Here is a 72,089-nt window from a genome sequence, read left to right on the forward strand (position 1 = left end):
CACCCCTTCCTTAATTCGCTTTGCTTCAATCCCTCACCCAACTTTACATGGAAAATATTAGATAAAGTTTGGTGTGTAATGTAAAAAAATCTTATAAGAATGTTTTCTAGAAGCTTGAAACTAATTAGGCACATGGAAGTTCCTATTATGTGTAAAATGTTGCATGAACTTGGAATACTTACGAAACTAAAAAATTAAATAAATGCATGTCATAGTTAAAACTTATTTATGTGAGATAAAATTTATCAAATTAAAAAAATAATTAGATTTTTAAAAATATTAATTAAGTAAATTGATTTTATGGTTCAAACCTTTTTTGTGTGGATTAAAAAGTAATAAATACTTTTGATATAATTTGTATCATAGCTAAAACATTTTTATGTGAGGGAAAATTTATTCGAGTGAAAATTAATAAGTATTTCACATATATATATATATATATATATATGACATGTTTTTTCTTGAGATAAATTTTGACAAACAAGAAAAATTATAAGTTCTTAACACAGGTGTAAGTAAAGTTTTTTTTGAGGTAAAAACAAATCATTAATGAACTGTATAGATCCATTAACTCTGGATAGAACGAAATCACTCAAGTTTAGAAGCTTTTTTTGATCCCAAAACTTGAGAAAATGTATTCACCCTAAGAAATTTGATAAACAAAACACACACATATACACTGTGAAATATTTTATTTATTTATGATTCAAATTCTCGACATTAAAATGTTAATAGTGTCATGCCTTTTCATGAAGTAGAAAACATATATTCTCTATAAATGTATATAAATTAATTAAAATGTTACATATGTATCTCTATTTATATAAGTATGTACATATTGAATTATTTATGTTATTATTGTTATTATTATTATTATTATTTTTTTAAATATTACAGATCAAAATCCATATTCAAGATTGGAAGGTATTACAAATGTGAAAAATGAAGTATTTAATTTAAGGGTGACATTGATTTGTTTTGTTATTACTAGTTTTTTATTTGTTAATGTAGATATTATTTTATTATCTTTTTAAGTTAAGATTACATAACAACATCTTCCACATACTAGGTTGTTGAGTCTCTCTTTGCCCAATAGAGGTACTCTTTTGTGTAGTATGGTATAGATGTTGCAATGTCTTGTTTAACATTTTGCCTAAGTAAAATAACTAAGTAAATAAATAAAATAAAATAACAATAAAAATAAATTTAATAAACCAAAATAAACATAAATTAACGACTTACCTTTCGTTCAAGTTTTTGGAAGCTTTTCTAATGGTTTTTTTGAGTCTAATTTCTCTAAAATCTCGAAGGAATTTATTGGAATATCACATTTGATGGGTAGGTTTTTTCGGGTGCCCAATATACAAATCAAGGTCTCATCTCAAATATTCCTATGCAACCCAAAAATCCAAAGTAATGAAAATTCCTAAAATTAATAATAATTAAACGAGCATGGATCCATCTTAACTCCATATCTACCAACCTAGAGAAAACTATTTTTCACTTTATAACATGTTTGCATCTCAACATGTTTGCATCTCAACAGACTTATCCTTATTGGTGCTAATTGGTAGATATGAATTTAAGATGGATCTAACCTCGTCTAAAATAAATTAAGCTCGCCAAGTATGGAGGACATGTTGTAAGGTTATGTTATGTAAATATTTTGAATGGGTCAAATTAAAAAACAATAAAAATAAAAATAAAATATATCTTATGTTGTAAGGTGAAAATCTTTATTTTTTCTTTTCTTGTTAGGTAAAGAGTTTACTTGGTCAAAGAAGATAAAAATAAAATAAAACAATTCATAATTATATTTATTAATAAAAATAAAAACAACCATACCTTTATATTTTTACATGGTCAAAATATAAAATAAAGAAAACTAAAAATAACTCTACCTTAAAACAAAAATAACCTTAAACTAAAATAATAAGGTAAACTTAACTTTGTGAAGTGGTTTTTGAGCAAGAGCTTGATGAGAACTCATGGTATTGACCCATGGTATTCATTTGGAATAAAGTCCATTTAAAGGAGGAAATTAAACGGGCATAGATTTTGAGCTCGAGGTTTATGATAAATCATGGCATTGACCCATAGTATTCATGTGGAATAAAGTCCATTTAAAGGAGTAAATTAAACGGGCATATCCATTTAACTCTAGAAAACCCATGGTATTGAACCATGATATTCATATGGAATAAAGTCAAACCAATGGTATTGACCCATGGTATTCATGTGGAATAAAGTCAACTCGCATAGATCCATTGAACTCGAGATCTACTAGAGGGATCAAATCTCTTTTCACTCCAAAAGAAGTTTAAATCTAAATAAATTTAATATGTGGATGTAGATGCTTCTCACATATAACAAAATAATATCTAGAATGCACAATATTTTTTTTTTATAAAATTATGTTATATAAACATTTAGACTAGCTCAAATTATATAAAAATAAAAATAAATTAAAAATAAAATAAAATAAAATAAATATAATTATTAATAATTAATAATTAACTTATCCTACATGGATACATACCACATACTTGAATTTGATCCATTGTTATTTACAATTTATTATACCATTAAAAAAATTAAATCATTCTAAAAGTCAAATCACTTGCATACTTTAATATAAATCTAAATATCCATAATAAATATAAAAACAGTTTTTTAATAAATACGATACATATTATATATTAATTTAGATATAAATTTAATTTTTCTATAATATAAAAATACCAAAACAAAGTACCAAAATAAAAAATAGTAAATACGGAAAATTATCCAACTTAATTTAATTGAAACTTTATTAAAAACATAAATATATGGAAGGTTATCTTTTGTAAGTTATGACCATGGCCCTCAAGAAAAGGAGGCTACGAGGGAGCAAGAAAAGGGTACCAGGGTCGCAACAATTTTCCAAATTGTACAAGACTCTATCTCGGCATCACAGAGAGGTGAGTTTGATCGTTGTTATCCCGATTTCCGACCCAACAAAAGAATTCGTGTAGGCGAATCCGGTCAAAATTCAATGGCTGTAATTGTCCAGAAAGAAAAAGAGAAAAATGGGGAAGCCATTTATCTTCCGGCTGATATATTGCAGAACATTGTTCTAAGGCTTCAGCCAGCTGATTTGGTAACCTATAGGTCCATATCCCATGACTGGGAAAGAGTTTATAATTCCAAACATTTCCAGGGTATGCATGACCTAATAGAACACTGCATTGTAGTGAACAATCATAACTTAGATATGTGGTCTTTCAGTGTTATTTCCAGGCGTTGGTTTCTGATGAAGGTCCCTTGTGATTGGGACACCTTGGGCCTGAAGACTTTGGGCGTCAGAGCAAGCTGCAACGGTTTATTTTTAGTGGCCAAATCTGACTTAACGTTATTCGTCGTAAACCCACTTACCAGTCAGTGCAAAAGTTTGCCTAGGATTTTCCCACACACTCGCAAACGTATTCAATTTCTGAAATCTCTCATTGTTTATGGAACAGCAGAGATGATCGTCGATGAAGAAGCAATAGGAAGTTACAAAGTTTTCTTGTTCGGTATTTGTGAAGATAATGGAAATGGTTTTGTGCATCTTGCTAGATATGACTCCACAATAAACAAATGGAGGGTTGAAAAGGTTTTCCTCATGGTAAACCTACACCGCTGCCCATTATCCTCAGCATGGTTTCCAGGCCCTCTACGGAGTTATCGTCGTGTAGATAATGTTATTGTTTGTTTCTCTGCAACCACTGATTTCTTTTATTACTCCTCTGAAGTGAATATAGTAAATAAATCACTGGGCTACACCATAGTGCGCCCAGGTCGGTATACGAGGTTACCAATGGGAATTGAGATCCAAAATTTTTACAGGGTGCCGTTTAATGCAGGTCAGCGTGCATTAATTGGAAGATTGAATGGAAAAAACAGTGTTGGAGGTGTATATGGGAGGCTTCCTGTAGTCCCCCATTCTGATCTGGGCATATGGAAGTTTGATGGGCTCACACGGCAATGGAATCTGGTGAAGGTCATCACACTTGAATTTATGCAAACCATGATTGAATCTTCCCAGGGTACTGATTTTCTTGCAGTAGGTGATGGTTCAGATAACATTTGGCTAATGCTGAGGGGTAGTAAGTATATGTTGCAATATACAATGAGCACTGGGATCCTGCAACTGCAACCGGGTTGTCCAGGAGGCAGATACATGGATGCCAACATTAATTGGAGGGCTGTTTTTGAACATCTGGGATTTTATGCAGCAGTTTGATAGATCCTTGTTGAGCTTATCTCTGAATTTATGCAGCAGTTTGATAGATCCTTGTTGAGCTTATTTGCATTTATAAAGGGGATTGATTCTAGGAATCTTTTGAGTTTTGTCAATGATTTTTCGAGGTGATGGTGATTGGCTATAAATTTTATTGTTGGTGAGGTTTTATGGTATTGGAGTGAAAAAAAAATTGTGCCTCCTTATAATACTCTCTAAAACCTCTATATATTATATAGCTTTATAATTTTGCACTTTTACTCTAGTTCCCATTTAATTTGTAGTATAAATAGGCTTGCTTTATTTAATATGGGTTATAAGTGGTTTTGGAATATTTTCACTATAAGGCTCTTTATAATTTAGTATTGAAAGATGTTGAGCTGTAATGTAAGTATGTCAACATTTTTTAAATGCTTAGAGCTTGGGCTATGTTGAGGAGTAATGTAAGTATACTTTCTAAAACTTCTATATATTATTTAGCTTTATAATTTTGATTTTGGTTATAAATAGTTTTTCTTTATTGATTTGGGTTATAAGTTGTTATTCAATATTTTCATTATGAGGTAGTCTATAATTAAGTATGGGGAGATGTTAAGGTTTAATGTAAGTATGTCAACATTTTTGAAATGGTGAGAGTTAGGGCTATTTTGAGGAGTAATTTAAGTATGTCAACATTTTTTTATTATTGGCTCAACAACATAACAAAATTACTCAATAAGACAAATATATAATTTGCCAAATGATCTTATATTTTTAAATAGGGTCAGATTTGTATGATTCATAGTTCCTTCATCTCCAAATATATGGTGTGTGGTCTATAGAAGGATTAGATGAAGAGTTAATGAACATCATATATCAATATTGGAGGGCTTGTATAACTTCTAATTTAGGGTTATTCTTTGTCCTTTGATATGTGTGAGCCCCAAGGAAAAAAATTGAGGTTCTTTCATATATTCTTTCCTTTTTGAAGGTTTTTGTGGTATTGTTAAGAATAGATTGTTAATAAAAGTTTCGAAAGATTGTTCATGGCTTTTATGTTGAAGAAACTAACAACTATGTGGAAATCTCAATTGTTGATTGAATGTTTATAAAACATTGAAAGTTGAAAATTGACACATGATGCTCCTGCTTGTCACATGAAAGGTGAGAATTTTTCAATAGTTCATTATGGAAAGGGTCCAAGCTCGGGTATTGGATTCTTTAGGTGGTAGTTTTTCTATTTAACCAATTACCATCTTTCATAGAAACTAGCAGTTTATGGTTTATCATTAACCAGTCTGCTTTGAATAATGCAATGGTTTCCTAATTACCACTAACCAATTTTCTTTGAATAATGTAGTTGTTTACTTATTACGACTAACTAGTAATTTATGTGTTACCACGAACCATGTTCAATTCATCAATATACTCACCCCTTTAAAGTTGTAGGAGGGTTATGCTTTTTCCCTCCCCTCAAGGTGTGGAGAGTACCTTTTTGTTTGAGTCATTTATTGAAATTTTCTCTCTTTGTTCATTTTTTTTTAGATAGTTTTGTGTTTATCTATGTTTTGGCCAAGCAATAAGGCTCGTAATTTATTCACTTCTTCATTCCATCTATAGGAATTTATCTATCCATAATTAAATTTCTTCTTATCCTTCTAATTTCAAAATATTTCTAATATGTGATTTCTCTTCCCACAACAAAGACGATGATGGATATCAAAAACTTAATTGGGTTGAAGTAGTGTTGAACATAAAAGGTATCATCTTTGGTGTAGCCCAATTCACACTGATTTTTGTTGAATGAGATTTTTGTAGATATACCACTACTTGTTTTTGTTTCTATTTTCAAAGTGTCCTCTTACACACAATGAATCTCCAATCTCCATACTCCGCTCTCCATATTTTTCCATCTCATCTTGTCCCATAACTAGTATCAAATTATTTTATCAAACTTCAAGGTAGTTGTATTGCTACATATAGCAACAACTAGACTATCACATGAATCTCTTAGAGAACACAAAAAACTGAAATGTTTATATCAATAGATAAAAATTGTCTTACCACGGTATTAAAGGTGTTGAGATGTTGCTTTACCAAGTATCCATCCTTCATCCTTAGGTTATTCATGTTTTTCTATAGGAACATTGGTACAAAGTCCCCAACATGTCCCACAAAGCCTTCATCTTAGCTTCCAGTGATGCACTCAACAATACTAAATCTAAGATACAGAAATACATTGTTCTCTTTGCCTTTCTATCCAACTTTTCCGAGTCTTCTATTGAAATTATCATTGGTTTGGTACTTGGATCTAGTGTGATCCACTTATATTTATCCACCAACATATCCTCCATCTTGAGCTTCCAAAACCCAAAAATATGACCATTAAATTTCTCAATCTCTATCTTTCCAGTGTTCATTATCTTCTTTCATTGTAAGAATCAATTGCATAGATGTCCCACTAAAGACGATCTACCGCAACCCTGATAAAAACCCATCAATAGAAAATACATCCCCTTGAACCTAAAACATAACTCTCATACCAAATGTCTCTTTTAACCTTTGTACAAAAATTAAGTGCAAATGAATTCTTCAAACAAAAATCCCCTAATCTATTAACCATGGATTAGAGTATAATGATAGTCGCCTTGACAAGATCTACAAAAATTATGTGCAAATGAATTCCTCAAACAAAAATCCCCTAATCTATTAACCATGGATTAGGATATAATGATAGTCCCCTTGACAAGATCTACAACAAACCATAATGCCCAAAATGATGTGTGAAACCTATGCAGAAAACCATGGGTAGGTCCACCCACCATCCTTTAGTCTACTCCCCATCCTTTTCTCTACCCAAATATTATTGGGTTCACATAAAAAAAAATCCCAACATTTGTGAAATAACTACCTATGATTATTTACGACAAATTTTTGTAATATGTAAAATGTTCTACTCATTTTTCTCTATTTAGGATGAAGAACTACATCCATTCATTCAACAAATAACACATTATCAGGATAATAGAGTAACAAAATTACTTATTTCTTGGCAATCATTGGGCTAGCACAAAATTACTTAGGAGAAAAAGTAATCCCCCCAAGCTAGTTGTCTTCTAGAATAGTTCTTTAAATAGGGACCAAAATAGGTCGACCTAGAAGTTTGTAACCACACTTGGTCAATCTATGTTTATTAGAGACCTTCCAAGTCTAAAATGGTATTACAATAGCTAACTAGCTCAAGAAGCCCTTTTTCTCACACTGTCCTCCACTTCCTCAACAATGTCATGTTTGAGGAATCAACTTCATTTCCTCTTTTGGCCCTCCTTCAACTAGGTTCTAAGTCTCTAGGTTGCCTTAAGTTTTTTCCACTCTCACCCTCTTGGACCCAGTTTCCTTAACAAAGATAATTTATCTCTAGGGAGAGGAATAACTATCTCATAACTTCCTCGAAGTAAAACTCTCTACTCACATATTTTCCCATTTTGGTAAACCATAACCAATTTCAATTAACAAAATTAAACAAATAAATATTCAATTTTATTCAGGACATTTTCCAAGTTGCTTCTATAAAAGTAAATCAAATATTTACTTTTGATTGAGGGTATTAGATTATATGATTTAAAAAATAAATAAATATTTTTGATATAAATGGTATCATAGCTAAAATGATTTTATGTGAGGTAAAATTTATGCTAGTAAAAATTAATAAGTATTTCACATGTATCAAATATGTAAATTGGTATCATATTTATGCTATCGAAGTTAAAAAAAATTACCTAAAAATTAATAAATATTTCGAATGTATAAAGGAAAAACACACACATATACATGGAAAACAAAAAGACTAGAGTATAAGGAGTATTAGTGTGGAGAACTTCATTTACTGTATGATTGTTTGTTAAAAATGGTTAAACTATATAATCTTTAACATAAATTTATGTGAGTGTAAATGTACTATAGCTTCACATTGGAACAATATTGTCACCAGGATATAGAACTCATGAACACCGAATCTTTATTCTGGTATCTCACACCCCACATTGCACCCTCACATTGGAACAACATAATCACCAGGATATAGAACTTACCAACACTCATTCTTTATTCGAGTATCTAACACCCAACATTGCACAAAAAATACTATATGTGTGTAATGTAAAAACTCATAAAAAAAAAATCAAAATGATAACTAAATTAAGTAAATTGATATTATAGTTAAAATGAGTAAAAAAAATAATAAGTATTTTTCAAATAATTACTATCCTAATTAAAATGTTTTTTGATCCTAGTGAAAATTAATAAGTATTTCACAGATAGAAAATATGTAAATTGATATCATAGTGGCGAGAGGTAAATTTTACGTAAAAAATATGGAATATCTATATATGTGTGTGTGTTGACACCTAATCCTTGTGATTGGGTGAATTATTGTAAATAAATAATTGAGAAATGTGAACAGTCATCAGGAGATGAACTGAACAGTCTCTCCCTCATGTATATAACAGACCTACCTGATTGAATGAATAACACGAATTAGTTTTTGTTTTGTGGAGTTACTACCTGGCGTGACATGGTATCACAGCGAGCTCCTTATTTTAGCTATTATGCTCGTGTAACTCCTTCGTCCTGGCCTCTACCTCTGCCTCTGCCTTATTCCCCTCTGTCCTAAAATAACTTGCCTCTGCCACTGCTGCACATCTGTCCATACAGTCTAGACAGAAGCACTCTACGTTAAATTTTTTTATATAGCGCTGTCATTTCCTATTTTAGCGTTGATGCTTGACATGGTATTCTGTGTTCAATGATCTCTGCATTACTTTGATTCCTTAGCAATCGATGTTTCCTTGAAGCTGCGTTGAATGCTAAATGGTGTATGTTGAATCAATCTGCGTTGAATGCTGAGTGGTGTATACGCTAGCCATTCTCTTATGTAATTTCGTTCATTTCGTTCACATCCTCCAATATATGAAACGAGCATTTCATGCCAGGGTGCCAGTGCAGAGATATGCGACCATCGATGAAGCTTTCGCGGTTTTCAGCATAGACGTTTTTAAGGTTTGTTCACATAGTGCGAATACTTGTTCACAAATAACAAAAGCAGAGGGTGTTTCGCTTGGTGCATCATAAGCGGTGTGCAAACCCTTTCGGTTACAGACATGAATCGACAGCACTGTGACCTCTCTGTGCGACGAACCTTCTCCTTCATCCAATGCATTAATTCTTTGAAAGTCGTTGTAACAGTCTTATGTATGAAGTCGATTGTGTTGGAACAAGCCCTGCATATACGTCTCTTGGAACCTACAGTGCGTCAAACATTGTGTTACTCCTATGTGTTGAATTGAAAATTGTGTAATGGGCTGAAGAATTGTGCAGTGAAGACTGGAATGCTACATTTTAAGACTGATATGTGTTGATTGATTTGTTGAATTCCGCTCTGTTTCTTTCAATGGTGCGTACAAGAACCTTCACGTGCGTATGAGAACATTCAAGTCCTGGTATCTCTGCGTGGGAGACAGCTCCTGGTATCGACATTTGAATGGTAACATTTGAATGCAGAAGGGTAACTGTCGGTCTCTGCGGGTATCGATTGGTATATTTAAATCATATTGAATGGACACCGCATTTAAATCATATATATGGTATCGATTGGACAACGCATTTTTAGTGTATCTTTAAAATGTCTTTAACACTATCCCATATATTTTAAACATTGTCCAGCACTTTAACGATGCCATATTCTTCATTACTAACTTTAACGCTGCCATACTTTTTATTACTCGCTTCAACGTCTAGAGAATCAAAGGGATTTATGGTGTTTTCTTTCAGTGAGCTTTGAAATTGTGATGTCGTTGCTACTCCAACTTTGTAGAGCTGCGGTTGATGCCGTTGCTACTCCAACTTTGTAGAGATCGCGGTGAATGATTGATTATTGACTGTGATATGAATTAAACAACCAAAATTGTTTCCCACAGAAATTTTTTGAGTACAATTTCACTATATATCAACAGAAGTATTTTTTCTATCAGGAGAAGTATTTTTTCTATCAGGAGAAGTATCTTTTCTTTACAGAATGCATTCAATCATCTCTATGGTAGGAATATTTCTAACTGGCAAGGAGAACTATCCTAAATGGTCCCGGATGATAAAACACACCCTCATCTTCAATGAGTTGTGGAAAGGAGTGTGTGTCGGAGAAGGAGACAATGACCCAGTATAGCCTACCTCAGACAAAGAGCTTGTCATTTGGGAAAAGAAGAACAACAAAGCTTATGCATTAATCACAACATCTGTAAATGAAGAGGTGAGTTTCCATAATTTGTCATATTCAACTGCCTTTGAAGCCTTACAAAAGCTAAAAGAACTCTATGACTCACATTCTGCACTTGAAGTTGTTCAGCTCATGATTAAAATCTTCACTCTTGAATTGAAAAATAATGATCCTCTTGCCCTTGCATCTGAAGTAAAGTCTATAATGCATGATATCAAATCCACTAAGGTCGAGCTGGATATCCCTCTTATTGCTTTTCTCAAGGCACTCTATCCTACTTACTCCAATTATCTTGAGTCTTTGGAAGCAAATGGAAATCTTAAAGATATAACCTTTGACTCTCTTGTGAAAAAGTTTGCTGAAAGGGAGAAAGCCTTTGGAAAGAAGACAGCCCGTGAATCTTCTAAAGAGTCTTTGTGCCTTGCTCATAAAGAAAAGCATCCTGCTCAAGATTCTACAAAAGGAAGAGGTGGACAAAGAGGAAGAGGGAGATATTTCAGAGGCAGGGGGGCAGACACTCTCAAGGAGAAAAGGCAAATCTGCACTGTGTTCGCTGTAAAAGAAATGGATCACATGATGCCTCTACATGCAAGCTACCAAGGGACAAAATTGAGTAGAAAAGAAACCAACAGAAAGGTAAAACTGATGATACAGACAAAGGTAAAGCACCTGAATCCGCTCACTATATTGAGGCACAATGTAACATTGGATTAAGTGAAGATTTGTTTAATGCTGCACTTGCTTCTTCAAAAAATGATTGGTTGCTTGATTCAGGAGCAACCTCTCACATGCGTCATGGAAAAGATCTTTTTGAAGATTTCACTAACAATTTTGATGGAGCAGTATACTTTCCAGATCAGTCAAAAATCAAGCCATCAGGGCTTGGCACAATCAGGCGTAAACTGCTTGGTCTTCCAGACTTTCTTCTGGATCATGTTCTATATCTCCCACAGCTCAAGAAAAAATTGGTGTCCTTGGTCCACATCCGCCAGCAAGGTCACTCCATTCATATGTTTGATGGAAAGCTTGAGGTAAGAAAATCATCTGACCACTTACTTGTCATGAGGGGAATAGAAGAAGAAAGGCTTCTCAAACTGCAAGGAACCTCTCCTCATGCACAACATTTCTCGTATATTTCTCATCATGAAGAAGGTACACTTCCATCAAGTTTATTATGGCATGCTAGATTTGGACATTTAAACTATGACAGCCTCTGGTTATTGAAGAAAAATGGTTTTGCTGGTTTGCCTACAATTCCTCGGAAACATAAGCAATGTGATGCTTGCATTCTAGGAAAGCATAGAAAATAGTCTTTTCATGATTCACGTTCAAGAGCACATAGGAAGCTTGAACTCATTCATTCAGATTTATGTGGTCCAATGCCTGTTCCTTCTGCAAATGGAAATAAATATATCATGACATTTATTGATGATTACACCAAAATGTGTTGGGTTTATTTATTGAAGAACAAATCTGATGCTTTTCAAACATTCAAGAATTTTCATAAATGGATTGAAAATGATGCACAATCTCATATTGGGTCTATTCGCACTTATAATGGAAAAGAATATACATCAAATGAATTTGAAAACTGTCTTCGCCAACATGGGATCAAACATCAAACAATTGTGCCTTATAATCCCCAACAGAATGGTGTAGCTGAAAGAATGAATAGAACAATCTTAAATATGGTACGATCCATGCTTTTCTTCAAGAATGTAAAGATAATGTTTTGGGCTGATGCTATTATATGTTCTGCATATATAAAGAATAGATGTCCATCTAATGCTATAAGAAACAAGACTCCTTATCAATTGTGGCATGGACATGTTCCTTCGGTAAAACATCTCAGGGTCTTTGGTTCCACCTGTTATGCTTTGATACCAAAGGTACATAGAAACAAACTTGGTGCTAGAAGTCATAAGTGTATCTTCCTTGAGTATTCAAACACCTCCAAAGCATACCGCCTCTATCATGAAGTAAATGAAAATTTTGTTGTATCCAGAGATGTAATTTTTCTTGAATCATCCAAAACTGACAATGTTTTTGAGCGGCAACTTGATCGCTTGGATAGATTCGCTAAAACAAAATCATTTCAAGAATTTGATAATCAGATTCGACATCTTGAAGGGGGGATTCATATTCTAGATCAACATGTGGAATCTTCTTCTGAAGAACACTCTCCCCCGAATGAAACTCCAACAACGGATGATGCTTTAAGTGATGTAATTGACAGAATTGGGAGACTCAATCTTGATTTAGTCCCAACTCAATCAACAGAGCATCCTGGACCATCTCAGAAAGGTCCCCCAAAGTGGCTCACAAAGACACTTGAAAGTGTTCATCCTCATGAAATTGGAAAAATAGGAACCAAAAATTCAAACCAACAAAATGGAGGTGATGTAGATGACTATAATTAACCTGTTCATATGGATGTTTCTTATGATTGTGAATTGAACTTGTCTACAGATTTTGAACCAACTTCCTTCAAAGAAGCTGCTTCTCATGATGAATGGAAAGAAGCGATGAAAAAGGAGTATGATGCCCTCATAAAGAAGGGCACTTGGAAGATGGTTGATCCTCCATTTGGAACCAAACCAATTGGCTGCAAGTGGGTCTACAAGAACAAGTACAAAGCTGACGGCTCACTTGACAAGCACAAAGCTAGGCTTGTGGCAAAAGGTTTCACACAGAAGGAAGGGGTCGATGATGAGGAAACTTTTTCCCCCACAGCAAAATGGGCCACCATCTGGACACTCTTTGCACTAGCAGCTCAGAACGGTTGGAAAGTCCATCAAATGGATGTAAAAACTGCCTTCTTCAATGGAGATCTAAAAGAGAATGTTTTTATGTCCCAACATGAAGGATTTGCTGTGAAAGGACATGAACATAAAGTATGCAAACTTGTGAAGTCCTTGTATGGCCTCAAACAAGCATCGCGAGCCTTTTATGAAAAACTAACTGAGCATCTTCTGAAACTCAGCTTCAATCATTTTGATCTTGATGATGCAACTTTATTTGTCAAGAAAGTTGGCAAAACAGTTGTATATCTTGTGGTATATGTAGATGATCTTTTAATGACAGGGAACAATGAAAGCTACATTGCATCCATAAAGAAGGAATTGGGGAAAAGTTTTGAAATGACTGATTTGGGCTATGTTCATTACTATCTTGCCATTGAAGTAACCCAACATCCAAAGTCCATATTTCTTTCTCAAAAGAAATACATTGGAGATTTGTTAAATAGATTTGGCATGACAGAGTGCAATGCTCTTACTACTCCAACGGAACAAAACTTAAATCTCACATCTATTGAAGGAAAGGAATTTGAGGATGCAACAAAGTATAGACAGCTTGTAGGAAGTCTCATCTACCTCACTACTACCAAACCAGACATTTCATTTGCTGTTGGAATCCTCTCCAAGTTTATGCAAAAGCCTTGTGAGGGAGATTGGTCTGCTGTAAAAAGGGTTCTAAGGTACTTGAAGGGAACTCAAGACCTTGGAATCAAGTATACACAGGTGGATGACTTCAGCTTGATTGGATACTCTGATTCAGACTTAGATGGGGACAAAGAAACTGGGGTATCTACTTCAGGATATGCTATGAGTCTTGGATCAGGAGCTGTCTCCTAGAGATCACACAAACAATCAGTTCCAGTAGATTCCACAACAGAAGCAGAATACATGGCAGCAGCTGAAGAAACAAAAGAAATTGTGTGGCTCAGGAAAATTATTGAAGATTTACAGGTAAACCAAGTACAATCAACCCCACTCATAATTGAAAATACCTTTGCAATAAAGTTGGCCAAGAACTCAAAGTTCCATGATTGAACCAAGCACATCAATACTAAATATCATCTGATTCGACATCATGTTGAGGCCAAAACAATCCATCTCCGTCATTGTTCCACAAATGAGCAAATTGCAGACATCTTCACCAAAGCGCTTGGAAGAGAAAAGCTTGAAAGATTCAAAACGATGCTTGGACTGACCAACATCCCTTCATATTAAGGGGGGAATGTTGACACCTAATCCTTGTGATTGGGTGAATTATTGTAAATAAATAATTGAGAAATGTAAATAGTCATTGGGAGATGAACTGAACAGTCTCTCCCTCATGTATATAATAGACCTACCTAATTGAATAAATAACACGAATCCATTTTTGTTATGTGGAGTTACTTCCTGGCCTGACAGTGTGTGTGTGTGTGTGTGTGTGTGTGTGTGTGTGTTGTAAATTTTAACAAAGAGAGAAATAATAAGTATTTAGCATACGCACATATAAGTAATAATTTGCTTGGTGAGTTAAAATCAAATATTTAATGACCAACATAGGAAAAACATATATAAAATAATATTGTCGATAAGAAAATAAAATTAATTGTGGAAAACATTTAGGAAAACAAGAAGAGTATAGTATAAGGAGTATTTGTGCCAAAATCTTCAATTATTGTATGATTGATCTTCAAAAATCCTTAAACTATATAATCTCTAACCTATAATAATGAAATAAAATTATGCCCCCCTAAATTTCGTCTCACTTCACATTGGGACAACAAACTCACTAGGGCTATAGAACTTACCAAAACTTATCAATTAAATCCCTCACCCAACATTAAATGGAAAATATTAGATTATGTTTTTGTTAGATGATCCAAAATAAAATATTATGATAGGTTATAAAGTTAGAATAAAATAATTATTAATTTATGATATCAAATTAATAATTATCAATCTAGAATATTTAATTATTTAATGTAGACATTTAGAATTAGAATATTATTGTAAAAAGATATGACTCTACAAATGTGTCGTATCTTAGGCTCTAATTTAGGAGAATTGTTAGTAAGTTGTTTAAATAGCTTTTATTGTAAATGGACACTTGTTAGTTTATACACGATCCATAAATAGAGGTAGTTAGGACACTGAGCTTATAAATAGCTCATTGCAAGAGTGTTTTGTTTTTCGGGTGTAACCTCTCACAGAATTACAGATGTAATTGCTTTTCTTATTAATAAAATTACGTGACTGAGGACACTTTTGCATTATTGTGGTATCAGAGCTCCAGTAATGCTGCAGCTGACGTGAGGAGGAGATTTCAACTCTACAGGCACATGGAAAACTCAATTAATTTGGTGAGTTAATATTTGGTATCTATTTTTTTTTCCTCGAAAGGAAATTTAATTATATCATTGATTTTAGATGTTTAAAATATGCAAATCATTTTCTTTATTATTCTCGTGCCTCTTCCAATTGGGATCGTGAGATAGTGATGCCACACATGTAGCACACTTGTTTTTCACAGAGATAGTTAGATTACATGGCTTAACGAAGTCTATTATTTCGGACCGAGACATAATGTTTACATGTAATTTTTGGCGAACCTTATGGAAAATGTTAAACACCAAACTGAACTTGAGCTCAACTTATCAACTGCACATCGATGGGCAAACAGAAGCGGTGAACCAAAGTCTAGGAAATCTATTAAGGAGTCTGGTCAGTGACAATTATCGACAGTGGGATCTTGTACTTGCACAAGCAGAATTAGCTTATAATGATTCGCTCAACGGAAGCACATGCAGTAGTCCTTTCCAGATCCTATACAGAATGCACCCACGTGGAGTAGATGAGTTGCAATATTTGGGTTAGTTTGAGCATAGGAGTGTTGATGGTGAAGATTTTGCAAAGGCAATCAACAATGTTCATGAACACGTAAAATTAAAATTACAACATAGCAACCAAAGATACAAATAAAAAGAAGATTTGAAAAGGCGAGAGGTACAATTCAACGTAGGGGACCTGGTACTAGCACACCTTGTTTAGGGATAAATTCCCCTAGGGTATTCGCTTGATACCCTAGCATATCAGAGGAAAAGAAGCATTCCACACAGCCATGATGCTAATATAAACAAACTACACGAAGAGAGGTGCACCTAGGGGTCCTTCATTTTGGAAGATCGAGCCAGGGTCCAAATGCTCTTGGAGTTCCTCTTAGTCCTTCAACTTGCAAAACAATCAATTCCAGAAAGCACAAAAATATACTCACCAATCATCATAAAGAAATCATCTTCATAGCATATTGAAAGGTAGTTAGTTATACAGTTAAGACAAGCATTCATATGTGAATCATAACATTGATATCATAAACAAGAAGAAGATTTATATCAAGAACAAGGCAAGTGTTTCTTTTATTAAAGATAACTAAAGTACAGAAAGGAATGATTTCACTTGAGTCTTCCTTTCACAGGCTCCAAGAGAAACCATCGTCCGGATTCGTCCAGTCTCAAGCCTTCAACAAACTCCTTCCATGACTTACTCCAAGATATCTCAAGTAGTGGAAAGACATCATAACTAAAGGAAGAAAGGTTTTCCTGTAATGGGGGGAAGTGCTGAAAGCAGAAGGACCTTCAGACCTGGTCAAGGATAATCTCAGCAGAGTGATTTTTCTCTCTATCTTCTCCCCCTTAGGCCTTCCCATTGAAGCCTTTCTATACTTCTCCCAAAGTAGTTTTTTAGTTGGGAATTTGTTGGGAACAGTTGGGCCACAAGCACTAATAGGTAATAAATAGGTAAAACCCATGATCTCCGCCCAAAATTAAGGAGGTTTAATTTTTTTAAGTGTTTTAAGACATATACGTGGGTTGGACATAGATAGACCCACATACACACGTGTTTAGCTCAGGGCAATGTCGCGTATAGGGAATAAAACACTATTTTTTAAGTATTTGGACCAGGTCTGGAAGGAGGGGTTTCCCTAGGCCATGAGTGCAGCATCACAAACATCAAGAGTGAGATTTGGAGCTATAACAGATGCCCCCTAATATATCAGGTCAAAAGGGGTGCATGATGGCCAAAATGTATTAAGTAAGTACATGGAAAGCAAACCTGTCAAAAATTGAGAAGGACTTCACCAGAGTTCAGCCTGCCAAGCCGCAAAAGGAGATCAGAAAGAAACACTGTCTGAGGTGGGCATACCCATGCTCAGACAACGTAAATCATGTCTGCATATCAAGTACAAGTGGATCCACTAAGTATACAAGTATAAAAGACTGGAAAATACATAATGGATCATCTGATCATGATCGAACAAGTACATGTCTAAATATCACATATAAGAATGTCAATGATGCTAAAGGATGAAGCGGATCACTGATATCAAAGACTGATCCCACAAGTACCAAATGAACATGATGGAGTAAGATGGTACTACACTGCAAACTTAGGTGCCAACATGTAGAATGCCCCCATAAATAACTACAACATATAAGGTGAAGTGGTATCAACTAGCAGCAACAGGAGCAACTATCAAGTGAACCAATGAATGCTGATGCAACTTGAGGTCTTCACCGACTGTCGTGGTACATTTCTACACTATGGGAATAAATGATCTGAAGTCGACCATGTGAGAAATCGTTTGATTATCCGTCATTGATGTATACCTTTAACAAATGCAAGACTACTCACTGATAATGATAATGAGAGTCAAGGTAGCTAGTACAATCTAACAAGTGTGAATAGATTAGCTGGAGTCGAACACCTGTAAGAATCTATCAAATCAAGAGACAATGATGGTATCCCAAAGTCGATAGCGAAGGATCTACCACTAGTGACTATAAACCCCAACGTACTGCCAAATGAACTCTAGATCTTTGCCCCAGAGAAATGACTCCTAGTTGATAAGTAAAGATCCACTAGAAGGAAGACATTAAGGCATCCTTCATCAATCTAGCACGAGTGTAACCCATAGGCCAATAATGTGGAAGGAATCGGATGAAAAAAGATATAGTAACCTGACCGAAGCATGTTTCTGGCATACACAAGATGTGGCTAGCGAACGACAGAAACCCTCTGAACCAACCAATAATTTAAGTTGTCACAGAGGCGACGTATTTGTTAGCTTTGTTGTGCAAAAGCATAAAAAATGGATTCAAACACTCTCAAAGGCTGCAAACACACTTATAATCATGCCAAAGGAACCATTGATGCTGTTGAAATCCTCAAATTTTGGCTAAAAGTCTTCCACTGATTCAAAAAAGAAAAAAAGAAAAAAAAAATTCAAGAGGAAAGCCCTTTGGAGGGTATAAATACACTATCGGGAGGCGAAAATACCCCAAAAACCATCTAAAAATCAAATTAGAGGCTTAAGGATCCGCATTAATCTCAGCTGTTGGATCTGGCCGATCAATGGTCTAGATCGCGTTGGCATATCGCAAGTTGGGGGAGGCAGCGGAAATGACATGAGACATCGTCGATGAGCGATCACCATATTTCTATCGACGATTTCAAAGGGACGGGGTTTTAACATAAGTTATGGTGCGATGCAATGGGCCGGACCCAATGGATGTACAACGCTACATTTTATAAAATTTCAACTCCGCGCCCGTCACGTTTTCAATGTTTTTTGTGTATTTTCAATGTATAAAGAGAATACAAAGGAGGCCTTGGGCAAGTGCCGATTGCGATGGGTTTTCAGATCCGAAAGGGTTCAGAAACAATATATATATATGATTCAAATCCACCAAAGCCATTTTTCATGGTTTTGCGTGTGTTTCTCAAATATTAAAAATAAAGGATTGGCCTGTTTAAATATGTATTACGACCCGAGAGGCGGACCCGATAGTAAATAAACCATGCTTGAACCTTTTCAAAGTCAAAATTGAAGCAATGATGACCGGGAATGAACAGTTTGGGCAACGTTTCACTGTTTTAAAGCAGCACAATCATAATGGAGTCATTTTAATGATCAACAACAGAAATTAATCAACAGTATGGCCGAGGAGGAAGCATGACACCTCTCGGGAGTTCAGAGCATTCAATGGTTATGGTTTCATTTGTATTTCATGCCACCTACCCAAGCAAAATCACAGAGCACTAGAGAGGCTCAAATCCATTTACAACATAGCCAGAGTTGTATCAGCAACCCCATTTTTGAATGTAAATGTGGTTGGTGGCCATTTATAGGCTCCTCCATGCATAGCTAACAGGGAGATTGTGTAATGAGACACCATATATACTGAGAAAACCAATGTAGTGGGATTGATGAGTGTTTGATGAATGATAGTTTTGTTGTTGCCTTTAACTTCTGGAGACTATAAATACTATGAGACCTACAACTTCTGGTCTTGATTTTCAACTAATACAAGCTTCTTTTGTTGTCACCTGCTCACTTTCCACTTCTCTTTCTTGTTCTAGGTTGTTCCTGCTAGCATTTATTTGATGTGCCATGAATATTTAATATCAGAGGGGCTGTCATCCCACCTCTGTATTATAATTTAGTGGTTCATTAAGATTGCTTTCATATTGCTGTTGTTTAATATCAGGGAGTTGTCATCCTGTCTGTGTATTAAACAATAGTTCTATAGATCTTCTAACTGGTTGCAGCTAGCTATCATAGGGTCTTGTGTATCTGCTGGTGTAATTAGTCTTCTCCATCATCACCTTTACCTTAAACCGTGAGTAGATGGTAGTTGAAAGCCATAGTCATAGTAGGAGTGGTTATTTGGCTTCAATGTGGAGCATATATCCATTCATCCATCATCTTATCCAACCATAATTATTGAATTTGTAATGTTCCTGAGCATCATTGATTTACAACCTAGGTGAGTTTCTTGGGGTGATAACATTAATTGGTGCCGTTTCCACGAAGAGGAGAATTGGAGCTCAAGCTTCCCTGGGAGAACGACATAGTTTCAGGCTTTGATGACAGACAAGGTTTGAACATAGTATTGGTTGTAATCTTCTGTCTGGCGACTCCATTGGTGGAAGACCATCCTTTGGTGACTCCACTTTGAAGTTCTGGCTCAGTTTGTGAGGCATAATAGAAGAAATCCGCAGAAATCTCCAGCTGAACCATTGCATGACCCTCAGAAAGTTGTTAAATCAAAGAAATCATCACAGAAAGGGGCATCAGGATCAAGTAAGCCAAAAAACTCCAATTTATCTCTGAAAGATGAGTTTATAACTGAAGAATTACAACTTGAAGTCTTAGAGCCCAACACTGTTAATAAAGAAATTCCTTAAGAGATTAGTTCAACCCCTTGTGCAGTTAGTTCCCCTTTGAATCTCAGTCCAAAGAAAGTTTGTCATACTATCCAAAACATCCCAATATCTCTGCCATCCATTACATTATTTCCTACTACTCCATCTGCTAGTGTTCTTTCACATATTCCAAACATGGCATGACAACAAGCACCTACTAGGATTGAGAGGATTATTGTTGCTAGATATGGACCTTTGGTATTGCCTGTGCCTCTAAATCCTATGTTTGTGGGAGAATATCAAAAATATATGCAAATTATCTGGAACAGAAGGAGTGACAGCAGAAGAACATCTTGAAGCCTTTTACAGTTATGTTGATAATTTAGATATAAATGAAAATGATGTATGGATGAGAGTTTTTGTTCAAAGCCTTGATGGAGAGGCTAGGAAGTGGTTTAGAGAATTACCCCAAAGATCTTTAACAGATATTGAAGCATTAGATGATGCATTTTTGAAGCAATGGGGAGATAAGAAGGACTTGTTGTATTGTCATATAGAGTTTGGAAACTTCAAAAGAGAAAAGGGTGAGTCTTTGCCTGACTTCAATAAAAGATTTAATAGAATGTATGGTAAAATACCAGCTGAGGTAAAGCCTACCCTCACTGCCACCAAACTCACATATTCCAATGCTCTTAACATTGATTTCTACTTATTGTTGAGAGAAAGACGATGCACTACTCTGGGTGATATGCAAGATGTAGCCCTGGAGGTGGAATCCAATATTATGGTAGCGGAGAAGTTAAAGAGTCAAGTTGCTAGGAGAAGGCTGAGAGGTGAGGTTTCTTCTTCCCCTGCCTCAACTTCAGAGCCTAAATTAGACAAAATGACTAAGATGATCGAGTCATTGGCTGCTGAAATTTCTAAGTTAAAGGTCGAGCAGACTTCAGGGAAAACAAGGCAGCAAAATTCATTTGCTCCAAGAAATCCAAACCTTTTCAGAAAAGCAAATGAGCAGTTACAAATTATGCAAAGGGGTGAAGAAACAAAAGAAGATCATAAAGTTAAAGCTCCCTTTGAAAATGTAGTCATGGAGGGGGAAGAATTTGAAGAAGATGAGGATGAAATTCACTGCTTGGAAGATAAAGGCAGCGCTCCATTTTTAACATTGGCCGAATATGAAGAGTCATTGCTGCAAGAACAAAACAGTCAGAGGTGGGACAGTGGTGCTATTCTGCAATCTGGTGAGTAGTAGCAAAAATATAATCTAAGATCCAATGCAAAGAATGTCAAATAAAATGTTTCACAAGAAGCAGCTGCTCAAACAATGCCACAGAATACCAGGCAAAGAAGACCAGCAGCTGATCCTATCACCCTCAAAGCTCCAGTTCAAGAGGTAAAAACTGCTGATAAAGTATTCTCTTCTTTTAGTTTTAAGTCAGAAATTCAGAAATTGAAAATATCCATGCCTCTAGCTGAATTGGTGAGGAGTGAATTATTCAGAAAACCCATCCTTGAGGCCCTTGAACTAGAATATAAAAAAACCTCTATTGACTCTGTCAATTTGCAAGATGACAAGCCTGCTATTGTGCTTAGCCCCATGATTGAACCTGCTGATAATAGTTCTCCATCTTTCTATGTTTCATTAACTATCCATGATAAAATCCTCCACAATTTCCTGCTAGACACAGGGGCCAGCCACAATCTAATGCCTAAAACTGTCATGGAAGAGTTAGGCCTTGATATCACTAGATCTTATCGTGATTTGTTCCCTTTTGATTCAAGGAAGGTAAAATGCCTTGGATTAACTAAGGATCTGGCCATTACCTTAACCCAGCTACCCATGAAAAGTATGATGATGGATATAGTGGTGGCTGATGTTCCTCCGAAGTTTGGTATGCTGTTGTCTAGAGGATGGATTAAGAGACTAGGTGGGACATTGCAGAATGATCTATCTTATGCAACTGTTCCAGTGTTTGGAGGAGAAAGCAGGAGGTTATATAGAGAAGTACAACTGGCATATATCATTAGTGATGAGAAGAATCCTACAAACCATCCCATATATGCAGTGGACCCTGATTTTGGAGCTTGCATTCTCCAAATAGAAGAATCTCAGAAGGTTGCATTACAGATCAGGAAACCAACAGCTCAGGTTGAGCATGATACAGGTGGTCAGATTTGGGAGATGTTCTTTGATGGAGCATGTACCAAGGAGACTATAGGAGCAGGGGTGGTGCTAGTATCTCCACAACAAGAAACAGTTCAGTTGTCTCTAAAGCTGGTTTTTCAGGTGACAAAGAACATAGCAGAATATGAAGCACTATTGTTGGGCCTTCATGAAGCCAAAGATAGAGGAATAAAAAATTTGAAGGTGTTTGGAGATGCTGATCTGATAATTCAGCAAGTAAATAAAACATTCAAAGCAAAGCATCCAAGGCTGAGAGCTTATAGAGATGAGGTATGGGGAGTCAAAGAGTTCTTTGATTTTTTCTGCATTTCATATATTCCTAGAGCCCAAAATCAGCTTGCTGATTCCCTTGTTGTCTCTGCTAGTTTGTTCATCCCTCCATTGCCTCCCAAACTAGTTTATGAGGTACAAATGAAGTATAGACCCTCTGTGCCTGATAATGTTCACCATTGGACGGATTTTGATGATGACGATGAGTTAAATAGGTTCCTTCAAGTCATTGATGAGTTCTCTAAAATTCATATTGACCAAAATAATGATGCTTTGTTAGAGGATCCCAAGGCCCAACTTAGAAATAAAATTGGCAAGAATAGCATAGTCTAGCTTCCTAGTAGCCATATCCCTAAGGGTCTAATTCCTCTTGAGAGATTGTTTGACCACAATGATGTGCCTTACAAAGCTTCCCAAAAGGAAGATCAATCTGCAGTTTGTAAGCATGATATAGGAAATCCAGGTCAACCTAAATTCATAAATCTGTCCACTAATTTATCTGTTGATCAGAGTGTTGAATATTGGAAATTAATGAGGCAATTTGCTGATGTGTTCGCTTGGGAATACAGTGATCTGAAAACATATGATAGGAATATAATTCAACATAAAATTCCGCTTGAGAAAGACACTATTCCTTTCAAACAGAAGCTGATACCAATGAATCCTATGCTCCTTCCTCTGGTTGAGAAAGAAATTAAAAGGCTACTGGCTGCTAAGATTATAGTGCGTCTCAGATATTCTAAATGGGCGGCCAATCTAGTTCTTGTGAGGAAGAAGAAGGGAGAAATCAAATTGTGCGTTGATTTCATGAATTTAAATAAATGTTGTAAAAAGGATGACTATCCCCTGCCAAAAATGGAGCATTTGTTGCAGCAAGTCTCAGGTGCCAAAGTAATGTATTTTATAGATGGATTTTCAGGCTTTAATCAAATCGCTGTGCATCCAGATGATCAAGAGAAGATAGCATTTACCACTCGTTTGGTCAAGTTCATGTATGCCAAAATTCCATTTGGGTTGATGAATGTTGGAGCCACCTTTCAGCGCGCTATGGATATTGCTTTTGTGGGTGAAAAGGATAAATTAGTGCTAATTTATCTTGATAACATAACTGTTTATTCTGGCAGCCATCATGATCATCTACGGAATTTAGAAAACGTGTTTTTAAAGTGCAGGAAATTTGGAATTTCACTTAATCCCAAAAAATCCCAATTTGCTTTGGAAGAAGGCAAACTGTTGGGGGATGTAGTGTCTGCTACAGGTGTTCAAATTGACCCAGAAGGAGTCAAAGCAATTCAGGCCTTGACTCTTCCAAGATCAAAGAAAGGCATACAGTCTTTTCTTGGCAAAATTAACTTTGTAAGGAGGTTCATTCCTAATTTTGCAGAGTTGGTTAAGCACATAACCTCCATGTTGAAAAAAGGAGCAGAGGTAAAGTGGACTGATGCAGCCAGAAAATCTTTTGAGTCCATTAAGATGGCTATTGTGGAAGCCCCTACTTTAATAAGCCCTGACTATAGCAAGGAGTTTCATCTATTTCCATTTGCCTCTAAGGATACCATTGCAGCTGTCTTGTTGCAGCAAGATGAAGCAGGTCAAGAGCATCCAGTGGCCTTTTTCAGCAAGAATCTGAGGGATGCTGAACTAAGGTATGATATTGTTGAAAAGCAGGCTTATTCTCTTATCAAATCTTTGAATGCTTTCAGAGTATACATCTTGCATTCCAAAATACTTGCATATGTGCCTTCTGCTTCAATAAAGGATGTCTTAACGCAACCTGATGCTGATGGAAAAAGAGATAAATGGATTGGAAATATGATAGAGCTTAACATAGAGCTGAAGCCCACCAAGCTGGTAAGAGGTCAGGGGCTTGCCAAGTTATTGGCTAAAGAAAATTGCAGGTCTTTGGACATTGATTTCTTGTTCACTGTAGCAGAAAATGGTCAAATAAAAGAGAATGAAATAGCTGAATCGTAGAGAGGACAGTGAGTGGCCGAGAACTTAGCTTCATGTATCTGGTATGCTGCAATAATTAATTTCCTTCTAAATCTAGAAGTTCCTTCAGAATTTTCTCAAAGTCAAGAAAGAACGTTAAAGCTCAAGGCAACTAAATATTTCATCAATGATAGCTTGCATTATTGGAGGGATCCATCTGGAGTGATTTTATGATGCCTGGACAAAGAACGGTCAATAGAAGTTATGCAGTAATTACATAACAACATGTGTGGAGGACATCATTATTGGAGAACTACAGCCCATAAGATTCTCAGAGCTGGGTACTATTGGCATTATTTATTTTCTGATGTATTTGCTTTTTTTAAATCTTGTGACAGGTGCCAAACATTTGAAGGTAAGTAGTAGTTGAAATCCCTGCCCCTAAAGCCAATAATTGCAAAAGGACCTTTTCAGCAGTGGGGCTTGGATTTCATTGGTGAAATCAACCCACACTCCAGTGGCCAGCACAGGTGGATATTAGTTGCCAGTGATTATTGTACAAAATGGATTGAAGCAATCCCAATAAGGAAGGATGCTCATAATGTGGTCATGAAATTCTTATCAGAAAACATTTTCAACAGATTTCATTGCCCACATAAGCTTATAACAAATAATGCAGCAGCCTTTAAGGCAAAAGAGTTGGTGGAAATGTGTGATTCAATGGGCATTAAACTTGTTCATTCCATCTCCTATTACCCCGAAGGGAATGGTCTAGCAGAATCCTCTAATAAAAGTCTGATCAGGATTATTAAGAAGATGTTAGAGGAAAATAAGAAGAATTGGGATGCCAAGCTCAAATATGCGCTTTGGGCAGATAGAGTAACCATCAGAAGATCTACAGGCTGCTCTCCTTTCAAGCTGGTATATGGTACTGATGCTATTTTTCCAATTCAACTTACCCTCCCTGTGGCAAAGTTGCTCCAAACAGCGCAAAATGAAGAAGATTTTATGGCCAATAGAATCACTGATTTAACAAAATTATATCAGATCAAAGAGTAGTTGATTGAAAAAGCTACAACACATCAGGAAAGGATCAAGGAAGTCTTTGACAAGAAGGCAAAAATGAATAATTTGCAGGTTGGGGATTTGGTTCTAAAATGGGATGAATTTAAAGAAAAGAAAGGAAATCATGGGAAATTCGATGCTCTCCGGATAGGCCCTTTCATCATTTCACAGATTCAAGGGAACAATACCTTCATACTGAGAAGTATGGAAGAAGAACCAGTTTTGGATGGCGCTGTTAATGGGCGGTTTTTGAAAAACTATGTGATTTAAGGTCTTTTGGCCTTAAAAGCTATAAATATTGTGCTTTTATCAGTTTTTAGTATAGTTGTAGTAGACTCCATGCCCAATGGAATACTAGGAATTTTGGCTAATCTATTTGTTGTTGGAAAGGCATTGATGTGTAGGTTCCTGAGACCTCACAGGGAGGATCTCATCCCCAGAAGGAGCCAATGTTAGCTTTGCTGTGCAAAAGCATCAAAAATGGATTCGAACACTCTCAAAGGCTGCACACACTTATAACCATGCCAAAGGAACAATTGATGCTGTCGAAATCCTCGAATTTTGGCTAAAAGTCTTCCACCGATTCAAAAAAAAATTGCAAGAGGAAAGCCCTTTGGAGGGCAGAAATACACTACCAGGAGGTGAAAATACCCCAAAAACCATGTAAAAATCAAATTACAGGCTTAAGGATCCACATTAATCTCAGCCATTAGATCTGGCCAATCAACGGTCCAGATCGCGTCGGCATACCGCAAGTCAGGGGAGGTAGCGGCAGCGACATGGGACATCATCGATGAGCGATCGTCGTATCGCTATCGGCGATTTCAAAGGGGCGAGGATTTAACATAAGTTATGTTGCGATGCGATGGGGTGAACCCAATGGATGTACAACGCTCCATTTTATAAAATTTCAAGTCAGTGCCCGTCGCGTTTTCAATGTTTTTTGTGTATTTTCAATGTATAAAGAAAATACAAAGGAGGCCTTGGGCAAGTGCCGATTGCGATGGGCTTTCGGATCTGAAAGGGTTCAGAAACAAAAAATATATATGATTCAAATCCGCCAAAGCCATTTTTCATGGTTTTGCAGCAGTCTTGCGTGTGTTTCTCAAATATTAAAAAATAAAGGATTGGCCTGTTTAAATATGTATTGCGACCTGAGAGGCGGACCCGACAGTAAATAAACCATGCCTAAACCTTTTCAAAGTCAAAATTGAAGCAATGATGAGCGGGAATGAACAGTTTGGGCAGCGTTTCACTGTTTTAAAGCAGCACAGTCATAATGGAGCCGTTTTAATGATCAAAAGCAGAAATTAATCAGCAGTATGGCCGAGGAGGAAGCATGACACCTCTGGGAGTTCAAAGCATTCAATGGTTATGGTTTCATTTGTATTTCACGCCACCTGCCCAAGCAGGACCACAGAGCACCAGAGAGGGTCAAATCCATTTACAACACAGCCAGAGTTGTATCAGCAGCCCCATTTCTGAATATAAATGTGGTTGGTGGCCATTTATGGGCTCCTCCACGCATAGCTAATAGGCAGATTGTGTAATGAGACACCAAATATACTGAAAAAACAGATGTAGTGGGATTGATGAGTGTTTGATGAATGATAGTTTTGTTGTTGCCTTTAACTTCTGGAGACTGTAAATACTATGATACCTACAGCTTCTGGTCTTGATTTTCAACTAGTACAAGCTTCTTTTGCTGTCACCTGCTCACTTTCCACTTCTCTTTCTTCTTCTAGGCTGTGCCTGTTGGCATTTATTTTATGTACTGTGAATGTTTAATATCAGAGGGGCTATCATCCCGCCTCTGTATTATAATTTAGTGGTTCATTAAAATTTCTTTCAGATTGTTGTTGTTTAATATCAGGGAGCTGTCATCCTATCTGTGTATTAAGCAATAGTTCTACAGATCTTCTAACTGGTTGCATCTGGCTATCACAGGGTCCTGTGTATCTGCTGGTGTAATTAGTCTTCTCCATCATCACCTTTACCTTAAACCATGAGTAGTTGCTAGTTGAAAGCTTTGTAGTTTGGGGGTCTTCACCCATGTTTGGGGATAGTCATAGTAGGAGTGGTTATCTCGCTTAAATGTGCAGCATATCTCCATTTATTCATCATCTTATCCAACCATAATTGTTGAATTTGTAATGTTCATGAGCATCAATGATTTACAACTTAGGTGAGTTTCTTGGGGTGATAACAGTATCCACCAATAGGGTCAAATGGAAAGAAAGTTATTGCACAAATCCCAATGTGTGATAGTGTAAGCGAATGTTGAACACAAGGGAAACCGCTCAGTCAAAGACCCATAATACTGATTGATGCTAAGCACAAGGTGACCTATCCATAATGAAAATAGGACCAAGGTGCGTCTCTAGGCCTGTCCACAGAGCAATATGTCATCCTTGATAAGGAGAAGACCCACTAGCAAGAAGTCAATGGAGACCTTCTCAAACCAGCATGAGTAAAGGACCAATATATCTGATGTGATGATAGACAAGACATTGACAACCAGGGATGGCCGATTGAAAAATGAGTCAAGGGACATCATAGAGAGTCCGACTCAAGCTCGCTTCCCTTGAACAAAAGCACAACTCAATGAGACTATGTGGCAACATATGATAACTCTATATAAGTTCATCATGCAGGAGGCACAAATGAACCCTCCATATGATTGGAAGAAATAACCAATCAGGGGAGAACTGAATCAATAACAAGGTTAAGGCATACCTAAATCAAACTAAATTCTTCCCAAATAGTGGAGACTTTGTTTTGAGTGCTTTGTTCAAGGGTGACACGGCTGACTCTCGCTGCCAACAATAAGCAGAAATATTGTCCCGTTCCCACTCTGTTTGGAATATATATATATATATATATATATATATATATATATATATATATATATATATATATAGATATAGATATATACATATAGTTTGTATTTTTCTTTAAGCTGGAAACAGAATAAAAGAATGCTATAATACAGTGGAAAGAATGAGTGTCGATGAAATAGATGATCTAGTTCCTGGGATTGGAACAATCCTATGCTCAATGCAAGGAGGCGAAAAATGGTCGAAGACAATCAAAGGTGTGTTCCTTCCACAGGTCAAGGTGTGCCAAGTTGCAGAATTCAAGGGCATGCAAGTTTGATTTGCAGTCGACATGGTCATAAGTTGGCTTAAACACGAGTCCAAGTGAAGCCGGCTTAAGGCCAAAAGGTGCAACTGGTCAAAATGTGATGCAGTAGTACAACTCAACACAAAGGAGCCTCTAGGGCATAAGCCAAAATGAAGTGAAGAAACAAAGAGGAATGAGTCTTCATCGCATAAGTCATGGTGGGACTATAGAGAACTACTGAGCCTACTCAAATCGAATCAGCATGGGCAACAAATGTCAGTGAGGTGCTAACTATGATGCCCATGAAAAGGATGGCTCTACCATCGTCTCATGATTTAAAAAATTGGCAAGTGGAGATGGTTTGTGAACCATAACACGATGGGATCGACCTAATGGAAAGTGTATCGAGAAATGGAGGCTAGAATGCATAATACAACGGAAAAATGGTTTCCCTATCCTATATGCCAGTGAGAAAATGATACCTACCATGATGGGTCAGCAGTCATGGAACTGTCTCAAAGATGTCGAAAAAGCATCCAAAATGTCCTGAAAATCAAACCATTCTCGACATTCAAAGCTCCCAAGTTGAAAGTTTCACGAGACAAAAGAAAATCAAGTTTTGAAAATTTTTTACATTTTCAAAGCCTATAAAATAGTTTTTGGACTCACCATTTTCACCATTTGATTTGAGAGCAAACGAGTGGAGCAAAAGGAGCAAACTTTACCATACACCGAATTCAACTGTTCAAATCCTCCCAAAATAACCAAGTAACCCTTAAAATTATCTTGCATTCAATTATGACCAGTTTTAGAATTTTTAATTCAAGTTTCACCATTGAATTATTGCCAAAAAAATTGTCGTGGTGGCATAGATGCAGGTTGGCTATGAGCAACCCGTATATACGCAGGCCCTAGATGCAAATGTATATGAAAAGGACCCTCATATATGTTGCAAAAACTTCAAAACAAAAATCTAACTGTAAAAATTTATTTTTTTCTTCAGGATGCCAGTCACTTATAGAGAAAGAGAGCATGCCTTAGTGGATGATGAGATTATGAACGATCCTAATGCCCCATATGCCTTAAGAGGATGCGGTTTGCTAAAGTTCTCTAAAATTCCAAATATGAAATCAAACACTCACCTGCTCGAAATGCTCATTCACTACTAGAGCATCAAGGATGACTTGTTTATGATTGATCAGATGCCACTCAAGGTAGAGGTTGAAGACATTTATGTCATCACAGGCCTTTCCCAGAGGGGAGAGGTGGTACATTTGATAGGAAGATCAAAGGCAGTCTCTCGATCGAGGAATACGTACATATATATTGCCTAGGACATCCAGAAAAGGATGGAAGTCAAATTCCAATCAAGCATGCATCATCATGTTCACTGTAGCTAGAGTGAATGAATCAGCTTCCTTGGACCAGGCTTCACGGCTAGCCATGAGCCTGGAGGTAGAATGTCTCACCACCGTGTTTGACTGGTGTACTCCTCTTCTTGCCAACCTGAAAAGCCAGCTTACTTCTATCAAGAAAGGGCATACCAAAAAATTTGGATATGGAACCATTTTGTGCTCTTTCTTCTTTGAGAGGGTCCCAACACTCTGTCCGAGAGTATCAATTTCGATCAGCACTCCATGAGATCCGCGGACGGGCAGGTGGGCTGACTTGATGAAATGCCAAGGGGGTGGGGACGTTCAACAGACTGCATTTGATGATGGCTTCTTCTCCTGGTGGGAGAAGGGGATCATTGCCGTAGACGACTACCCTTATGCTGGGCTGGACTTCCGAGGAGATCCAGATCTAGCTTTACCACAGACAGCAACATGGGGCGATATAGGTAAATGTTTTTTTATTTTATCATTTTTTATAATTTTTCAAGTATAAAAATAAACATTGAAAAATATTTTTGATAGGATTCAAATGATTAATATGATGTTCATGTTCTAGATATTGGCCTAGTGCAACCGAATGGGTTCCCATGGCATGGAGGTCATGGCTGAGGTACTGAAGAGGCCACTACAGAGACAGAGCAACTTCTATACACAGTTCAGTGGCAATCGATAAGACTAACTCACCGAGTACTGATGGGGGCCATAGAGGATCTCCCTATACATATGCAATGTCATGTGGTTGGCATGCCGCGAGACTGGGTTCACACTCTTAGGTATGTGGCCAAAGCAGTAGTTGCCTACCTAGCCGCTCATCCTGAGCTGGGGCATTAGATGTACTGGACATGATTATGCACATTTGAGTCCCAATTTTTGTATATTATTTTGGACACACTTATGTACACTCTAGATATTTTATGAGATATATATACAGTTCGATTTTTTGATGCTTTATTTTGTTGTGATGAATGAATGATATGCCAGTCTAATGCTTGATTAGGAACATAATCGGCTAACCAATTATGAGATGTTGGAATGTGAAAGTAATTAATGTAAGTAAATGATCTTTGCAAAAACCTCACTCGTAAATATTGCCGATATAAACATGGATCCCTTGCCCGATAAATGTTTTTCAATTGTGACACTATCAATTGTGAATCAAGATAAACTACCATCGAATCGATTCCATAAGAAATTGCTTTGGATAGGAAATTAATGATGGCAGTATACTCAGCCATATTATTTGAAGTGGGACCAATGCATACTCCCCTTGACACCATCAACTGACCAGTTGGATAGTAGAGTACCCAAGCTGCGGAAGCGAGGTTCCAAGTGTGCTGACTAGCGCCATCGGCGAATCCAATATAGACCAAGTCATCTGTCAACACCTGTCACAACAAACCAAAAGTGTTGATATCAAAAAACTCCCGATAAGATATGTACAAACATACAAAATGTACAAAGAAGCCATTTCCTAGTTGTTACTTAAGCAAAGTACTTCTTGAGGTAGAGCCCATTTCGGGGCTCTGCCAACGTATTTCCTTCAAAATCGATTAACTCATATGCCCCTTTTTCTAAAACACATTTAATTATGAAGGGACCGTACCACATAGGTTCGAACTTACTTGCCCCCAAGGCATCTTTATCTTGGTCATAGATCAAGACAAGGTCACCTTCAGAAAAGGCTCGAGGAGGGACAACTTTATCGTACTAAGTTTTAACCCTTTTCTTATTAGCCTCATTGATTGTGGTGGCATCTCGATGCTGCTCATCGAGATGTTCCAAATGAAAGAGGCGCTCTTCAAGACTATAAGTCTCGGGAAGGAGCTTAATAACTAACTTAGGAGACGGAATTTCAAATTCAATAGGAAGGATAGATTCCATCCCATCAACTAACTGAAAAGGTGTAAAGCCTGTAGCAGTCTATACGGAGGTTCGGTATGCCCAAAGAGCCGGATACAGCATAAGATGCCAATTGGACCAATTTTTGTCGGTCATCCTTTGCAGGATCATCTTCAGGGTTTTGTTCACTGCCTCGACCTATCCATTTGCCTGAGGATAATAAGGAGACGAGTGTTCTTGCCGGAACCCAATTTAAGAGCCAATTCAGACATTAGTTGGTTCTGGAAATGACTGCCATGGTCAGTGACAACCTCTCTCGGGATACCGAACCTTGGGATAATCTGATTAAAAAGTAACAATGTCATTGTTTCACTATCGTTTTTGTAAGTGGGCAAGGCCTCGACCCACTTCATGAAGTAGTCTACGACCACTATAATGTACTTTTGATTCACTGCTGAAGGCAAATTACAATTTGTAAAATCAATACCCCACTTAATAAACCAATCGACAGTGAAAATGGAAAAAAGAGGATCTGGATGTGCGTGCATCTTTCGAGTATGAACTTGACAGGGGTGAAAACATTTGAGCACTTCAACACAATCTTTGAAGAGCGAAGGCCAAAAATCATGTCGTTGCGTAAGATACATTGGGCTGTAGCAAGCCCTAAAAGATGACCACCACAAGCTCCTTTGTGGCAGTCATTGAGCATTGACTCCGCTTCCTCTAGGGTTAAACAACACCGAAGGACTGAATCAACCCCTCGACAATATAATGTATAACCAATGATAACATAATTTTTAGCCAGCTGATGTAATTTTCAGCATTCATCCTTAGAGAAAGTAGAGGGAAACTTCAAACTTTGGAGATAGACAATGATATCTCCATACCAAGGGTTGAGTGAAGAGATGAAGAATAAAGGTTCATTGGGAAAATATTCCTCATAAATAGTATCGTCTCCATAAGGCTGCTCAAAAATTAACTCGGCAAAAACCATGGATTTCTTAGTCTTCGCAGACAAGAACGCGAGATCAAATTCTTGTAAAATGACTATCCATCGATTATATTTTCCCCCAATCACTCGCCTACTGAGGAAATATTGAAACAGATTGACCACCACTAAGACAAAAGTTTTCCATAACAAGATATAATGGCAGAGCCACTGGACAACATGGATAATTGCCAAGGCCAAATTCTCAACAGGAGAATAGCGAAGTTCAGGACCTATCAAGCCTTGGCTCAAATAATAAATCACATGTTCTGTGAGAGCATCATCTTCCTGAATGAGAACCATACCTATGGTTGATTCTGCTACGGCGATATATAAAAGGAAATCCCTACCATAGTCCAGTGGACTCAAAAGCGGGGAAAAGACTAATGCCTTTTTCAAGGCATCAAACAATCACTGTGCAAAGTCATCCCATTCATATGGAACTCCTTTCCATAGAAAATGCATAAACCCTTTAGTGATCTCGACATAATTCACTATAAACCGTCTTAAGAAATTAGCCTTCCCTTGAAGACTTTGAAGTTATCGAATTGAGGATGGGGGAGGCAACTGAATTATTGCCTCTACCTTGAAGGGATCAACCCTAATCCCTTCATTTGACACAATGAACCCTAATAGCTTACTAGATGTAATCGCGAAAATGCACTTATTGGGATTCAACCGGATTTTGTAAAAATGGCATCTCTCAAAAACCAATTGAAGATGACTAGGGTGATCAGTTCTCTTTCAAGAACGAGCAGCTAGATCATCGAAGTATGCTTTGATGATATGTTTAATGTCATGGAAAGCATATGACATGGCCCGCCGGAAGGTAGCTCCAGCATTTTTTAGACCAAAAGGAATCTTTTTGTATGCAAAGGTACCCAAGGAACGTATAACAGTTGTCTTATACTTATCTTCTGGATGGATAGAGATCTGATTATAACCAGAAAAGCCATCCATGAAGGATAAAATCTCATTACCTGCACACTCATCAATAATCTGATCAATGAATGGTGTGGGGTAATTATCTTTGGGAGAAGCTTTTGTTTAGGTCCCTAATGTCAATGCATACTCGGATTTTTCCTTGCTTTTTATCCATAGGGACTGGATTAGAAACCCAATTGGTAAGAGGAACAGGGTATATGAAACCTTCCTTAAGCAAATTCTCTACTTCAGCTTTAATGGCTACTACTTTCCTAGGATTAACCGGTCAAAGCCTTTGACAAACCAGTTTGGAATTTTAATACGTCTTGATCTCATGTTGAACTATGGATGGATCAATGCCAGACATTTCTTCATAAGACCAAGCGAATACATCTCGAAATTCTTTAAAACTGTCAGTGTAAATTTGAATTTTTTCAGGGGAACATTTGGCTCCGATGAAGAGATTATCAATCATGTTAGGGTTGCTAGAGATGTTTATCTATATATCACTTTTGAAATCACTCACATATTACCTTTGGCACAAAAGTGTGCTGGAGCCAAAGGGTTTGATACCATACAAACATCCCTAGTAAATAGCTCGAAGAAACTAGATTCTACTTCTTGGAACGGAGGTAGAAAATATGAACGATGGTGTAAGTCTTCCCAAGGTTGATCTACACTCATCATCATTTCTAGGATTTCCTCTTCGGATGGTAAAACCATATGTAAGCAATCCATAGCGGAGGTAGAATTAAGGGTCCAAGCCGAGGCTTTGCTGCAGACATAGGAAATTCCATTCCACCAACTTGTCCTTCAACTAATGTGGTCATAGGTGAAGGTAAGGTCCAAGGATCTGAAAAATAATGAGTTCAGAAGAACTCTTCTCGTGAAGACTCCTTACATGATGAAATGACATTGATTCTAAAGATAGGAGAGGAAAAATCAAAGGTACCCATCAATGAAGAATACATACCAACTCCTAGATTCTCAGTAGGCGGATGAGGGTTATCCACTAAAGGAATAGTAGAATTCGAATTTGCCCTAGGATCAGCTAGAAAATAATCCAATTGATCAACCTTAACAATTTTCCCCTCATGAGGAAAGAAAATGACACGAAAGAGAGTCGAAACAATGGCATCCATTTCATATACCCAATTCCTTCCTAAGAGAAGGTTGTAATCTAGGTTAGCGTCAATGACTTCTACTTCAATATTGACGACCTTCCCCACCAACACATATGGGAAAGGCGAGGATAATCCCATGCGGCCTATGAGAATGTCCATCAAATGCAGTCAGGAGGGTAGGTGAAGGAACAGCCGAAGGTGATCCAATGGCCTTCCAACATGACATCGACATGACACATGTGGAAGCTCCTTCATCAATAATGGTAAGAAAAATGTTAATTTTCCAATATGTAGACTTTATTTGAAAAGAAATATGATGAGGGAGTCACTTTTTCACATTAAGCATGATGAGGGGTATAGCCTCGACAGGGGGTTGCTCAATATGAAGGTCGGTATTTTTGGGAGCCGTTTTGTCCTTGGAATTTTCAGCTTCACCGTAATCATGCGACCAAGTGGCCACATGGACAATAGAACCCATCATGAAAACATTTGGTGATTTGTCCCCTTCCTGGTTACCCCCTGCAGAGGTACTAGAATTTGAACTTCAGTCCGCAAGTAGTTGCTGCCCTTGGGGAAAAGGGTTGGTTAAGACAACTTGAGAGTTAGAAGTACCTTGCTGCCCTAACAACTGTTAAGTGTCTTGAATCTTTCGGCAGAGACGAGTTAAATGGTCTCCACTACATAGCTTGCATGGAAACTTGACTTTCTTTCTAGACCCATTTCCACCACCACCACCGTTATTGCCAGGTTTATTTGCGTCAGTATTCCCGTCTTGACTCTTTTTCTTACCTCATCCTTTCCTTTTCCCATTGGAATTTTGATTTCCTTTGGGGTTGGAATATTGGATGGCATTAACCAAAGAGGGTTGAGAAGACGAAGGGTTAGACAATGTGACATGGTTGCTCGTAGCAGTTTGTAAAGACAACTGCTGCAATTGGCTCAATATGTTCAATGCATTTGTGTCTATAGATCCAATGATACCATCTGCATGTCGACCTGGCTTCGACTTGGCTATATCAACCTTAGTCCCAGGAGCATCTGCCAAGATTTTTTGTAGAATCCCACACTAAGAGTAAATCAATTCTAACTATTGGGCCCTAAAAATAGCTTGCTCCTCAGAGTAGACACCGGACAAGGAGAAATCCTTAGAGATTTTAGGTTGTAAAGATTTTCAAAAACCATTTGAGATGGTATTCTGGGGGAATTTCGGCTTTAGTTAGCCTCTTTCTTCATCTCCATTCCTGAATATGATCAGAAACGTGAGTTGTCATGTCGTGATGAAAATTTTCCAGAAGCTCAGTTCAGACATCATAACTGACGGGCAACTGGAAATGATTTAGGAAAATGTTAGCCAAATTATCGAAAGATGTTATCTATCCCTTGGCAACTCTGTATAGCACTTGGCCACATTGCCAGTCAAGGTGCGTTGAAAAAGTATCAACCTAATCGAGTCATCGATAAGGGAGTTTGATGACCACTACAAATGGAATGTGGTTACATGGTCATCCGGGTCTTCACCGCCCTTCCCCTCAAACTGAGGAATGTCTGAAGGGAGTTTGGTTGGGACTAGAGGCTAGGCCAGATTGTATTTGATTGGATCGTTTGTTAATTTCATGAGATCTAGCAAGTTTAATGTTGCTAAAGAAGGAAGCCTAGGAGGACCTTGGGGATTCCACCCAGACTGGGCGAAGCTCCAAATGTTTTGAAAATATTGGCCTGGATTTTGGAAGGCAAAAAGCTACCCAAAGTAACAAGCAGAACCAACTGAACCAAAAGGTGGACCTTTTGATCCAGCAAAACACGAAGTTTGACCAACTCCGGCCAAAAAACCTCCATAACCGGCGAAGTTCCCTCCTAAAGGATTATAAGGAGTGGATAACCCGTGATAAGGATTCCAAGCAGAAGCTAAGGGAGGAATAATTTGAAATGAGCTAACTATGGAGTACAACCTATTCCCCTTTTGGACAAAAAATAGATTCCGAGTTCCCATGCCACTAACCGCAGGGTTAGTCCAACCTTGAAAGGGATTGTTGCCTTGTCCTGTAGAAGGAAAAGGAATAGATCCTATCGTCGGGTTGGAATGTGTTATATGACTACTTCCAAAAGGAAAACCCTGAAATGAAGCTGACCCACCCATCGTGGATGTGGAGGTACTGAATGGAACTGATGGAATACCCTGTGAATGGGTTGCAAATGGGAAGAACACAGAACTAAAAGTGTTGGCTTAAGAATTTCCACTTGTAGAAGGAATGGAGGTAGATCAAACTAAATATGTGCTAACAAAAGACCCAAATAGAGATGCAGAGGGGATGGAAACAGTTCCTCCCCATTGTATTGATGCTGGAGTCTGCGTAGTTGTAGCACTTGTGGTAGAAGCCATGCTTCACGTTGTGGCCATTGATGGTAAGTGTGTAATATGACATGGACTTGACAGTCTATGCACTAGAGTCCCAACGTATTGTAATACGTCTGGATAGTTAGACAGTAGAGGAGAATTCATAGCCGCTAACGACTCTGGGAGTTCTTTTACCTATATATTATCTTCCATTTGAAAGAGAACTAGACAAAGAACTGGAGTGTTCCTCTCTGGTTCTGCAGAAGTATTAGGCCTATGCTGAACACTAATGCCCCTGAGAGGAGCATCAATCGCCGATGCATCAGCTGCCATGGGACGAAACCCACTGGAAGTATTACCTCTATGCCTTCTAGGAAAAGGATCTAAACTTGGTGGTGAAAGACCACGAAGTCTTCGAGACCGTCTTGGTGATCGGTCAGCCACTTTGAATTTTTTATTAAGATCTAATTAAAGACTCAAGAAAAAATGAAAGCTAGGCCAACTAAGAGCACAAAGCACACACTAAAAATTCCCTAAAAGATGTCAGCTAGTTAAACAACTTTCAAGTATTTCCACTCTAGGTGATGAGGACCGGACACAAAAATACAAGAAAGTGAAGTAAGGGGCCTTCTGAAGATAGTCTGGGATAATGACAGCCCAGTCATATAAGCGAAGGTAATAAAGGAAGTTATGTTGACCTCCTAACAATAGCCTGCACTGGTGCAAGCCCCCAAGCTTCACAAGGGTGCCCTCTAGTAGTATCGTTGAGAGTGATACAATGTCGACCTCTGGTGCCACGGGATTCCCCTCCATAGCCAACTATGCAGATCCCTAGGAGAAGCAACTAAGGTTACCAAATCATGTCAAAAGTCAAGTAGAATAGTCTTGAGGTAAGATCCAACAAGTAGGAGAGGGGATATCTCTCTTCCTTATCTTCAAAAAACCTCGTGATTAACTCCCAGATCCGGAGCTTTCCTAGGCTTCCTAACACTATTGGATTTTCACTCAATATTCAGACTCCTATGTTTGACAGTCTAAATGGCCTTGGAGAGTTTTCTCTCCACTCACCTAATCCAAGAACCTAAAATGTTCGAAAACTTGTTGGTGTGTCTAATTTGACAATTATAAAAAGTTCTAATGTATTTTAGTTAGTGCTTGTTTTTAAATGGGTTGTTCTTTAAGTCAAGGAATAAGCGGAAGTGAAACTTGTCGTGTTTTGAGGCAAAAGAAATTAATAAAAACCAAACTATATGAAAATGCACTTGTTTTGTTCTTCGATGAAAGAAATTTCTACTAGGTTCTAAGGAACTTCTAAGAAAGCAATAAATTCTTCTTTTCTTTTCTTTTACTCAAGCTTCACACTCACAAAAAATAACAAAAATATGGATGCCTTAAACGATGCACAAATTTATCCTAATGCATTGAGTACATGATGATGCAAGACTTAAGACTATTCTAAATAAAAGAATCAAAGTAACTTGTTTATCAATTTTAGTTTCCCACTTAAGATGTTTAAATAGAATATAAGTTGCTAATACTCATTTTCGTCCAAACATTAAAAGCAAGTTTCAAGACAAACAAAAATGCACTTTCACTCACAAAAAGGAAAATAAATGCAAACAAAGGCCAAAGAAATCAAAAACCAAGTTTTCAAGAAGTTTTCTTCAAAAGCAAAAACAAAAATGACTTTTCAAAAGTGCTCCAAATAAGACTAAAACTTCATGATTGAAGAATAGGAAACAAAACACTTTGCAAGTTTACAACACAAAACGGGTGAAAACTCAACAAAAAGTTTGTTTCAAGATGCTCTTAACAATCAGAAAGTAGCCCAAAAATCTTGGTGACAACAATCAAAATATAAAGAAAGACAACTCTCAAAATTGTCACACAACAACTTTCAAAAAGAAAAAAAAAAGGTAAATGGTCATAAAGATGCAGTTTTGACATGCAAAGAAAAAGATCACCAAAACAAGATTTTCCAAAAAGATTGAGACCAATCTTTCTGTCCTGGAAGACCAGAATAACTAAGATTCCCAGAAAGAAATCTTGTGTGTTTAAACAAAAAGTGATGACACTTGCAACAAAACAAAATAATATCAATACTCTCTACAACAAAAGATAATTTCAAATCACGAACTTGTTGTAGAAACAAAAACTGGCACAGAAAAGTAACTATTTAGGAAAGACTCAGACCAACAGACAGATCTTCAGAAACAGAAATATTTGAAAAGTCTTGAGAATTTTAGGATATACGTGATTGTGTTGATGCACAACTATGTGTATACAATATTACGCCTAAGGAAACCTACGTATACAAAGGTTCACTTAATGAAACTCGCATATATACACTTCTGTAAATTGTAGAAACAGCGTATATGAAAGATCAGAAGAAAAAACAAAAAAAGGTCTGAAGAAACTGATCAAACTTACAGTTCAAGTTCCTACAGAAACAGACTACATAGTCACAACATGCAAATAAATAGTTGAGCCCTGATTGGCTTGAAGAAATCGAAACTAGGAACAACGATACTATTGTCCCCAGTGGAGTCGCAAATTCTATTTAGCGTAAATTCCCCTAGGGTCTTAGGTTGATACCCTAGCAGATTGGACGTTATCTATAAAGAAAAACAAGCATTCCACACAGCCATGATGCTAATATAAACAAACTACATGAAGAGAGGTGCACCTGCGGGTCCTTCATTTGGGAAGATCCAGCTAGGGTCCAAAGCCTCTTGGAGTTCCTTTTAGTCCTTCAACCTGCAAAACAATCAATTCTACAAAGCACAACAGTATCCTGACCAAGCATCATAAAGGAATCATGTTCATAGCATATTGAAAGGTAGTTAGTTATAAAATTAAAACAATCATTCATATGTGAATGATAACATTGATATCATAAACATGAAGAAAATTTATATCAGGAACAAGACAAGTGTTTCTTTTATTATAGATAACTAAATATAGAAAGGAATGATTTCATCTGAGTCTTCCTTTCCCAAGCTCCAAGCGGAACCATCCTCCAGATTCGTTGAGTCTCAAGCCTTCAACAAACTCCTTCCATGACTTACTCCAAGATATCTCAAGTAGTGGAAAGACATCATAACTAAAGGAAATAAGGGTTTCCTGTAATGGGGGAAGTGTTGGAAGCACAAGGATCTTCAGATCTAGTTAGGGATAATCTCAGCAAAGTGATGTTTCTCTCTATCTTCTGCTCCTTAGGCCTTCCCATTGAATCGTTTTTATACTTCTCCCAAAGTAGTTTTTTGGCTGGGAATTCGTTGGGAAGAGTTTTGCCATGGGCACTAATAGGTAATCAATAAGTAAAACCCATGATCTCCACCTAAAATTAAGGATATTTAATTTTTTTAAGTGTTTTAAGACATATACGTGGGTTGGGTATACACAGACCCGCGTACACACGGGTTTAGCTCAGGGCAATGTCGTGTATAAGGAATAAAACACTATTTTTTAAGTGTTTGGACCAGGTATGGAAGGGGGGGTTGCCTTAGGCCATGAGTGCAGCATCACAAACATCAAGAGTGAGATTTGGAGCTATAACACACCTACATAAGGAGAGGCTTCCTAAAGGAAAATACAACAAGTTAAAATTGAAGAAAATTGGGCCTTGCAGGATTCTTTGAAAGTTTTTTGTGAACGCTTATGAGTTGTAGTTACCTCCAGGTATAGGAATCTCACCCACTTTTAATGTGGCAGATATGTACCCATACATTCCTGCTAATGAAGAAGACAGTTCAGAAAGATGAACATGAAACACCCAGAATGAGAACGACTCCTAAATTAAACAGATGCCCCGAGGAAAGCCATTAGAGATCAATTAGATCTTAGACACTGAGGTGGCAAGATGGAATCAAAGAAAAGAATATTTGTGGTACTTAGTCAAGTGGAAGGGCCATCCTATTGAATATAGTTCTTCATTAGATGTTGGATAGATTCAAAGTGCCATGTACTTTATTGAAGAGCTCATGGACAAGAGCCATGAGTTTAATTTACCCCGAGAGCCTGATACAGGAGCATCTGAACTAAAAGGTGACAGCTTGTGTGATGTAGGTAAAGTTCTCTCTGTGGATAGAGGCAACCCCTCTAGCCCTAGAGTGGGTCTAATCAAAGCAAGACAAAGACAACTGTTAATTCCTTAAATAGTCATCTTTGAAAGAGACTACCTTATGCTGATGTTTAATGTAGTCTTCGTTAGGCTACTTCAGCTATCATTTTCTTCTCCTTAATGAGTGATTCACCTGAAACAACATAAGAAGAAAAACACATAATAGAGCATAGAAATGAACTATCAACTTACAAAATTAAGAAATCATAACTATCAAATCCACCCTGCGCACTTAGCTGCAGCATCCGAGCACACATTTGTGGACTTTCCAGGTCTCTGCACCCATAACTACAAAGCCTCTATCAACTACCCCAACCCTCGACTCAGACTTACAGACGCTTTCATACTATATTCTTCAAAAGCCCATTACATTTCATATTCAACATTAATCATCAGAACTTAACTTTCTCAACCCATAGTGCCTCGCTCTATTTATGCCCTTCCTTGGCCCACGATCCCTGTACGAGCTGACTCTATTTACATTTCTTTACCTTCTTTTCAAGCGGACTACCCTTTGACTCAACCTATTATAATTCGCGCTCCACACTTTTAGCGGAGTCTTTACCCTAACTTTACCCAAAATGTCAGGCTTCGAGCCCTCTAACTATTGCGCGGGGCTTTTGCTATCCAACAGTCCACCAACACAATCATCGTGACTCATCCATCACTTAGTTTAGACCCATCTGGTCCATGGTATTTGCAACTTCCAAGAGGTTTGTTTATCATGATGTGTGCTACCCTTTGAGTCCCTGCTGACCCTATTGTCAACTACTGGCGACCAGAGTCACTTCACGCTACTTTCCTTAGTCTGTTTGGCCACGTGTGCCTGTGCCTATCCATGAAATTCATGCATTTTCCTTCACTTTCTCAAGACTGCCCCTTTTTTTTGAAGCCAAGGTCATTCACGGTGCTATCATAGATATTATCGGCGCACCTGATTTCAATTTCATCGAGGAAATCGGTTCTTCGGCTTCCTCTGTGGGCGACTTTATGACTCCTGTCACAACCATCTTGTTGAAATTTCATGTGATTACTTCATGCAGTCGGTTCTTCCATCATTCAACCTCTTCATCTGAATCCGACGTGCAATAGTTATCGCAATCCCATGAGAATCAACCGTCCACTGCTGGATTCACCCTGCCCCGATTTCATGATGTGAGCTGGTAGATACACTCTAGTTCCCCATCACTATCGTCATCTTGCATAGGTTCAGTATAATGTGCTCCTTTATTTGGATCCAATGTAATCACTACTCGGAGAGAATTATTTTTGAAAGTCATTTTCCATTTCTTGAGGTTGATGATTCCATTCATGTGTGTTGCCCAATCTATCCCTAGCAATGTTGGATATGGGTTACTATCATCCACAATTTCAATGACTTCAAAATTGGTTTGCATGTTGGCGCCATTGATGTCCATGGTAACCCCTTGTATCCTTCCCATGGGTAGAACCTTTTGTTGGTTTGCCATTCACAATTGGATCAGGGACCATTGCAACGTAGGCCTGCCCATGCGATACCAAGTTTGTTTTGGTAGGACATTTGAGTCGGACCCTAGATCTAAAATGACCTGGTCCATTTCATAGTCACAAATCTGGACGGTCAGTGGCATATCCTGACCAGTATGCAAAACATGTTTGCCCAATTTGTGGATGAAGCATAGTTCGTCTACCCCTACACATCTAGTTATTAACTCTTGTAACCCTTTCACTGCATTAGCATCGCTGGGAAGCTTCATACAGGTTTATAAGAAGGTAGTTAGCAAATACCTATCCTATTCCAGTTCTGGTTGCCCCTAACTACTTGAAGTAGATGCTTCTATGGAATTTTTCTTACCCTCCAAAAAGGTTTCCTTCACTCATGCTAAATCATATACTGGTTGTTTTGTGGGAGCCTTACGAACCCATGTATCCTCTTCTAGTTTCTTCCCCTTATCTTTCCCTGTAGTTGTGCCACTTCTGAGCATCATATTTATGTTGGGGTCTTCGATGCATGGTTCAACCTTTATCATTTGGACATTTTGAGTGGGGCTAGCTGGGAGCACTCCTTTTTCCCGCAATTGAGCAATTAGCATAGGGCAGTCGACTGCATCATGATCAAACTGGTAGCATGATAGAAAATAGGCTTGGGTTGGATTCGTAAAATCCTGAGCGTAATGCCTTGGCCCTCCACAATTATAGCAGATTAATTATCATCGTCCCCATCCAAGTCCCATTCAGCTACGACCCCATCCGCATACCAGGAATCCCCCTCATTCGAATGGTGTGGTCGGGTCCTGCCCGCGCAATTTGCATCCTATACATAGGTGGTCGATCCATTAGCATGCAACAATCTTTTTCCTCGTGACCCATTTTTCTACAGAAGTAACAAGATAAGTGTTGAGGAGGTTGTTGTAAGCTTCGCAATAGGTGGCAGCGATCTATGGCATGCTTTCCTCCTACCTGGCAAATCGCGCACTAGAGCGCAGGCGTGGAACTCGGTCCTGCTTGTACCTCCACTTTTAACGGCATCGAGCCTCCTCCTTCCAAATAGTTCATGAAGATAGGGAAAAGGTCCTTGTCGTGCCCTTGGCTCTTACATTTAATACAACCTACCTCCGGATGTACCTTTGGTCGGGACATTGTTCCTTGCTTTAAGCTTTGCACTTCCAAGCTCAAGTTTTGAATTTGCACATGGATTTGCTGAACTCCCAACCCTGGGTCCGGTATTGGGGTCACATGTAACCTCATTGTTGTCTCTAGTACCTCAGCTTATGTTGTGACAAAGCCATCCTAGGATGGGGTGTCAATGATGGCACAAACCACATGCAATGCTACCCATCTGTCAAAGTCATGTTAGCTTTGTGAATAGTACTCTTTAACCTTTGGTCTAGATCCCACAGAGTTTCGCTAGGCAACATTGCTATCTCCTTGAACCCAATGACCGATTGGGCTTCAGACTTTGGTCAGCCAAACTCTTTATTAAGCACATCTTGGATCATCAATATTCCCTCATTGAGATGGGCGGTTAAGTAATTTATGTACCATGTGAGCACGCGGTCTTGTAGTACACTAACCAAAGTAGCCTTTTTTATGTTTTCATCTGTTATGCCTTGCGCATCCCATACAGATTTTATCACAAACCAAAATTGACTTGTCTCTTCATTCCTTAAACCCTGAAATGTCGGTAACTTGACTGTGGACCCATCCCGGCTTTCGGTGGTGGAGGGGGTGGAGGTGGTGTTGGTGTGGATGGACTCGACATGGGTGAAGCGGGTGGTGGTGTAGACAGAGGTGGTATCAGTGGGAAGCGTTCTTTAATAAATCAGACAACACTTCTTGGCGAGATCCTCCTCACCCTCCCACGAGATAGAAATCAAAGGGTTGTTCTCTACTCATCCTGCTCTTCGATAACCCCTTTCGCTCTGTGTTAGTCTAGACATCAATATACACACAGAATCTGTTTTTCGCACAATAGCATCTTAATCCAAGTTTTCAATGATTTTATGTACCTACCCCGCGGTCCTTGGAGAAATTGAATTTCTGCTTCACTGTAACTTATGGTTGTATCTATCGCAAATTCAATGATAAATCCTCCTATGATTCGATCTAACTAGTGGTCTACTACACACGCAAGTTTATCTTCGGTGGCTTCTAGCCTGCACACCAGTTCTAGATTCCACACTATCAGTAGGTCTAATATGCACCTCCCCACACTATCAACTAACTTCGCAATCCACTGGTACAGTTCTATTAGAAATGTTGTGAAGAAGATTTTGTGTATATCCGTGAATATATAGCGATCCAACCACATTTCCTCCAATATCCGTGAGTTTCTATTTTCCTTAACCGGAAACTCGTGAAGCTTCAAATCCCACCACTCTTCAAGCTCCTTCTTCTTAGGATTTCAGTGTTCCCACATTAGACAACCCTTAGGAAGATCCCAGTCTCAATAATGGAACCATTTGTTGGCTTATATGGGCCTGACCCAGGTTCGGAAGAGTTATTCAGTCAAACAAATCCCACAGCTACGAGCCCTTTTGGTAATAGCCCGCAGAGCGCAGATTGAGGTCTCACTTGAGGTAGCAAGGGAGGGTGTTGGAACCAGGTTTTCGCACCCTAGGGATGTCCAGATATGGTCTAGAGGTTTCATGCACTGGTTTATAGCTCCGTGCTGCTCGGTATTCACACAGATCTAGATTGATTATATCTTTCTTATCAGTGCGCTATTTTACTAGAGGATGCAGTTATAAATCAGATCTATTCAACAAGGTATTTAAGCAAATATTTAACCAACGCTACTGATTCACGCCATTAAAGTGAACCTATATTTACATACATTCATACAATAGCAGATTAATTATACAAATATTATGAAAATCAGATTTGCGATAGCTTAGAAGGAACATAGAATTTTCAGAAGAAAGTTATATTTATTTCCACTTATCCTTAATACATCTAGATCGCCCTACGCACTCAGCTGCAAGGGTCTGTGCACACAGTTGTGGACTATCTAGGTCTTTGCACACACAGTTGTAGAGCCTCTATCTACTACCCCAACCCTCTACTTGGACTTACAGATGCTTTCAAACTATCTTCTTCAAAAACCCATTACATTTCATATTCAAGATTAACCATCAAAACTTAGCTTTCTCTACCCATAGAGCCTCGGTCTATTTATACCCTTCCTTGGCCCATGATCCATGTGCGGGCCAACTCTATTTACATTTCTTTACCTTCTTTTCGGGCAGACTACCCTTTGACTCAACCTATTATAATTCGTGCTCAGCGCTTTCAACGAAGTCTTTACCCTAACATTACCCAAAATTTTAGGCTTCAAGACCTCTAACTGTTGCACAGGGCTTCCGCTACCCAATAGGCAAGAAGCCTACTCGTTCACGGATGGGTTCTCAGGATACCAGTAGATCAAGATCTCACGCAAAGATAGGAATAAAATAATGTTCACCACCGAATGGGATTGCTTTCAATACGCGGTGATGCCCTTTGGTCTGATGAACGTGCCGGCGATATTTTCACGAATAATGGTAGCAACATTCAAAGAATTTATACACAAGTTCTTAGAGGTCTATCTGGATGACTAGACCGTGTTTGGACTAGTCAAGAAGCATGTAGCAAGCTTACGATTAATGTTGGATACTTGTTGCCAACACTAGCTTATGTTGAATCTCAAGAAGTGTACTTTCCTTGTCCCATTCCGGAACCTACTATGCCATATGGTTTGTAAGCAAGGCTTGATGGTGGATCTACCAAAGATTGATGTCATACTCAATCTACAAGTGCCGCGAAGTGTCAAACAATTACGCGCCACTCTGGGTCACACGGGCTAGTATTGGAAGTTCATCAAAAGTTACACCAAGATCACAGCTCCGATGAAACAATTGCTAAAGAAGGATGTTACTTATTGCTAGATTGAAAAATGCAACAAAATCTTGGAGAGGCTTAAGGAGAAGATGGCTTCAGCCCCTATATTGGTCTTTCTGAAATGGGACATTGAATTTCATGTGCATGTTGACGCGTCATGTATTGCGCTGGGGGCGGTACTTACTCAACGAGGAGCAGAGGGACTAGACCATCTGATTGCATTTGCAAGTCACTGGTTGTCAAAAGCTGAAAAGAATTACTCCGACACTGAGCGTGAGGGATTAGCGATGGTATACGCACTTCAAAAATTCTGCCATTATTTGTTGGGAGGTCACTTTAAGATGTATACTGATCACTCGACATTAAAATACCTAGTGAATAAGCTAGTGTTGGGGGGGTGTATCTGTCGATGGTTGTTGTTATTCCAGGAGAATGAATTTGAGGTCATCATCAAGCTGGGACATCTAAATGCAAGCCTAGATTACCTGTCCCGAATTGAGACCAGCGAAGAACCCACAAATCTAGAAGACAGACTTCCTGATGCTCAACTATATGCAGTGCACGTAACAGATAGTCATTTTGAAGAAATAATCCATTTCCTAACTACAGGGACCATGCCACAGGGATACTCCATTCAACATAAGAAGGAATTGGTGATATGCACAACAGACTTCACCGTGATTGTAAGACACCTCTACAAAATGGGCAAAGATGAAATCTTACATTGGTATGTCCCAGAGTTCAAGCGAGGGTCACGCCACAGCCCAGAAGATACTTAGCGTAGGATTATGGTGGCCCACTCTACATCAGGATTCGAAAATCCACTACTGAGTTTGCGAGGTCTGTCAACAGATAGGCAAACCATCACGGAGAGATGAAATGTCGCTCCAAAAATAGATGATGCTACAACCATTCGAGAAATGGGCAATTGACTTCATAAGACCAATTAAGCCGCGAGGAAAAATGGGCGTGCGCTATATCATTACCGCAATAGATTATTTAACTAGATGGACCGAGGCACAACTGGTTAAGGACTGTACGACTGCGACAGCTGCAAATTTTTTGTTCGAAAATGTACTCACAAGGTTTGGATGTCCCAAAATTCTCATGTGTGATCGAGGAATGCATTTCCTGAATGAAAAAATTAGCACGCTCATAAAGGAATTCCAGATTTATCACCAACAGAGTACGCCATACCCCCCGCAAGAAAATGGGACCATGGAAGCATTCAACAAAATCTTGGAGACTGCATTGACCAAGGTTTATAACGTCCAGTGCAATGACTGGGACCCGTGCATCCCTTTTGTGCTATGGGCATACCGAACTATGTTAAGGTACTTGACAGGCCAAACACCATTTCTATTAGTCTATAGTAAAGAGGTCCTTATGCCTATGGAATATATTGTGCCTAGTCTATGGATCACGGTAATCACAGGTATGGCAGACCATAGGGATTTGGACGAATGGCTCGTGCAACTAGAGGAACTGGATGAGGAACGATTTTGGTTGGGTTCCACCAGCAAGTACAGAAACAATGCGAGAAAGCATGGCATGATCCCTATATCAAAGTGCACACATTTAAGAAGAATGATTTAGTGCTTCTATATGATAGTAAATTTGAAAAATTCCTCAGTAAACTCCGAATGCATTGGTTGGGACCCTTTGTAGTCAAGGAAGTTACCGATGGGGTACGGTTCAACTCGATAAACTTAATAGAGACCCCTTCCCAGGCTGAGTGAATGGCAGTTGCCTGAAGCTCTACATGGGCAGGCTAGCTGCCTGACTAACCATTTGAGGAACAGTCTCACTACTCCAACTAGTTGAAAGGGAGTGTGGGATGGTAAAGCAGTCTGGAGGAAGGTGCGAGTACCGAGCTACACGTCAAGCTAGATCAATGATAAGTTCGCGGTCACACGATCAGAAGTGCGCCATTGCGTGGCTACGAAGAAAGGTAACCGTTTCTGTCACTATTTGCGACATGATGTCTGCATTATGGTAAAAGGGACCGGGCAGCAAGAAATTAAGAAAAGAAGTACGAGTCAGATATGCCATGAGCCACCACAAATTTTACACGAATATGGTAGAACAGGCGGGAATCAGTGAATTTGAAATTCATATGGCTTACACTCACATCCACCGGGTGACATACACTCCTAGAAAACATATACTAGTTATCGGTATGGGGTTGTTCATTCTCTCTACGCATAGAGTACGCAAAATATGGCCACTTAAGAAGCAGGACTCTCTAAGGAGTATGGTGGTGACAACTGCGAGCATCTCGTAGTTGGCAACATAAATTGTGGGGGATGTACTAGAAGAAGCGAAACACGAAGCAGAATCAGTTCAGATGTCCTCGCTCCTCCTGGGGGTTGGCCAATGAAATACAACAGAAAAGAAAAAGAATCAACTTAAAGAGACCACGGGTAGATATTCAGATGCTAAGTCATCTCTGTCGTCTCTTCAAAATTGGGATCTTACGAACAACAACAAGGGTCTTGAAAAATTGCAACACATGCTACAACAGATAGTGTGAAGAGAAGATATAAAGGTCGAATGTGACTGCGGTGGTACCAATGGGTCCCGTGTGTGGCTTCCCTTCTCACGATAAAATCCTATAAGCGCATGTTCTGTGTTAACCGAGCAGAGTAGAATGAGAATTATCGGTTGCAAGAAGTGGGAGAAATAGTGAAGCAGGAGCTAGACGAAGCATTGCAGGAGACAACAAAGGAGCTGAAGGATGACGAGTGTCACTCAAAGGGAGGCAAACCATGAAGCCAAGGCAGAGCATCTTGCTGCGCCAACAAGTGACTCGGGATGAGTCACGATGATTGTGTTTGGGGACTGTTGGGCAGTGGAGGTCCTGAAATAATGGTTTTGGGACAAAACGCCTAGGAATTAGGAGTAAATTATTGTAAAAACTCCGAAGTATGTGGAGCACGAAATGTAAAAGGTCAAGTCAAAGGGTTGTCCACCCAAGAAATAATGTAAAATAGTAGGAATTAAGTGAGTCCGTGGAGCATAGATTGGTATAAATAGAGCGTGACCCTATTGGGGGAAGGCAGTTCTCTTTTGAGTATGATTTTGGAGATCTGAAATGTAATGGGTGTCTGAGAAGAGCATTCTGAAAGTGTCTGTAAGTCCGAGTTAGTATTTGGGGTAGAGGATAGAGGCGTGGAAGGGTCTACATCTGGGTGTGCGGACCCGTGTAGCTGAGTTCGCAGGGTAGATCTGGACGTAAGGGTGATAAGTGGAAATAAATATAAGTTTCTTCTAAATTCTGTGTTAATTTTGAACTATAGCAACTCTGTTCTTTTATGGCTAATGAAACTGTTTTGATCTACGTGCATATGCTTATTCAGTACTTGTGAATTGGATTTAATCATAATATGTGAACTAAATGGAAGTAATAATTTTTTTCTTAAAGACCTCTCTAGGTAGATCTGGGTTATAATACTTAATCAAATAAATTAGATCTGTAATCAGTGCGGTAAGAGAGAGCTAATATTATATGGATCGGCGCGGATCTTGCGTAGCGCAAGGTTGCAGGATGACATGCAAACCTCTTGTTTGGTCAATTTAGTGTGATCTAAATTTCTATTTAAAATGTAAATCCAGGATTCGTAAACTGACGAAGTGAAGTGTACTATATGTACTAGATAACCATTTCCTTAGTCTTTTGTCGTTTTTGAGTTTTTTTAGTTTGTTTTTGGATTTATCTTTCCCTAATGTGTGATGGCGAATATGAAAGTGAAGTATGGAGTATGGATGGTGATGGTAGTTTCTACAGTGATTTCTCAAACTGAAAGTGCTCAAGAAGAAAGCTAAACTGAAATCAATTCTTAAGAGGAAGTAAATGCATAAAATAGTGAACCAATGACAATGGCCCAGTATCCTTGCTGCTGAATGAAAAGAAAGTAAAAACTGAAAGAAACTCAAACTAAAAGCAAAGAAACCAATTCACACTACTTAAACCCTTCAGATCTTTTACACTTCAGCTCAATCTACCTTGTGGGAAGCAATCATGAACAAGTCAAGCAATATGACATCTAAATGGAAAGAAATTAAATTGCATAAAAGAAACTAGTCACACTACTTTAACTCTTCTGGTCCTTTACCCTTCAGCTCAATCTACCTTGTGGGAAGCAACCATGAATAAGTTTAAGCAATATGATAACTAAATTGCAAGAAATTAAATTGCAGAAGGGAAACTAATCACACTACTTCAACTCTTCTGATCCTTTACCCTTCAGCTCAATCTACCTTGTGGGAAGCAATCATGAATAAGTTTAAGCAATATGATAACTAATTCACAGTACAGTTAGTAATATTCTGATTTCTTGCTAATAGAGTCACTTGACTATAGAAAGAAACCATCAACTGGTGAGCAGTATGATATCTAAATAACAGAAAAATAAGTAAGCAAATCACAACTTGAAAAAGACAGTGCTGAAATTAAACTTCAGAAAATGAATGTTAGCAGGAAGGACAAGATGATCTCATATGTCAATAGTTATCAAAAAAGATGAAAATTTGCCCGGGCTGCCTAAGAAAACCTACAGAAAAGCACTGATCAGTTGACAGTTATAAGAAAACAGAGGTGAAAATATAAACAATAGTGAGTTAAGAAACATCAAACAGTGTGTTATGTACAATCTAATGATACAAGAACATAAGAAAACCAAATGAAAACTTTACAAGGCTTCAGCACGCAGGGGCCCTCTGCCACTTCAGCCGGTCAAAAAGTAGTCACACGAATAAACTCAGAAAAGTCTTCTCATATATTAAAACAGATTCATATATAAACAGTGGGGTGATAACACGACAGTTCAGAATTTACATATCCAAAAAGCTCCTTTACAACGTTCATCGACACGTTATTTATAATGACAAAATGCTGAAACTAACTAACTAACTCCTACGCTATTGGCTGTGTTGCCAAAGACACGTAGATCCCTTCAGCCGAGATCTAGCGTAACTGTCATCATGTCTTATTAAATCTCCGGAGTGGTAGCTGTTAGATTCAGGTTACAGAAATGATCTCCAGGTGTGTTGGTGTCTTCGTGAGCTGAGGACTGTGCCACGTAACGTTCATGTGATCAAAACAGAGATGTGCCACCGCTGAACTCCTTGGTTGGCTTTGTCTTTGACCTTCGTTGACCGTGACCTTCCATGTATGATTTGGCTGATTTGAAGGGACGCATTCCATGTATCCGTCACCTGGAGCTTGCCCATGTGGCTCGTCTCTTCATAGGACACCTGTAGCACAACTTTTAACAAAATAGCTGCGGAATCCTTGCTGGTTGTGGAAACCTGTGCTGGCTGCGGAAACTGACAAGTTTCCACAGCTGCATGAAAAAAATAACTAAACCAAACAACAGTCATAAGCATAGTTAGAAAACCATATAAGTAGCTCTTTTTAGACTATAATGCAATGATTTAACAACTGGGTGGATGAAGTAAGTGGAAAAAGAAGGCTGAGAGGGTGTATAGGAAGGTGCAGGTTTGAGGCTCAACATACCCCCACTGTGAAGGTGTTGCATGTCCTCATGCAACCAAAATTGAGTTATTTCCCTCTAATCCACATGTTCTGAGGCTTCTGCAAGGACATCTAGCCCTCTTTTCTTCTTCTTTGATGCTATCATCATCCTTGGCTTCCTGACTAGACATTTGAACTTGAGGTTAATCAATGCTCTGCTTAACTTTTTGCACTTCTTCTTCAGTTTTCTGTTTTTCTTTTGCCACAGTCCTAAACGAAGCATAGTGTTATCATGGACAATCTTGTCTACCTTACTCTGCTCTTTAAGTGCTTCATTTTCCTGTATGATATGTCTATTTAGGACTTCTAACTCAAATACTTCCTGTTTCAAAGACTGAACTTGTGCATCAAGTGGCAGATAGGTACTTGGTCCTGCAGCTGATTGTTCTAAGGATTCCAGGTAGTTATATACCTCTTGCTGACTAGGATATACCTCAGGTGTCTTTCTCAGCCTAAACTATAAATCTGGTGGAGGAGGACTGCTCTCTCTTTCCGGCCGAAAAGGGCTTTCTTCACGTGGAGGACTTGACTCAATGCTTGGCTGGGCTGGAGATTTTTCAAGTGTCTCTTCACCTAAATCAATAAAGTGAGACTGTTTTTCTTTGGTTTTATTCCCCTTCCCTTTTAGCCTAGTGCTCCTTCTTAAGTATGAACTAGTACTCTTCTTTTGTGCACTCTGTTTTCCTTTTTGCTTTTTCTTTGCTATAGTAGCAGTTTGAAGATCTATTAATCTTTCTGACAGAGGTTGATAATCCTCTTCTAAGAATTGATCAGGGGATGGATAGACCTCTTGAATGGTTCTTTTTCCTTTTTCTTTCTTCTGTTTCTTACTTTTAACTCGGTCTTCTTCTTCTGTTTGGACAGTTTCTTGAATTTCTATTGTAGGGGAGCCTTGGACTGCAATGTTTTTTTCTTTCCTCCTACTTTTCCTTGGAATTTTTGGTGGACTGCTTCCAGAGGCCTCAGACAGCTCTTGGAAGTAGTTTCTTGTTAAGAATTTCTCCCATGTATCCTTAGTTTTCTTCAACTGATCCTCAATAAGAATTTTGATGAGCCCATGATGGTAAAGATGAGGTTCAATATTGCCTACATGTTTTTGAACTGTAAAACTCATCTTTTTCAAACTTGATAGCAGAAAATGAGGCAAATTAAGAGTGTGACCATCTATGAAATTCATCATCAGTCTGACATGATACATATACATAGAGCCAAAACGACTTTCACACGTGATAAATTTCTGGATGACTAACAGTAGACTAGGCCATTCCTCTTTTAATACATGAACAGGGATGCCGCTTGTAAATATAGTGGTATCCATACCTTGGTTTTGTAGCATGGTTCTCCATATTTGATCGTCCACACTTCTATTTTTAAACCACCTTTCACCTTCTTGAGGTAGGCCCATGGCAGCTGCTACTGTGGCCTCAGTCATTGTGAATTTCAAGTCTCCAACCTCCACTGTTTGTCCATTAAAGGACCTTGCAAAAGCTTTGGTCACCTCCTTGTTATAGGCTTTAAACTTCTGGATAAATCGTAGCCATCTGACTTTCTTCAGCAATTACTTAACTTCAGGATAACCATCCAAGTATTTCGGTCCTTCCAGCTCAGCTCTCAGTAATTTCCCATCCTCTGTTTTAAATTCCACTGAGAGTTCTTCTGCGTGTGAGGGTTAAGGGAAAAAATAGCTCTGTTATAGGGTTTAGGATAGACTGTAATGACTGTAGTCAGGGTTTATGGTGACTGTAGTGACTGCAATCGGGGTTTAGAGCAAACTGTACTGACTACAGTTGGAAATAGAGAACAGTGAATGGAAATACCCGAATTACGGGAGGAACAGTGGGTGAGCAGTGGTAAACGAGTTCATAAAATGAAATGTGGATGCATGCAAGGAGTATGGTATAAGTGGAGTATGAGTGGAGTGATAAGCGAGTGGAGTAACGACGGGATTCTTTCGAGTCGGATGACTGTGTATGATATTTTACACGTCTTAACAGACGGCTACGGAAATTACGGCTGGGAAGAGCTGTAACACAATAGGTCACGTCTCAAGAGTACGGGTAATAAATAGAAGTGCAGTCATACTTTAGTTCAAACTCGGAGTAATCATGAGACCGTTACGGAAATGAATGCGAGGTGTGTGGAGTGATATCACGGAATAAGAGTGATAGTGGGCTAACATATCAAATCATTTCATATAGGAGAACCTGTTATGGTTTAATAACTATACGTAATTATGACTTGAATTGTTATTTGATAAAGATTTTTGATCATACCTTTGCAAACTTTGTCAATTCTTGCTCAAGGCTTCTAACCAGTTGCTCTTCTTTGATATCTTGGAGATGCCCCATGTCTTTAGCTCAATTACACCTGCATTTCATGATTATGGCACTAACAGTTCATTGTATTTTTGAAAACAGAGTGATGTTGGCTGCAGAAATCGTTTCTGGCTGGAGAAACTGCTTCTGGCTGCGGAAACGGTTTCCCAACTGCGGAAACTGAGACAGCACCCCTTTAACTGCACAAAGATAGTTAGAGAAGAACTAACTGAATGAAAATAGTCATGAAAGGGGTTTTTATTAATGAAATGAAACGGAATGAGTGGAATGAAGTGAAAATGAAGTGGAATGAAGTGAAATGGAGATGAAAATGAGATGGAGGTGAAGTGAACTGACAAGTGAGATGAAGTGAAGATGGAAAGAGAAGGAGAGGAGATTTTTTTTGGAAAATATAGAGTGTCAGGTGTCCCTGATTTTCACTCTATATTTTCTGCATAAGACCGCCAATCTGGGATTGGTTTTCAGGCTTATACACATTTTTTTTTTTTTACTAAAACTGAAAGAAACAAAGATTAGGCTGGTGCGAGAGAAGGATTCTTCTCCACCAGCCTTATTGCAGAATTCTCTTGGAACATTTTGACAAAATCCTCTTTTGAAAGTGGCTTATGATAAATTTTCAATCGGTGACCATTCACAATAAGAGGAGTCTGAAATTCATCAATGGTCTTGATTCTTACTGCTCCATTGTTAAAGACTTTATCAATCTCATATGGCCCAAGCCAATGAGTCTGAAACTTCCCTTTGAAGTCTTTAAACTTGGAATCAAACAGTAAAGCCCACTCTCCCTCTTGAAACTTTCTCTCTTTAATATATCTGTCATGCCACTTAGCTCTTTGATGTTGAACTAGATCAGTCCTTAAAATTGCATCCTATCTGATCTCATCTAGCTCATTCAGCTGCTCCATTCTGTGCTTTTGGGCTTCTGATAGATTCATCCCCAACTGAACTGCCATCTTGAAAGTCTTGACTTGAAACTCAATGGGGAGCAGGACTTATTTCCCATAAACAAGTTCATAGGGAGAATGTCTTGTTGTGTTCCTCCATGTAGTTCTGTAGGCCCATAAGGCTTCAGGAAACCTTTCTGCCCAATCTCTTCTATGTAGATGAACAGTTTTGGTGATGATGCTCTCAAGAACTTTGTTTGTATTTTCCACTTGACCATTTGCTTGTGGATGGTAAGGAGTAGATTTTCTGTCCTTGATTTTGTATTCTTCCATGAGCTTCTCCATCAAGTTAGATGTGAATTGACTTCCCTGATCTGTCACAATTTCTCTTGGGACACCAAAACGAGTAAAAATATCCTCAAAAATAAATTGAACAACTGAATTTTCAGTGGCAGAAGGAAATGCCTTGGCTTCTACCCATTTAGTGACATAATCAGTGCAAACCAATGTATATTTCTTTTGTCTAGATGGTGGATTAATGGGTCCAATGAAATCTAAAGCCCATTTTTCAAAGGGTTCGATGAGTACCTGTGGCTGTAATGGCATTTCATTTGAAAGAGTCGGTCTCCTAACTCTCTGGCAGCTGTCACACCTTCTGACATATTGTTTTGCATCTTTGAAGAGAGAAGGCGAATAATATCCTAAAGAAAGGATTTGATAGGCCGTCCTCTTGTCAGCAAAGTGTCCACTGCATGGTTTGTCATGACATGCCTTGAGGATGTCAGGTATTTCATCTTCCCGAACACATCTTCTGATCACACAATCTAGCCCTGTTTTAAACAATTCATTAGAAATCCATGAATAATTTGAACTCTCCTGAATAATTTTCCTTTTCTCATTAGGAAATAAGTGTGGAGGTAGCTTCCCTGTAACCAAATAGTTAGCAATATCTTCATACCAAGGAGTCTTAGCAGTTACTGCAAACAAATATTCATCTGGAAACTTATCCTCTACAGGAGAATCTTCATTAGTATTTTGGATTCTAGACAAGAAATCAGCTACTGTATTTTGTTTCCCTGGTCTATCCAACACAGTAACATTGAATTCTTGTAAAAGTAAAATCCATATTGTAACTCTGCCATTAGTAACAGGTTTGTTCATGAGATATCTAATTGCAGAATGATCAGTATGGACACAAGTTTCATAGCCTGTTATATAATGTCTAGACTTGTTGATTGCATGAACAATAGCTAAGAACTCTTTCTCAGTCACAGTATAATTTAACTTAGTGGGAGTCAAATTTTTACTGGTGTAGTAAATGGCATAAGGAACTAAATCCTTTTGACCCAACACAACTCCTAGAGCTGTATCTGAAGCATCTGTAGAAATATGGAAAGGAAGTTTCCAATTTGGCTCTCAAAATGGTTGCTTTAGATATTCTTATTTTCAAAGTTTCAAATGCAGATTGACAATCAAGATCCCACTTGAATTCACAGTCTTTTGTAAGTAATTTGAAGAGTGGAGATGCTATTTTGGTGAAGTTTTCAATAAATCTTCTATAATATCCAGTAAATCCAAGAAAATTTCTAACATCTTTTTGATAATTTGGAATAGGCAACTTGGAGATGACTTCAACTTTTGATCTATCAACTTTAATCACATCCCCTGAAATGTGATGTCCTAAAACAATCCCTTCAGTAAACATCATAAAGCATTTCTCATGACTTAATGAAAGGTTTGTTTCTTTACATCTTATAAGGACTTTTTCTAAATTCTCTAATGCCTCTTCAAATGAATTACCATAAACTGTAAAATCATCCATATAAACCTCTACACAATCATGAATTGGATCAGAAAAGAGAAAGTTATCAATTTTCCTTCCTTGAAATTTTCTTGTTTTTTTTTTTATATAAATTGGCTACCTAATTTCACTTCCCCGGCAACATCGCCAAAATGTTTGGTCAATTTAGTGTGATCTAAATTGCTATTTTAAATGTCAATCCGGGATTCGTAAACTGACGAAGTGAAGTGTACTATATGTACTAGATAACCATTTCCTTAGTCTTTTGTCGTTTTTGAGTTTTTTTAGTTTGTTTTTGGATTTATCTTTCCCTAATGTGTGATGGCGAAAATGAAAGTGAAGTATGGAGTATGGATGGTGATGGTAGTTTCTACAGTGATTTCTCAAACTTGAAAGTGCTCAAGAAGAAAGATAAACTGAAATCAATTCTTAAGAGGAAGTAAATGCATCAAACAGTGAACTAATGACAATGGCCCAGTATCCTTGCTGCTGAATGAAAAGAAAGTAAAAACTGAAAGAAACTCAAACTAAAAGCAAAGCAACCAATTCAGACTACTTAAACCCTTCAGATCCTTTACCCTTCAGCTCAATCTACCTTGTGGGAAGCAATCATGAAAAAGTCAAGCAATATGATATCTAAATGGTAAGAAATTAAATTGCATAAAAGAAACTAGTCACACTACTTTAACTCTTCTGGTCCTTTACCCTTTAGCTCAATCTACCTTGTGGGAAGAAACCATGAATAAGTTTAAGCAATATGATAACTAAATTGCAAGAAATTAAATTGCAGAAGGGAAACCAATCACACTACTTCAACTCTTCTGATCCTTTACCCTTCAGCTCAATCTACCTTGTGGGAAGCAATCATGAATAAGTTTAAGCAATATGATAACTAAATCACACTACAGTTAGTAATATTCTGATTTCTTGCTAATAGAGTCACTTGACTATACAAAGAAACCATAAACTGGTGAGCAGTATGAGATCTAAATAACAGAAAAATAAGTAAGCAAATCACAACTTGAAAAAGACAGTGCTGAAATTAAACTTCAGAAAATGAAAGTTAGTAGGAAGGACAAGATGATCTCATATGTCAATAGTTATCAAAAAAATGAAAATTTGCCCGGGCTGCCTAAGAAAACTTGCAGAAAGGCACTGATCAGTTCACAGTTATAAGAAAACAGAGGTGAAAATATAAACAAGAGTGAGTTAAGCAACATCAAACAATGTGTTATGTACAAGCTAATGATACAAGAACATAATAAAAGCAAATGAAAACTTTACAAGGCTTCAGCACGCAGGGGCCCTCTGCCACATCAGCCGGTCAACAAGTAGTCACACGAATAAACTCAGAAAAGTCTTCTCATATATTAAAACAACAACATATATAAACAGTGGGGTGATAACACAACAGTTCAGAATTTACATATCAAAAAATCTCCTTTACAGGGCTCATCGACGTGTTATTTATAATGAAAAAATGTTGAAACTAACTAACTAACTCCTACGCTATTGACAGTGTTGCCAAAGACACGTAGATCCCTTAAGCCGAGATCTAGCGTAACTGTCATCATGTCTTATTAAATCTCCGGAGTGGTAGTTGTTAGATTCAGGTTACAGAAATGATCTCCAGGTGTGCTGGTGTCTTCGTGAGCTGAGGACTGTGCGACGCAACGTTCACATGCTCAAAACAGAGACGTGCCACCGCTGAACTCCTTGGTTGGCTTTGTCTTTGACCTTCGTTGACCGTGACCTTCCATGGATGATTTGGCTGATTTGAAGGGACACGTTCCATGTATACGTCACCTGGAGCTTGCCCATGTGGCTCGTTTTTTCATAGGACACCTATACCACAGCTTTTAACAAAATATCTGCGGAATCCTCTGCTGGCTGCGGAAACCTGTGCTGGCTGCGGAAACTGACAAGTTTCCGCAGCTGCATGAACAAAAAAACTAAACCAAACAACAGTCATAAGCATAGTCAGAAAACCATATAAAAAGCTCTTTTTAGACTATAATGCAATGATTTAACAACTTGGTGGATGAAGTAAGTTGAAAAAGAAGGCTGAGAGGGTGTATAGGAAGGTACAGGTTTGAGGCTCAACACCTCTCAGACCACATCTAGACATCGCAAGGGTGCGGAAACCTGGTACTAGCACCCTCCCTTGCTACCTTGGGTGAGACCTTTGTCGGCGCTTCGCGGGCTGTTTCCGAAAGGGCCGGTAGCTACGAGATTTGCTTGGATAAATAATTCTTCTGAACTTGGTTGAGGCCCATGTAAACCAACACTATGACTAAGAGATGACATCGTGAGGCAACAGTGCATTCAGAGCTATTGTCGCAAGAAGGATACTAGTGACTTGCGACTATCCCTAAAATCTGACCATCGTTGGGAATACATGTACTCTTGTGATGGTATCGAGCGGTTCTTATTTACTCTGGGCTATTGTCACATGCAGAATACTAATGTCTTATGATGATCTTGAAACATAGGTAAAAAGGGTCAACTTCAGTATTTATGAGCATGGTTAATCTTCTTGAGTGATTTGGAAGATGTGGACACATATTTAGATGTATGACAATGAGAAGATTCCATTCAGGGACCGACACTTCCCGGGATTAGGGGATATGGGGTCGGTGACAAAATACTATCTAACAACTCGAAATGGTTTTCATTTTCTGTTGGAAAGGAGGAAAAACATTACAAATTTTGTTTTATTTTTGTTTTACTTAAATTTAGGCTCGTGCAGTGATTGTCCTTTAAAAATTAAGAAAGCATGTAGAATAGTTAAGAGTATGTTTAAAGAAACTGTTAGATAAGTGTAAGGTAATTGAAGGATAGTTTCTCAAGTGTAAGAAAATGTTGGTTAGGCATAAAAGCAAAACTAGATCTCCACTATGAGGAGGGTGTCATCTAGAGAGAAGAAAGAACATAGAAATTGAAATTACTTTCTCGAGTATATGTGAAAGCAAATGAATCTAAAATCTCTGTCATTAAGAAAGAAAGCCAATTCTTTTTTTTTCATGCACAGTAGTGTTTCAGATATTGTTTTAAAGCAAAATAGTGAAGTAACTCATCAAGAGGCCAATTGATATCGACAGAAATCTCGTGACTAAATTCATTTCAGACCAGGAACCAGACAAAGGTAAAGCCAACAAAGATATCACATTCTTTCTCAGAAATCCAAGTACATTTACATTCAATATCCAAGGACACGTGTGGATTTGCAACATTTCAAAATTTAACAGTTCAATATACATTTGTGAAACCAAAATAGTAGAGGGTTTCGAAAGTCACAAGCACCGAAAATAACACTTTGTAGGCCAAGACTAGTCCGACATCGACGGTGCGAAACCCATGAAACCATACAAAACATACTTAGAAAACAAAATCCTAAGGGATTATGCCTAACTAAGTATAATGCAAGCAAAAAGAGTAAGACAATCACGAAGGGATCCTACCCTGTTTTCCCAAGCTACAAAGACTCCCAAGAACGAGGCTGTGGAGCATCATTCTCCAACCATGTCCTGCATATCACCATGAAAACAAGATGGGTAGTCAAAATCTAGAAAGGCAGATAAAAGAAGGTGTCAGAGAGTAGATAAAAGAAGGGAAGAGGAGGGCTTTAGCTGGAAAAATCTTGTCTCCGAGTTAGAGGATGAGAACCGAGTCTCTTGCTGAAGGGTATCTCAACAAGAATGCCATTGGTAAGTTTACCTGTTCACCAATAGGATAGAGGGTTAGAATCATAAAAACGAGATGAAGGAATGAAACAAGAACATAAAAATTACCTGAAGTAGCGTTTGCTGAGCCGCCCACGGAAGTTGCAAGGGAAGAATCTGTGGTTACACAGAGCGAGATCAACACTAGAACCACCATTGAACACCACCATGAGTAGAATGAAAACGAGGCATAAGCCAGGCAACAAACAATAAATGAAACAACTTGTAGATTGAAAGTCGACCTGAAGCCTTCTTAAACCAGCAAACAAACCACCACAAGAAACAAGCGAAGGCACAATGCACACACAGAGCTGAACCGATCCAACAATGGATGCAAGAATGGAGGTTGACTCTTAGTTTCCCACAGAAGATGTGAACTGGCTACATTTTCAAAACCAAGGCTAGTACAAAGGGGCATGCCAAAACAATTAAAGTGCATTAAAACCTCACACCTAAAACCCTTTCTTTTTTATTCAGAATATCTATGAAGTTAAACGGTCGTTGATACATGTCCTTCCTCGATATTGCCACTAGTATGTATATCTATCTATCTATCGATATATATATATATACTTTACATGTTTTTTAATGAGGTAAAATTTAACACAGAGAAAAATAATAAGTATTTAACATACACATAAAAGTAATGTTTTTTTTATGAGTTAAAAACAAATATTTAATAACCAAAACAGTAAAAGACATATATACAATAATATTATTCATAAGAAAAGAAAATTAAGTGTAGAAAACATTTAATAAAACAAAAAGAGTAGAGTATAAGGTGTATTGGTGCCAAAAACTTCAATTATTGTATTCTTGATCTTCAAAACTCCTTAAACTATATAATTTATAGCCTATAGTAATGAAATAAACTTATTGGTCCCTAAATTTCATCTCACTTCACATTGGGACAACAAACTCGCTAGGGCTATATAACTTACCAACACCCCTTCCTTAATTCGCTTTGCTTCAATCCCTCACCCAACTTTACATGGAAAATATTAGATAAAGTTTGGTGTGTAATGTAAAAAAATCTTATACGAATGTTTTCTATAAGCTTGAAAGTAATTAGGCACATGGTACCTCCTATTATGTGTAAAATGTTGCATGAACTTGGAATACTTACAAAACTAAAAAATTAAATAAATGCATATCATAGTTAAAACTTATTTAATGTGAGATGAAATTTATCAAATTAAAAAAATAATTAGATTTTAAAAAATATTAATTAAGTAAATTGATTTTATGGTTCAAACCTTTTTTGTGTGGATTAAAAAGTAATAAGTACTTTTGATATAATTTGTATCATAGCTAAAACATTTTTATGTGAGGTAAAATTTATCCGAGTGAAAATTAATAAGTATTTCATATATATATATATATATGGCATGTTTTTTCTTGAGATAAATTTTGACAAACAAGAAAAATTATAAGTTCTTAACATAGGTGTAAGTAATGTTTCTTTTGAGGTAAAAAGAAATCATTAATGAACTGTATAGATCCATTAACTCTGGATAGAACGAAATCACTCAAGTTTAGAAGCTTTTTTTGATCCCAAAACTTGAGAAAATGTATTCACCTTAAGAAATTTGATAAACAAAACACACACATATACATTGTGAAATATTTTATTTATTTATGATTCAAATTCTCGACATTAAAATGTTAATAGTGTCATGCCTTTTCATGAAGTACAAAACATGTATTCTCTACAAATGTATATAAATTAATTAAAATGTTACATATGTATCTCTATTTATATAAGTATGTACATATTTAATTATTTATGTTATTATTGTTATTATTTTTATTATTATTATTTCAAATATTACAGATCAAAATCCATATTCAAGATTGTAAGGTATTGCAAATTTGAAAAATGAAGTATTTAATTTAAGGGTGACATTGATTTGTTTTGTTATTACTAGTTTTTTATTTGTTAATGTAGATATTATTTTATTATCTTTTTAAGTTAAGATTACATAACAACATCTTCCACATACTAGGTTGTTGAGTCTCTCTTTGCCCAATAGAGGTACTCTTTTGAGTAGTATGATATAGATGTTGCAATGTCTTGTTTAACATTTTGCCTAAGTAAAATAAATAAGTAAATAAATAAAATAAAATAACATTAAAAGTAAATTTAATAAACTAAAACAAACATAAATTAACGACTTATCTTTAGTTCAACCTTTTGGAAGCTTTTCTAGTGGTTTTTTCGAGTCTAATTTCTCTAAAATCTCGGAGGAATTTATTGGAATATAACGTTTGATGGGTAGGCTTTTTCTGGTGCTCAATATACAAATCAAGGTTTCACCTCAAATATTCATATGCAACCCAAAAATCCAAAGTAATGAAAAGTCCTAAAATTCTACCAACCTAGAGAAAAGCATTTTTCACTTTCTAACATGTTTGCATCTCAACAGACTTATCCTTATTGGTGCTAACTGGTAGATATGAATTTAACATGGATCTAACCTCGTCTAAAATAAATTAAGCTCTTGAGCCAAGTATGGAAGACATGTTGTAAGGTTATGTTATGTAAATATTTTGAATGGGTCAAATTACAAAACAATAAAAAGAAAAATAAAATATATCTTATGTTGTAAGGTGAAAATATTTATTTTTTCTTTTCTTGTTAGGTAAACAATTCATAATTATATTTATTAATAAAAATAAAAACAACCATACCTTTACATTTTTACTTGGTCAAAATATAAAATAAAGAAAATTAAAAATAACTCTACCTTAAAACAAAAATAACCTTAAACTAAAATAATAAGGTAAGCTTAATTTGGTGAAGTGGTTTTTGAGCAAGAGCTTGATGAGAACTCATGGTATTGACCCATGGTATTCATTTGGAATAAAGTCCATTTGAAGGAGGAAATTAAAGTGGCATAGATTTTGAGCTAGAGGTTTATGATAAATCATGGCATTGACCCATAGTATTCATGTGGAATAAAGTCCATTTAATGGAGTAAATTAAATGGGCATATCCATTTAACTCTAGAAAACCCATGGTATTGACCCATGATATTCACTTGGAATAAAGTCAAACCAATGGTATTGACCCATGGTATTCATGTGGAATAAAGTCAAGTGGCATAGATCCATTGAACTGGAGATCTACGAGAGGGATCAAATCTCTTTTCACTCCAAAAAAAGTTTAAATCTCAATAAATTTAATATGTGGATATAGATGCTTCTCACATATAACAAAATAATATCTCCAGTACACAATAAAAAAAATTATAAAATTATGTTATGTAAACATTTGGACTAGGTCAAATTATATAAAAATAAAAATAAATTAAAAATAAAATAAATAAATATAATTATTAATAATTAATAATTAACTCATCCAATACATACCACATACTTGAATTTGATCCATTGTAATTTACAATTTATTATACAATTAAAAAAATTAAATCATTCTAAAAAAATCAAATCACTTGCATACTTTAATATAAATCTAAATATCCATAAGAAATATAAAAACAGTTTTTTAATAAATACGATACATATTATATATTAATTTAGATATAAATTTAATTTTTCTATAATATAAAAATACCAAAACAAAGTACCAAAATAAAAAATAGTAAATAGGGAAAATTATCCAACTTACCAGGAAAATTTACCTCATCTATCAAAGAAAACGAAACTTTATTAAAAACATAAAATATATATATATATATATATATATATATATATATATATATATTCATTCAAACAAATATTTTAAACAGTCCACGTCATTTAAATTTGTAAACACTAACGAAATACCATGAAAATTTACCACATCTATCAAAGAAAAACGAGTTTCATGAAAGGTTATCTTTTGTAAGTTATGACCATGGCCCTCAACAAGCGGGTCCATACAAAATCTACGACCCACTTCCCTCAGATTCTACGTCGTCTTCTCGGAAGCACCGACCAACACATTTCTCAGGCCCACTAACCAAAGAAGCACCGACCAAGGGATTTGTATATATACACCACATGGCCAGGCAAACGAAAAACGCAGTAGTCTTTAACGCGACTTTTTGAAAGTCTTTCCGGCGATTTTTTCCGGTGAAAATCCGGCAGTAATTTATTGGAATCCAAGTTTGATAGCTAATTTCTGCACAATGAAAGCGTCCCAGGGGTTTTTCAGGGTGCTGAATCCGAATATGCAGTTAAAAAACCATTTTAACTGCAACAAATCATGATTTCATCTCAATTTCTTCCGCCGGATTCCGTCACCGGAATCTCAAAAAGTCGCATTATAGACAACTCCACGAAAAACTCATCGAGTCATCATCATTCTTCTGCGAGGAAGCGAAAACCAACCACCACCGTGTTGGCACTATCAACCCTGCCCTCCATTCCAAAATGGAGACTTTCACCGAGCAAAAGGAGGCTACGAGGGAGCAAGAAGAGGGTACCGGGGTCGAAACAATTTTCCAAATGGTACAAGACTCTATCTCGGCATCACAGAGAGGTGAAGATAACAAACTAAGAAGAAAGAGGAAACTCTCTACAGATTCAGTGTTAGTCCCTGCATGGAGAGAAGCAACTGTACGTTTCGCAGAAAATGTTCAAATGGAACTTTTGGTTCAGGAGTTTGATCGTTGTTATCCCGATTTCCGACCCAACAAAAGAGTTCGTGTAGGCGAATCCGGTCAAAATTCAATGGCTGTAATTGTCCAGAAAGAAAAAGAGAAAAATGGGGAAGCCATTTATCTTCCGGCTGATTGTTGGAATGTTAATTCCAACTGCAGGTGGCGGACGTGGGCAATAAGGCAGCAACCCAAAACCACCGAACAAAACCACAAACTGCCCAGACCATATGGCACAGCCATTCAGCCAAAAGTTGTTTCCGTATGTTTGGCTCCGATGCGATTTGGTGAAGAAGCGTGGCTCTCACCTGACATCAGCATCTCTGACATATCGGGAGGTAAAGCTAGCATTAAACTGCCTTCCGATATTGATCTGACATCAGCATCTCTGACATATCGGGAGGTAAAGCTAGCATTAAACTGCCTTCCGATATTGATCTCCATCGTCCGATCTGGTTGCGTGTTGTCAGCCGTCGATTGTTGAATGTGCACGGGCCTGCGTCAATTCAATGCGTTGCGTGCAGTGAATGTTAAATTTTTGGTTGACCATACGTTTTTTTTTATTGCATTGTCATAGTAGTAGGTGAATACTTAAGTTTTACATACTGCAAGTGTGTTTTTTTATATGTGTTAGTTGTATGTTTTAAAATGGATGTTTTCGTATTAAGTTTTTGACATATATATGAGCCATGTGAAATGGGCTCTAAGTGGTAGCGTTGACCATTGTAAAAAGGAACGATGGAGCAGTAAAAAAAAGAGTGTGCTCTGTATTGTGTTAATTACACATGGGAGGTATGTAAGTGTGAAGAAGTGAAAGAGCAGAGCGCAACGAAAAACGATGTATTGAATGCACAGCAGTACTAAGAAATTACAAGGAACAGATTGTAATGTTTTTGTGTTGTATTGTAAAAACAGAGGAGTAGCAAAAACCATGTGTGGTTTTGCACAGTAGTGCATGAAGAAAAGAAACGAAGCGGAGCGCATGTGTTTTGAGTAAGTTTTTTTTTATAGGTTGGATTTGCATTGAAATGCAAATGAAAAGAGCGCTCAGGTATTTTTTGAGATTGTGAATGTAATGTAAAGATTACTGTATGTGTAAAATATTTTTACAGCAGTATGTGTAAAAATAGTTTTACACCACCAAATGTAAAAATGGGTTTTACTGCAGTAAAACCAGCACAGTAATTTCTCAGGTGAAAACAGAGTTTTTATGGGTGAAAGTTTTTGGTAAATCCCTCTCAGCAAAGAGGATGAATGTTGTTTCAGGCTTTATATGTTAATCAATAGAAATATTTTTTTTGGCTGTGTAATACTCTGTTATGAGTATATTTGCTTTTAAGAGGTTCCCTGTGTAAAGATCCTGGAACAGTGGAAACAGAGCATTACCTCTGTGGTGTTAATGTTTGTTTGGTTTTGGTATTTCCCCATTTAAAAATACCCAACAGTGGTATCAGAGCAAGTCCAGGCTCTTTGAAGACTCAAAGAAGCTGAAGGAAGGTGTGGTTGCAGCAGTCAAACCTCTCCAGCAGTGTGAAGACTCAGCCAAAAGAGTTAAGGTATTTCTCAAAGCTTTCCTTTGTGTTATTGTTGAAGGAACAGTCAGTGATTTAAAAGAAAACACAGTCAAGTATTTAAAGCCTAGATAAGAATGGCAAGGTCAAAGAAGAAAGCCTCCAGGCCTGTTAAAAATGTGTCTCCTCCCTCTACTAAACTAGAAGGCAATCCATTAGAATACATTCTATTTGAAACCCCAAAGTTTGATGGAAACTTTGATGTATGGGAAATGAAGATGAGGGCTTTCCTAATGTTTGAGGGGATTGAAGTCTGGGAGTCAGTGATTGATGACAGCAAGATGGATAAAGAATCCATGGAGTATGATGCACAAGCAGCAAAGACTATCTTGGATGGACTCCCTGATTCTGTGAAGAGGAATCTAGGAAAATATACATCAGCGAAGGATATATGGGACAGACTGCATGACCTTCATGCAAAGAGAGCACTGACCATGGAAATGAGTCAAGAAGAAAGTCATGAAGCCATCATAGAAGCTGAGAATGAAAAGCTTGACCTCATCAAGCTTCAAGTAAAAGAAAGAGATGAAGAGCTAGCCAAGCTCAAGAAGGAGCTTGATCAATGCAAGAGGAAACATCATGAAGAAGTCATATCTATGACAAATCAGCTGAATGAAGCAAAGAAGCAAGCAGATGTCTTGACAAGTGAACTTGAACAAAGACATAAGAGAGTGAACAAACTTGTAGAAGAGATTGGACAGTACAAGGTAGAGGTCTCCTCCCTTAAGTCTGATCTACAAGAAGCCAGGAAGCAGGTACAAGAAGCTGAAAAGAAGATGGAGAGCAGTCAAGCAGAAATCTCCAAAATGAAGACAGATATTATCTCCTTCAAAATAGTAGCAGCTGAAGCTACTCGTAGCAAGGAAGAAACTGAGGGACAACTAGCAAAGAAAAATAATGAATGTGAAAAGTTAGAAGAAGAGATTGTCCTCCTCAGGAAGAAGGTTGAAGGGATGAACAAGATCATGAAGAGCTCTCAAGCTCTGGATGGCATGCTCAGCTATCACAGATCTCCATTTGATAAATCAGGACTTGGGTATGTAGCTGAACCCTCAAACAAGGATGAGGATGCTTTAAGCAAAGGAGATGTGAAGAAGCCAGAAAGAGATTGTGATGCTCCTAGTTCCAGCAAAGGCAAGGAGAAAAATGAAGGCTGCAATAGAAGGAATCCTCCTCCAAGTAGAAAATCATCTCCAAGAAGAAATGTAGCTGATGTCAAAGAAGCAAGAGGCAATGGTGATCATCAAAGGACTTCAAGGCAGCAAGGCTTCAGAAGTGCATCAAGAAAACCTCCATCTCCCAGGTACCAAAGTTCATTTTATGGTTATTGTTATGCTTGCTCAAACTTTGGTCATATGGCAAAAGACTGTAGAGCATTTCATGGAGATAGATGTTGTGGTCCCCGACAACCTCCAAGAAACAATTTTAGAAGAAATCATGAATTCTTATTCATGAATAATGTTGAATGCTTCAAGTGTCATAACATTGGGCATATGGCACGAGATTGTAACTTGACATGGGCTCTTACGCAAGCTAGACCCACACAAAAGAAGAAAGTTACACAAGTATGGAGAAGGAAGGAAAGACAATCTGAAAACCCCTTGAACTCCCCAGTGGATCTAAATTTGTTTTGAGAAGAGTCTGCCAAAAGAAGACAAGCACACATTAAAGGGGAGCTTGAATTTTTTTTTTGTTTGCTGAACTGTATTAACAGTCATTTGTTGATGGAGGATGTATTGCAACGCAGCAGTTGCAAATGAAATCTTTGTTAATCCCTCTAAAAGGTAATATGCAGTAGTGATGAAATCAGCAATGTTTTTGCTATGTTTTTATGCAATATGCATAGAAATGCATAAAGAAGAAAAGATGGCAGCGCTGAAATGTAAAGAGCAGCAGCGAGATAAGAGAAAAATGCAAAGCATGGAGACCCTCACAGCAGTGGGAAGACAGAACATAAAACAGCAGTTTGGAAATTTTTTTTGGAGCACATGGATTAGAATGAACAACAGTTTAAATTTTTTTTGTGGTGCACATGCATTGAAATGCATAGCAATGGAAGCTAGTTTCCTTCTATGTAATGTGAGAGAATATACTCACAGTAGAGTGAGTATAATACACAGCAGATGGAAATGTTTTGTATTGGGAATGAAAATGCAAAGCAGTGGGAAGAAAATGAGAAGAAGGCAAACGCAGCAGAGTGTAAATGCCCAGTGGCTGAGAATGCAATGAAATTTTTGTTACACAACTGTAAAAGAAATGTAATGTTTTTTTTATGCAATGCAGCATGCAAAGAAATGCATAAAGAAAAACAAGGACAATAGATTTTTAATGCACACTGGATGTATAAGAATGTGTGTGGCAGCAGAAAGCCAAAGGAATTGCACAGTAGTGTATTGTGTAAAAAAAATGAAGACTAAGATTGTGTGAAGCAAGGGTGCATGAGAAAAGGCAGCAGGCTGTGTTATTTTTTTTCGTGGAGAATGAAGTGCCAAGTGTATGTGCACATAGCAGTGCAAATTGCACTAGCTACACAACAACAAGTTATGGACAGCAACATGATGACAAGAAGGAGAAGCACACAGCAATGCAAATAAGAAAATGCAGCAGCATGAAGTTTTGTTGAAGAAATGAAAGGTAATGGACAACAGCACATGTAAAAGAATTTTTTTTTCTTTACAGCAGTAAATGTAAGTGCAGTGAGTGTGTTGGTTGCATATGAAATGTAAGTGAGACACAACAGAAGTATGATTGTAATGAGTGAAGGGGAGCACGCAGCAGCGTGAAGAAAAGTTTTCCCATTCTGAAGAAGGGAAGCACGCATAAGTGCGCAAGTAAAGAATTCTCACACAACAGTGTGAATGTGAGAAAGGGAAGGCACATCAATGCAGAGTTTGCAAAGAAATGTAAGAGAAGTGCAGCAACACAACAACAAGTGTAGACACAACAGTGTGGGGTAGACACAGTAAAGAAGATGGCACAACAGTGCAGCAGAGAATATGCATCAGCATAAAAGAACATTGTAATGAGTTTGCACACACAGCAGTGCAATGATTGTTTGTTTTTGAAACTGCATGCAAAGCAGTGTCTGTTTGTAATCCCCCTGTTAATGAGGAAGGTGCTTTTCAGCACAGCCATTTGGTGAAACCCTCTATGAAAGAGGAAGATGCTTTTCAGCATAGTGTGGTAAATCCCTCTATCAAGAGGATGATGCTTTTCAGCATAGTCACAGGTGAATCCCTCTATCAAGAGGAAGGTGCTCTTCAGCACATTGTTATGGTGAATCCCTCTGTCATGAGGAAGGTGCTCTTAAGCACGGTTTTAGGTTAATCCCTCTATTAAGAGGAAGACAACATTGTTTGTTTATGAACTGCATCAGAAGCAGTTGGTGAATCCCTCCATGTGAGGAAGTGCTTGGGTAAGATTGAATGCCCAACAGTTGAAATTAAAGGGGAATGTTGGAATGTTAATTCCAACTGCAGGTGGCGGACGTGGGCAATACGGCAGCAACCCAAAACCACGGAACAAAACCACAAACTTCCCAGACCATATCGCACTGCCATCCAGCGAAAAGTTGTTTCCGTATGTTTGGCTCCGATGCGATTTGGTGCAGACGCGTGGCTCTCACCTGACATCAACATCTCTGACATATCGGGAGGTAAAGCTCAGCATTAAACTGCCTTCCGATATTGATCTCCATCGTCCGATCTGGTTGCGTGTTGTCAGCCGTCGATTCTTGAAGGTGCACGGGCCTGCGTCAATTCAATGCGTTGCGTGGAGTGAATGTTAAATTTTTGGTTGACCATACATTTTTTTTATTGCATTGTCATAGTAGTAGGTGAATACTTAAGTTTTACATACGGCAAGTGTGTTTTTTTATATGTGTTAGTTGTATGTTTTAAAATGGATGTTTTCGTATTAATTTTTTGACATATATATGAGCCATGTGAAATGCGCTCTAAGTGGTAGCGTTGACCATTGTAAAAAGGAACGATGGAGCATAGTGTTATCATGGACAATCTTGTCTACCTTACTCTGCTCTTTAAGTGCTTCATTTTCCTGTATGATATGTCTATTTAGGACTTCTAACTCAAATACTTCCTGTTTCAAAGACTGAACTTGTGCATCAAGTGGCAGAGAGGTACTTGGTCCTGCAGCTGATTGTTCTAAGGATTCCATGTAGTTATATACCTCTTGCTGACTAGGATATACCTCAGGTGTCTTTCTCAGCCTAAACTCAAAATCTGGTGGAGGAGGACTGCTCTCTCTTTCCGGCCGAAAAGGGCTTTCTTCACGTGGAGGACTTGACTCAATGCTTGGCTGGGCTGGAGATTTTTCAAGTGTCTCTTCACCTAAATCAATAAAGTGAGACTGTTTTTCTTTGGTTTTATTCCCCTTCCCTTTTAGCCTAGTGCTCCTTCTTAAGTATGAACTAGTACTCTTCTTTTGTGCACTCTGTTTTCCTTTTTGCTTTTTCTTTGCTATAG

The sequence above is a fragment of the Pinus tabuliformis genome, chromosome 9 (assembly GCF_031772625.1).
Source record: "Pinus tabuliformis cultivar Carrire ecotype Pingquan chromosome 9, CPIR1, whole genome shotgun sequence".
In the NCBI taxonomy this organism is placed as follows: Eukaryota; Viridiplantae; Streptophyta; class Pinopsida; order Pinales; family Pinaceae; genus Pinus; species Pinus tabuliformis.